The sequence below is a fragment of the Salvelinus sp. IW2-2015 genome, linkage group LG18 (genome assembly GCF_002910315.2).
Source record: "Salvelinus sp. IW2-2015 linkage group LG18, ASM291031v2, whole genome shotgun sequence".
NCBI classification, from domain to species: Eukaryota; Metazoa; Chordata; class Actinopteri; order Salmoniformes; family Salmonidae; genus Salvelinus; species Salvelinus sp. IW2-2015.
Genome location: NC_036858.1, coordinates 36,500,801 through 36,571,575, shown reverse-complemented (window position 1 = coordinate 36,571,575; position 70,775 = coordinate 36,500,801). Strand labels below are relative to the sequence as shown.

The following is a 70,775-nucleotide window of genomic DNA, read 5'->3' as shown; positions in this document are numbered from 1 at the left end:
TTGACACCATAGTACCATTCCGGGAGAAGAGGTTTAGGGCCGGAGATAGTTCTACAGCCAGTCAGAATAGAAGCAGAGCCCCTGACGAAACAAGATACTGACGGTGGAGTCGTCCAGAGCCAAGGACGCGGGCGGATAGTTCAGATGAAAGATCTTAAGAAGTGATTGAGGTGGAACTGGTTATGGGGATTCCAAACCTGTGGTTAGAATGATTAAGTATACAGTCAGATCAGTAGCTAAAGAAGGATGTTTTGCCTGTGCCACAGCCAAACTTCAGTTGATCACCATCCCCTTTCCCTTGAGGGAATTGATTCACCCAGGGAATGGCCTGTATGGTAAGCTGTTCATGAAGGCAGGAAGCCAGACAATGACAGTTGCCTTGATCTGCATTATCTGTATCCCCATGTGCCATTCATCCAGACTTCCCCCTTCACAGTTATAGGAGGAAATTATTATTGTATGGCTCGATACATCACACACGGATGGCGTAGGGGAAGTACGAACATGCAATAGGACAGAGAATGTTACAACTGACAAGACAATGAGGAACCTGACTGGGTGGTTGAGTTCGCGAGGACTTTAGTAAGATAAAAAGGCTAAGCGGGATGTCTGGTGGTTGTGTGGAGGTATGAAGCTGTGCCTAAACTGCCAACAAATTGTACCGGTATTTGTACACTAGTGCAGTTAGGCATACCCTTCACCCTTATCCGACACAAAGACCTAGTGCCAGTAGAAGAGAAAGAAGGAGTGCTCCGTCAGGGTCCTTTGACAATAGAGTTTACATCGATAGCATTGGGTTCCAAGGGAGTGCCTGATGAGTTCAAAGCTAGGAATCAGATTATGGCTGGATTGGAATCAAGCATCTTCTGGTGTCAACTCTCATAAAAAATGTAGATTGGATTATTATATCTACTATAACCAACAGCGTTTCATCAACTATACTGGAGAAGCGATAAAAGTTTAGCAGAACAAACAGCGGCAACTAGTTTGATGGTATGCTGAATAGAATAGCATTGGAATGTTACTGGCTGAAAGAATGGTGATATTCGGATCAGAATGTTGTACTTTCATCCCCGATAACACAGCTCCAGACAGATCAGTGCCAAGGCCCTGGCTGGTTTAACCACATTAGCTCACGAATTAGCAGAGAACTCTGGTGGATAATGCTCTAACAAATTGGTTTGACAGTGTGTTTGGAAATGGAAAAATGTCATAATCACTGTGTTGTGGCGAAACTTTCACCTTGATGAGTGTTTTGGTTCTGTTGGATGTTGTTTGGTCCCCTGTGTGAGAGGTTTGATTACCAGGACTCTGAGAGGTCAATGACGCAACAGATGGTGAGGTACGGACCGATTTCGAGCTCCGGTCAGTGGGATGACGAATACGGGCCTCCAGGCCTAGGAGATGGCTCTGTTTTTTAACTACGAGGAGCCCATGTTGGATGAGACTGTTTTTGAGGGTTAAGACAGTTTTTATGAGGATTGTAATAAAAATCCGAACAGGAAGCGTTATGATTTGATAGAGCCTATAACAGTCATTGATGAATATCGAATGTACATACATGTATTGGTTTGAATTAATCTTGGATACCATTTAAGTTTCCAGATAGTACATGAGGTATCAGTGTGTATATTTAGTCATTAAGGGTGGATTGATAATGGGATTTATTTGATCATGTGAATGATTAGAATATTCCACCCTGACACCATATGATTGTATGAAATTGATTACAATCATGAGATTATTCTAATGTGTGTGTGGTTTTAGTCAGTAGAATTATATATCCGTGTGTGTAGGTTATGTCTATTATAGTCTCTCTAAAAACCGACTGTCTGAGCAAGATTCGGTGCCGACCTTGGCTGGGGCCACTGAGAGTACCCTATCTTGAGGGGGGGAATAAGTCTCACGATTCTTGCTCTTTTGTCCAGACAGCATCAGATACATACACGTGTGATTGACGGAAAAGTATGAAAACACATAGATAATTTATTTAATAATTGTCATTTTTCATTGGAAACATTTAGGGAATACACGCCACTGTCTCAGACTATAGCAGAGGGACATTTATGAGACTCCGATCTGATATATCTTCCTAGAAGCACACACACACAGACCTGGGAGACAAACTGGAAATTGAAAGATAGTGGCGGCACTGTTGGTGCTGAGCGATGAGAAAGCAATAAAGCTGCACACACACCACACACACACACCACCCCCACCCATCAGCTGAGGTGCATCCCTGATCTAATCAAAAAGTGACAACTGGGAGAGAGAGGGAGGGATAGCACAGAGCCAGGAAAGGGGAGAGGAGATACACTTGTAATCAGTGAGCAGACATTAAGTGTCGTTTTAAATGTTTCCAATGATAATTGCTGGTGATTGACGAGCCTGGGGTGTGTGTGTGCATGTGATTGGGTAATCTTAATTGCATGCATGATCCAATGTTACAGTATTTTTTTTATCTTGGTCATTCTTACAGTTTCCAAACTGCATGACAAGGAGAGTAAGTGAGAGGAAAAGAGAGACAGAGAAAAACAAGGTGGGGATTTCCCTTCATATTTGGTCAGTTAGGTGCTTGTACAGTTCCATACATATGTCAAATGTTATTTGATCACCCTGTTGCAGGAGAACTTTCCTGCAATGCAGGAAATGTAAAACTTGTAATGTATTTTAGGTTTTAAAAGGCTTCTGAAGTTTGTTTCCACTTATAAATGTCAGGCTTGATTTCCCCTTACAAACAATGTATCAACCCTACAAAGATGTCAATTAATTAAAATACACATTATAATTATATTTCCTGTTGCTACAGGATTATTTTCCTGCTGTAGCAACCTGACTCAAATTAAGATCCTGCATCTGTAGCCCCTAAGATGTTCTCTCTGTAATTGCTGTCCCCATTATAATAATGGTATATTGTAGCTGGGCTGCGCTGGGTTGTAATGACTGTCTATTGTAGCCTTGTACTGGTATAATGAAGACTAGCATTAGCTAATGCTAATCTTCAATTAGCAGGTCATGGAGAATTGTGTGTGTGTGTGTGTGTGTGTGTGTGTGTGTGTGTGTGTGTGTGTGTGTGTGTGTGTGTGTGTGTGTGGTGTGTGTGTGTGTGTGTGTGTGTGTGTGTGTGTGTGTGTGGCTACTGATGTATTTCTGAAGGTGCCAACCTGTCTCTGTTCTCCAGATCTTTTCAATGAGCTTTCATGTCTTTACAGGAGTCAGTGGCAAGTTTGAAGGATCAGTGCCTTATTCATGACTAAATGCTTCAAGTGACAGGCATAGACAGATAATTCAAGTTCGAGACATAATGCAGAGATTATTTTGACTTCAAAACATTAAGGAATGAAGTACAGTCGAATCCTGATAAGTGCACATTGGATACATTCAAACTCGATTTAAGTGCAGTTTACCAAAATAAACATACTTTCTTATTTGCTCCACCTTTCTGAAAGCTCTGGTTTAGTGCACACTGAGTAGACTTTAGCAGGGTCTTGCTGTGTACAGTTTATAATGAGATACACAGACAGCAGGTGAGAGAAATTTGGCTTGTCATCTAAAACACTCTCAAACTTTTACAGATGCGCAATCGAGAGCATCCGGTCGAATGTATCACACCACCTGGTACGGCAATTGCACCGCCCTCAACCGCGAGGCTCTCCAGAGGGTAGTGCGGTRTGCACAACACATCACCGGGGGCAAACTACCTTCCCTCCAGGAGACCTACAGCACCCGATGTCACAGGAAGACCAAAAAGATCATCAAGGACAACAACCACCTGAGCCACTGCCTGTTCACATCGCTATCATCCAGAAGGCGAGGTCAGTACAGGTGCATCAACGCTGGGACCGAGAGATGGAAAAACAGCATCTATCTCAAGGCCATCAGACGGTTAAACAGCCATCACTAACATAGAGAGGCTGCTGCCAACATACAGACTCAAATCTCTGGCCACTTAAGTAAACTGACTTAATAAAGGTATCACTAGTCACTTTACATAACGCCACTTTAATCATGTTTACATATCCTACATTACTCATCTTATGTATATACTGTATTCTACACCATCTACTGCATCTTGCCTATGCCGCACGCCATCGCTCATCCATATATTTATATGTACATATTCTTATTCCTTCCTTTACATTTCTGTGTATTTGTGTGTATAAGGTAGTTGTTGTGAATTTGTTAGATTACTTGTTGGACTTTACTGCATAGTCGTAACTAGAAGCACAAGCATTTCGCTACACTCACATTAACATCTGCTAACCATGTGTATGTGACCAATACAATTTGATTTGATTTTGATTTGAGATGCCCAGTAGACAGCTCCTGATTCTCCCTGATCATGATTTGCTGCCCCTGTTAGGAAACATGATGGATGCTAACACATTGAACTATCATGTCCTGTCCTCTTTGCCCCTCCTATCTTTACTAGATAGACCAACCCAATTTCCTTCACCATTTAATTGGCATTGGCATTCTACTGTATACTACCCCATAGATCTGTGCTTATAGGAAACTTCTATCCATGTATGTGTGAGTATTATAGGGGACTCAGACCTCAGCGATCAAGTCGTTGACCTCTTCCGTGATGGGTATAGCCTGCAAACAGCATGCATGACCACAGTTTTGTTGTTAGTCAATGATAAAGCTATCTAAAATGAGCAGCCCTCTCCTGATTGGCTGTCGTGCGGTTGCGTCGCTGAAACTTGCATAATATTGGGATATATGCTAGGAAGTAGCCTTATAGTTGTAGAAGCCTTATAGTTGTAGAACTTTTGGAGGCTCTTTGAATGGTCTTCAATGGGCAAAAACGTTATGTAATCTCCATAAAAGGCATCTCGCACAAGTAAATTAATCCACAAACATTTTCTAAATTCATAAAAAAATTTAAAGTCTTGATTGCGTGTGTCTTCACACCCTAGAGTTAATACTTGGTGGAAGCAAGCAGCTGTGAATAATTTTTAATAAGATTATACCAACTTTGCACAACTCTTAGGGCAACATACTGTMTATGCATTGTTTCTGTCAAAATTGCTCAAGCTTAGTAAATTCAGTTGGGAATCATTGATGGACAGCAATATTCAAACCTTGTCTCTGATTTTCAAGCAAATTAAGTCAGGACTGAGAGTGGACAACTCATGAACACTCAACACCTATTGGAAAGCCATTCTGGTGTGTCTTTGGCATACATTTCTTTTGTAATTGTGTAAATAAAACTATCCCAGGGTTTTTCCTCTAACTTTTTCCCTAGGCTTTGATACCTTCGTATTTATTTTCATCCTGACAATTTCCCCCATACCTGCCGATGACATGCATACCCATAACATGATGCTGCCACAATACTTGCAAATACATGGGGTTTCACTTTGTGTTGTGTTGTATTGGATTTGACCCAACCCTGTTGGGGACATACTGTGAACATTAGAAAAAGTTGGTTTTAATTTAAGTTTAAGCATCAGCCAATCAAAGGCTACARGTTAGCTGTTCCCATTACATAACCTGGCACATTTAGACCAATGCTATCCTCACGAGGTGGCCATGAGTATATGCGGTTCAAATTCCATAACAGCCAATTAAAATCATTGACATAGTTGAACGTGCTAGAACACTTTTCCATGAGACCGTCCTTAACAGCGGCACCATCTGCTAATAAAAGCTACTAAAGCACACACCAATTTTCAATTGGACGATTAACTGACAGTGTTGAGAGCCTGGCTCCTGGTGATTTTCACCGTTTGCAGCAAGTTTGAATCCCAGCTGATACAGTTGAAGTCGGAAGTTTACATACACTTATGTTGGATTCATTATAACTCGTTTTTCAACCACTCCACGCTTTTCTTGTTAACAAACTATAGTTTTGGTAAGTCGGTTAGGACATCTACTTTGTGCATGTGTAACAGTTTAACTTTAGTCCGTTACCTCGCCCCGACACGGGCGCGAACCAGGGACCCTCTGCACACATCAACAACAGTCACCCATGAAGCATCGTTACCCATCGCTCCACAAAGGCCGAAGAACCACTACTTCAAGGTCTCAGAGCAAGTGACGTCACCGYTTGAAAGGCAATTAGCGGGCACCACCGCTAACTAGCTAGCCATTTCACATCCGTTACACTCACCCCCCTTTCGACCTCCTCCTTTTCCGCAGCAACCAGTGATCCGGGTCAACAGCATCAATCTAACAGTTTAACTTTATGGCCGTCCCCTCGCCCCGYCCCGGGCGTGAACCAGGGACCCTCTGCACACATCAACAACAGTCACCCACCTTTATGGCCCTTGCAGAGCAAGGGGAACCACTACTTCAAGGTCTCAGAGCAAGTGAYATCACTGATTGAAAGGCTATTAGCGCGCACCACTGCTAACTAGCTAGCCATTTCACATCCGTTACACATGACACCAGTAATTTTTCCAACAATTGTTTACAGACAGATTATTTCACTTATAATTCACTGTATCACAATTCCAGTGGGTCAGAAGTTTACATACACTAAGTTGACTGTGCCTTTAAACAGCTTGGAAAATTCCAGAAAATTATGACATGGCTTTAGAAGCTTCTGATAGGCTAATTGATATCATTTGAGTCAATTAGAGGTGTACCTGTGGATGTATTTCAAGGCCTACCTTCAAACTCCCAGAACAACAGCAAAGGACCTTGTGAAGATGCTAGAGGAAACAGGTACAAAAGTATCTATGTCCACAGTAAAATGAGTCCTATATCGACATAACCTGAAAGGCCGCTCAGCAAGGAAGAAGCCACTGCTCCAAAACCGCCATAAAAAAGCCAGACTACGGTTTGCAACTGCACATGGMGACAAAGATCGTACTTTTTGGAGAAATCTCCTCTGGTCTGATGAAACAATAATATAACTGTTTGGCCATAATGACCATCATTGTGTTTGGAGGAAAAGGGGGCACCTTGCAAGCCGAAGAACACCATCCCAACCGTGAAGCACGGGTGGTGCGCAGCATCATGTTGTGGGGGTGCTTTGCTGCAGGAGGGACTGGTGCACTTCACAAAATAGTTGGCATCAGGAGGAAGGAAATTATGTGGATAAATTGAAGCAACATCTCAAGACATCAGTCAGGAAGTTAAAGCTTGGTCGCAAAGGGGTCTTCCAAATGGACAATGACCCAAGCATACTTCCAAAGTTGTGGCAAAATGGCTTAAGGACAACAAAGTTGTGGCCATCGCAAAGCCCTGACCTCAATCCTATAGAAAATGTGTGGGCAGAACTGAAAAAACGTGTGGGAGCAAGGAGGCCTAGAAACCTGATTCAGTTACACCAGCTCTGTCAGGAGGAATGGGCCAAAATTCACCCAATTTATTGTGGGAAGCTTGTGGAAGGCTACCTGAAACATTTGACCCAAGTTAAACAATTTAAAGGCAATGCTACCTAATACTAATTGAGTGTATGTAAACTTCTGACCCACTGGGAATGTGATGAAAGAAATAAAACCTTAAATAAATCATTCTCATTATTACTATTCTGACATTTCACGTTCTTAAAATAAAGTGTGGATCCTAACTGACCTGAGACAGGGAATCCTTCCTAGGTTTAAATGTCAGGAATTGTGAAAAACTGAGTTTAAATGTTTTTGGCTAAGGTGTATGTAATCTTCGGACTTCAACTGTAGTTTTTTTCCTTTGAAATGTAGAATTACATTTATTGTGTTAGTATGTTGCAACTGAAGATTATGAATACATTTAATAAGGAGCTTCTTGTTTGAGTCCGACACAGGCTACTGGCACTGCTACATAAATAATCATTACTACTATAGGATATATTACATAGACGTTTGGCCTACACGTACATCTACAACGTTTTAAATGCATTATTATAATCATCCACTTCATCACWTATGTTTGGACCAGAAGTGAACAGTGTTTTCCTTAACAAAAATGTTAATCAAAAATCCAATCAAGTTGTAGAAACATCTCAAGGATGATCAATGTAAACAGGATGCACCTGATCTCAATATCGAGTCTCATAGCAAAGGGTCTGAATACTTATAAATAAGGTATTTCAGTTTATTTTTAATACATTTGCAAATATTTGTAAAAAACAGTTTTTTCGTTTTGTCATTATGGGATATTGTGTGTAGATTGATAAGAGGGAAAAATCATGTTATCCATTTTAGAATAAGGCAGTAATGTAACAACATTTGGAAAAAGTGAAGGGGTCTGAATACTTTCCGAATGCACTATACTTCATGACAGCGTTTCCACAAATGTTATGATATAATTGTCAAGCCCATTCAAAAGATTAGGGGACTAACCCTGGAAGTATGACATAATGTCGTGTCACTTTCATGGCGTGTTTTCGACTCTGGTCGCTAGCCCTCTCATCACCGACCATTGCCATGTGCCCTGCCATTTCTGTGTGTCTCTTCGTGTCATCCTTACATTAAAAATGACTGGTCGCTGAGTTAGACAGGCACACTCACTGAAACGCACAGTATAAAACTGTGGAAACCCAGATAATCATAATAGCATTTGAACGTTTAGGTTTGTTGCCATGGTGATAACGTCATGTCTCCCATGGTTGAAAACAACAGGGCAGTGTTATGTCAGTGGTGGGGATGGGGGGTTGAATACAACATAGGCAACATAGTGTAAGGCAAAGCAGTGGAAAGAGAAACGTGTGTGTTCGTGTGTGTGTGCGTTCGTGTGACCTAAGAGTGGAGATGAATTAGGATTATAATTGATGTAGGGTGCTAAATGTGTTAAAGATATATGCCCATATTTGGCCTGTCAATCTGCCTCATTGTCGACTCCCCACAGTTTCCCATTCAGTGCGCTCACAGCACTTTTCACGACTTCATACTGCTGTCCAACACAACCTTTCAGTACATACTGACTGCATCAAACTCAATGAGGGTTTGATCCATACTGTAAATCCATGGTACATTTGCAATCCTTTATTTTTATGATTAATTCACAAGCCTGGATTTGGTACTGTATTTAACTGGTTTCAAATGTATAAGCAAATATTTAGATGGTGGTGGTAATGTATCAAACTTAACCCAGAATCCATTCGATCAAATTGGTTATCCTCACATTGTGATAGCTACTGTAAGTGGTCAAATTCAATACATTGTATATATGCGCTGGGGTCTTGCATTATATTTGTGCAAGCAGCCCCTCTAAGACATAGGCCAGCGGCGTGTTCAGTATGACTGAACGGTGTGAAATGCTTAATTAGACAGAAACAAAACGGTCCTGTAGGCCTAGTGGATGACCAGTTGAAAGACGTTGTGATTATGGTGGCCCAGAGGGCGATTTGTATGGTGTGCTGCACTTTGCTAAATTTGCYATTTCAAATGGTCACACCCATATTGATCAGGCCACAAATTGCCACATTCACCAAACGGGTGCAAACATACACTCTTAGAAAAAAAGGTGCTATCTAAAACCTAAAAGTGTTCTGTGGCTGTCCCAATAGGAGCAACCCTTTGAAGAACACGTTTTAGTTCCAGGTAGAACCCTTTTGGTTCTACCTAGAACCCAAAAGGGTTCTCATATGGGGACAGCAGAAGAACCCTTTTGGAACCCTTTTTTCAAAGAGTGTACCTCAAATACTGTTGAAGAACAGTGTGCACCGTTTGGGGAAATGTATCCTTCAGGACAAACCATCACGCAACGTAGCAAACTTTGAACGCACCCCAAGTAGACTTCCAGTGTGCCACATAGCTGATGGAGAAATAAAACAGAACTAAAGGAAAAGCAGCATGACTCAATCCCTAGTGAGAACCGCTGATTTATACAGACAGAGAGTAACAATTAAGGGAAACAATCCACTCGAAATCCAGGACTTTTCAATGTAATTCCCAAATCTATAGGCTCTGAGAATAGTGTGACTGTTATCCTGGATCAAATGTAGAATGTGTAGAACACAGGTAGTTCTCCTATAACGAGAAATCCCCAGGCATCTCCACACATGCACAAACACACACACCGATGCACAAAAACAGACAGACAGACACACACACACACACACAAACAAGCACACACACAGTCACACACGCACACAAACAAACCAGGTATGAAAGTGCTAGTGAAGGCATGTTGCAAAGTAGACAATCGCAGTCTTTAGGAATTGTCTTATTTTCTTTGAACAATAGTGCAGTTATGAAATCTATGCCATCCTCTTCAGCCTCCCAGCCTGTTGATGTCTATGTAAGTACAGAAGGATAGACAGATAGACACGGTGTGTACGGTAGTCAGGTAGGCTGACACAGAGACACAGCTTGCAGGCAGTAGTGAAGGCAATCCCAGTAGGGCCCACTACTGGTGCATTGCAGTAGGACCATTGCAGTAGGCAGGCAGTTCGGCCCTGCTGACAGAGATAGTAGCAATAAGCACACCACAACACTCCCCTCGCCTACGCCACCCACAGGTTTGCGTTTTGTGAGTACAAATAATTGTGTGTGATGAAATGAATAAAAAAGCCTTTGTGTGATGTCCTTAGTGTGTGTATTTGTGTGTGTGTTGGGTTGGAGAGTGTAGAGGTGTATGTGTGTTTCTAACTGAGTGAGTGAGTGAGTGTGTGCGTGGGTGGGTGGTTTTTATTCGAATTTATTTGATCCGATGCCATCTGAGTAAATAAATAATGTGAGACCATTACCCATGGCAGCAAGCTGTATCATATAGTGTGTTATGAAAACACACACACAAACAAGTTGACCATAGAGAGATATTGATCAGATAAGCCTCTGAAAATCATATCATCCTCGGTCAAGCAGAGAGGTGAGATTGATCATCATAAGCTCCTATCTGCTCTGTGTAGCTGTGTTTGTCCTGGATCGATGGGTTAAGTGCATAAGTGCTGAATACCTCTGTTGTGGTTCCTTCTGCTGAGGTGAAATAGTCGCTCGCTCTATCCTTAACATGAATCCATGCACTCCTACACACAAACACAAATATAGTGCCAGTGTATGGTGTATGTGTGTGACCAAACAGAAGACTCTCTAGATGAGGTATTTTACATAAAGACACTTTATTAWCTTATGCATACATCTCCCGATATGATATTTATAGATATAATAATACCAGTACATCAAAAATAATAACTGTCATTGTTTTATATAGATATATAGATATATATATAGAAAACTAAGAAGATATACACTACTCTTGACTTATCTTATTTCTATCTTATTTCTATCACCACAAATGTATCAAGTCACAGGGAGGCGAGGTTATACAGCAGTCCTGTAGTAATACTGAAATGGGTGTATGTTCGCACGCGTGTGTGTGTATGTATGTATGTGTGTGTGGCCCCGCACATATCACATGAATTGAGGATAGGATTTTGATATGTTTTCTCCACAGCCATTGTCATATGAGCAGGTTGAAACCAACGTTTGTGAATTTCAAAATGTATAATATGGGTCAATATGATGCAATRTTCTCAGTTGAACTTTGACACAAGATGTATGTACTGTACTGTAACACTGGTTAGAACTTCACACAAAGCTAAAAGGGGAACAGAGTATTGCACTGTATTATGGGGAAGCATGTGTTGGTCTGTAAAGGGCCCATGGCCTACAAGTCTTGTTCCTTTCTCTTTCATAAGGTTTCTTTCTCAAAGGAGGTAGGACTATTCTGTTAGCAACAGAAAGATTATCATATCTCACTGACAGCAATCTTCATTTGGCAATCATGGAGTGTTTGGCTTTGCCTCTAAAACCATCATGTTTCCTCTTTTTGAAGACAAGAAAGATCATGGCTGAAGTCGGCGAGTCACCCTCATCAAGACATTGTCTTTCATTCTTTCTTTGTATCTTTCTGCCCGTCTTTCTTTCTCTCTCTTTATTTATCTTGATCTTTCTCTACTGCACCTGTCTTTATACTGTTTCTCTCCCCCCTCCCTTTAGAGACTCTGGTCACAGCTTGTGGTGGTCAGGAGGCATCAAAGCTGAAAGACAAGAATGGAAAATGGATATTACCATTACCGTGTATGCATGTGTGCGTGCCAGTGTCCATGCGTGTGTTTGTGTGTGTGCGCGTGTGTGTGTGAGCCTGTGCTCAGCAGAATGAGGAGAGCAAACCTCTCTAGGTAACCTGAGGGCTGATATATTCGGCCATTAAAAGTGCTTCATCATTAAATATTAAGCCAGCCCATCACTCACCCTACAGGCAGCACATTAAGACTGGGGTCAGAGCAGAGGGAGCCCAAATACACGCACACACACGCAGAGACACACATGCAGACACGCAAGCATASAGTAGARGACAACACGTACACACACACACACTCAAGACACATGAAAGAGTCCATTGTCATCAATCTCTTTCCCAAAAATATCTGTGCAGTATGCCTGTGAGCGAGCGTGTGTTTGTGTGTGTGCATCAGTGGAGGCTGGTGGGAGGAGCAATAGGAGGACGGGCTCATTCAAATGGCGGGAATGGAATAAATGGAACGGAGTCAAACGTGGTTTCTATATGTTTGATGTGTTTGATACCATTCCATTCATTCCATTCCAGCCATTACAATGAGCCCGTCCTCCTATAGCTCCTCCCACCAGCCTCCACTGGTGTGCATACCTGTGTATGTATGCCTTACCTGTTCCAAAGCTTCACACTCCTACAGGTGTTGGGGCAGCAGCCAGCAGATATGAGAGCTGCAAACATCAATAAATATGATACATTATTTATATGACCAAGGACAAGCACAACATCCTGATGACAATAATACAAGCAAATAATAGAATCGAAAATATTGAAAAGAGTATTGTTGTAATAGTGTGTCTGTTAAATGACTAAATTGTTACGGTACAAGACAAATGGGGAGTCTTGATTCCCACAGTATATCCAAAGCACAGTGTGTGTGTGTGTGTGTGTGTGTGTGTGTGTGTGTGTGTGTGTGTGTGTGTGTGTGTGTGTGTGTGTGTGTGCGTGCGTGTGTGCGTGTGCGTGTGGCCATAGCAGTGAGTCATTGTAGTAATGACAGTCATTAGGTGGAGAACAACCAACTAATTCAAGTGTTTTGTAATATAGCAGCATCACTTACAATGAGAGGGTCTGCTGGTTTAATTAGCTTATAATGCCCTCTTAATTATGTTTGATACACTGAGTAAGAAGAACACACACACACACACAGTGCCCTCTGACACAGTGCGCTCTGATGCACAAAGGTGTGAAGACCCACAGTGAAATGCTCAGATGTGTGGTTGGGGCATAAATTAAGTGGATGTATGAGAGTGATGTTACTCTCAGATCTCTCTCCATGTCTGTTACAGCATGGATGGCCCCAGCCTCTTGGCGCCACTTCCTGTTACCCATCATCCTCTGCTTTAGTGTCTGTCAACATAGCACTGTGTATCTGCCTGGGAGTAAGAGATAGATGTCATCCTTTTTGGATTTTCTGTCTGTTCCTCACACATCACATCTATTTCCTTCTCTCTGTCTTCTTGTATGTGAATCTAGCTCCACCTGTCTATCCTTCTTTCTCTCTCACTCTCTCTCTCTCTCTCACTCATTCACTCACTCATCTCTGTCTCTCATCTCTGTCTCTCATCTCTGTCTCTCTATCTCTCTCGTCATAATAAAGGTGTTATTCTGTTAGGGCTGAGATATGCCCCTGTCCATATCGGTTGTATGTTCAGTCACACTAGATCAGGCACACATGCAGGCACACAAACACACACACACAGCCTACACACGCATAGCGACAAATAGCATTCCATTCAGCCATAAATCACTTATACATTTTAACTGTGACCCTAGGCCTCTATTAACTAGAAATTACCATTATTGAGTATCGGTTGCCATGGTCACACTTTGGCTTTGAGCTAAATTGATTGTCTACCAATGACAGGACTACATATGAATGTCCTTGGGAAGGGGCAGAGATAAAGGCAAGGCACTGCTTTGAAAGGAATTATCAACACACATACCACTACACTGACTCTCTATGTGGAGCTAGGTACTTAAAAACCCAATACCTGGGTATCAATGGTCAAAATAACTCCTTAAAGCACTATTARTTCAGCATGTGTGTCATCACATCCACTCACATTCCACTACAACACCATGGTACTTGCATACTGAGCAGCAAGGGGAACTGCCCTTCCCTACCTGAAGGCTATGCTCAAACCCTACACCCCAACCCGAGTACTCTATTCTGRCACCTCTGGCCTCTTGGCCCTAAGCAACACTCCCACTCGCACTCTAAGGGAGGGCAGCTCACGCTCAGCCCAGTCCAAGCTCTTCTCTGTCCTGGCACCCAATGGTGGAACAAGCTTCCCTTTGACACTAGGACAGCAGAGCCCTACCTCTTGAAAGAGTATCTTAAATAATCACACAGCACCCACCCCCTTTTTTGTCCCTACTAGCACTGACTTCGCTGATAACTACTTTATTGAGGGAAAATATATTTACTATGACTGAGATATATGGTTGTCCAACCTAGATATTTTGAAATTAATGCACTAGCTGTTAGTCGCTCAGGATATGAGCGTCTGCTAAATGACTAAAATGCAAATGTAATGTGTTGTCGATATTAGGCAGTAAATTTGTACCATTCAGAGCCCTCAGCCATCTTGGTTATTCATGCAGGACCACATCAAACTTCCAGTGAGCATGTGGCAGAACAGGTGTTCAGAAGGAGAGGCAGGAAGAAAGAAGAGCTGACGAGTGACCACGGTCATTCATCATCTGTCATACACATGGAGTGTGTTTGTGTTTGTGTGTGTGTATGTGTATGTGTGAGCGTGCATATGAGTCTGTGTTTACTAAATACATCCCCTTTGAGCAGAGATACCCTGGTCCTCTTGCCCCTCTCTGCTCCTATTGACCTGCTTCCTCCTGCACTCCCATTGGTCCAGCCAGAGACGGGGACAAAGACCTCTGGCTAGTCCACAGCTGTCTGCTCTGCCTTGTTGCACCTGTGTGTGTGTGTGTGTGTGTGTGTGTGGGTGTGTGTGCGTGTGTGTGTGTGTGTGTGTGTGTGTGTGTGTGTGTGTGTGTGTGNACTATTGACCTGCTTCCTCCTGCCCTCCCATTGGTCCAGCCAGAGACAGGGACAGAGACCTCTGGCTAGTCCACAGCTGTCTCCTCTGCTCTGCTGCACCTGTGTGTGTGTGTGTGTGTGTGTGTGTGTGTGTGTGTGTGTGTGGAGGGGGGGGGGTGGCCCTCCATTTTGTTAGGGTCCTCTGAGGCATAGCCTCATTGTGAGGGGAAGATAGAAGGGAGTATAGAAAGAAGTGACTCTTTGATCAACAGCACCGTGCTTCTATGAAGATTTCAAAGAGTAAACACACACACACAGACAAACACACATACCAAGGTAAAGATACACACACACACACACACACACACACCGACCCACACGCAAAACAACACACACCACATCAACAATATTCATTATGTTCCTGAATCCCTCCATGGCAGCCAACAGACACAGTGTAGGTCTGTTCTGAATCTGAACCCCTGCATTAGGCTATTTCCCTTGTGGGCGGCCAAAAAGCTCAAAGCACCGGGACCAACCCCTAAGTGTTGCTTACACTAGCAAATAAACAGTGATTTCCCTGCATCTATTTGAATACATAACACAGTGTACACTAGGAACAGTCAGAAGCTTGAAGCTGACGTGGATAGGGGAGTGTGTATTATAATTATWATAATAATAATTTGATGGGTGCTTATATTTGTCCAATTTACACAAGTGTGTACTATACACGTGCAATTCCTTTTTTTTTTGCATATCCTAACTACCCCTGAGARACCCTCAGAGACTCAAACTAGTGACCTTTAGGTTACTGGCCCAATGTTCTTACCGCTAGGCTACCTGCCTCCCAAACCATTGTCCAACGTGGGGCATGTGTGTGTGTGTGTGCGCACGTGCATGCACAGACAGATATTCGTATGTGTGCATGTGTACGTGAGTACACGCATCTGCGCATGAAAGTGTGTGTGTGGGTGGGTTAGCTTCACAAGTAAGCAAATAATATGTCAAATATTCCTCTGCAGAAAAAAATGCTTCAAAGTGGAAATGTAAATGAGAAGCCAGGGAAGCAGCTGTTGGCCTAGATTAGGAGCTGTCCCCAGTAGATGGACCATTACCAAAAGTATGTGGACACCTGCTCGTRGAACATCTCATTCCTAAATCATGGGCATTAATATGGAGTTTGTCCCCCCTTTGCTGCTATACAGCCTCCACTCTTCTGGGAAGGCTTTCTACTAGATGTTGGAACATTGCTGCTGCGGGGACATGCTTCCATTCAGCCACAAGAGCATTAGTTAGGTCGAGCACTGATATTGGGCGATTAGGCCTGGCTCGCAGTCGGCGTTTCAATTKATCCCAKAGGTGTTCAATGGGTTTGAGGTCAGGGCACTGTGCAGGCCAGTGAAGTTTCCACGTCAATCTCAACAAACTATTTCTGTATGGACCTCGCTTTGTGCACAGGGGCATTGTCATGCTGAAACAGGAAAGGGCCTTCCACAAACTGTTGACACAAAGTTAGAAGCACAGAATCGTCTAAAATGTTGTTGTACTTTACAGTTGCCACTATGCATTCAGGCAGGTAGCGTTCTCCTGGCATTCGACAAGCCCATATTCGTCCGTCGGACTGCCTGATGGTGAAGCAGGATTCATCACTCCAGAGAACGCGTTTTCACGGCTCCAGAGTCCAATGGGGGTGAGCTTTACGCAAGCCAATGCTTGGCATTGCGTATGATGATATTAGGCTTGTGTGCGACTGCTCGGCCCTGGAAACCCATTTCATGAAGCTCCCGACAAACAGTTATTGCGCTGACGCTGCTTCCAGAGGCAGTTTGGAACTCGGTAGTGAGTGTTGCAACCAAGGACTGACGATTTTTACGCGTTACGCGTTTCAGCACTTGGCAGTCCCGTACTGTGAGCTTGTGTGAACTACCACTTCATGGCTGAGCCGTTGTTGCACCTTGATGTTTCCACTTCACAATAACAGCACTTACAGTTGACCATAGCAGCCCTAGAAGGGCATACATTTCATGAACTGACTTGTTGGAAAGGTGGCATCATATGACGGTGCCACGTTGAAAGTCCCTGAGCTCTTCACTAAGGCCATTCTACTGCCAATGTTTGTCAATGGAGATTGCATGGCTGTGTGCTTGATTTTATACACCTGTCAGCAACGGGTGTGGTAGAAATAGCCGAATCCACTAATTTGAAGGGATGTCCACATACTTTTGTATATATAGTGTATATGGCAGTAGAATATTGGCCTGAGGTCACACACTTAATGTGTTTTGAAATAATTTGTGAAATGCATTGTAATGGTTTTAAAATTGTATTTAACTGCCTTAATTTTCTTGGACCCCAGGAAGAGTTGCTGCTGCCTTGGCAGCAACTAATGGAGATCCATGATAAATACAAATACACATGCTTATACACGCACACACACACAAACGGTTGGGTATGTTACTTTCTAAATGTAACCCGTTACAGTTGCACGTTACCTGTCCAACATTGTAATCAGTAACGTAATCTGATTACATTCCGTTACTTTTAGATTACTTTCCCCTTAAGAGGCATTAGAAGAGGCATTAGAAGAAGATGTATGTTACCAATTGAACGACATCTACTTCAGGATAAATCAGTGTTAAAGTGTACATAGCTGGCCATATATGGATGTTAAATTTTACTTTATGGGTTGGTTATGTAGGCGTAGGTGTGAGTAGGTGTGTCCAAACCTTTGACTGGTACTGTATGTATAYTTTATACATCAAAAAGTGGATGTAGTAACTACAGATTGCCCCTTTAAGTCTATCAAAAGTGTGCAAGTTTGAGCATGTGTCCATGTGGATTTTCAGCATGAATTAGATTGAGCAAAAAAAGCCCAACTTTTATTCCCTAGGTTTGAATCTGCACTATGCAGCTGTTGCAAGAGCGCATTTTTTACTGGCTGTCCACTGGTTTCAAAAATAATGATTGATAGGCAGTTTAATCTTCTTGAATTCAATCATTATTGGGTTCAAATACACATTTAGATTTGTGAACAGCCATAAAACAACAGCCACAATCCGTAAGCAGCAAATAGCTAAATGAGAGCGCAGCAGTGTGATTCACATCAATGCGCTATGTAGATATCAATAATAAGTGATATCCGTATCACTGAAGACTACACCACTACTGTCATCCTTACCTCCAAGCYTTCATTCAAGTTGGATAATCATTGGATGCTGACAGCAGCCGCACCATTGGAAGACATAGCTTAGATTGTAGCCTACAAAAGCCTATTCCTCATCTTTTCCCACAAACCATCAAACACATTTGGTGTGTCATCATATTGGTCTCTGACTTCTGGTCAGACTCGCTCAGGTCGAACAAACTTAAACTGGCACCTTTTTTCAATGCTGATTTGAATGTCATTGAGAAAAAAGAAAAGTGTCAAAATATATTTTTTGGCAAACATCCTCTCTGAATTTAAAAATAATCCTRGAAGTAATCATCTAGTTTTTCAAAAGTATCGGTAATCTGATTACAATATTTTTGCTGGTAACGGATTACAGTTACCGTTTTTTGTAATCCCTTACGGGTAACACGTTACTCCCCAACCCTGCACACAGACAGACAGACAGACACAAAGAAGAATGATTGCTGGCACTGGCCCTTGCCTCACAGTCCCATGGACCTCCCCTGACCTCCTCCAACATCCCATAATCCAACAGCAACCCAGGTCAACACTTAATGAGTTTCTTACCAAATATCTGTGGTGGGTTTACCACCTCATTGGCCTACTTCCTTCCTGCTAGCAACCAAAAGAGCGAAAAATACCCAACAGTGGAAGCAAATACACACTCTCATACTTCCAAACACACTTTCCAGTTGTAGTTGTTTGTTGTTTCCTAGCGCTCACAGCTGGGAGCCTGGAGACGGAGCCTAGAGACAGAGTAAATGTAAGTGATTGGAGCACATCAGGGAATCAGCGCTGTTAGGAGGATAAACTACTATTTAAAACCCCTAAGATCAAACACACTCACACACATATGCTGTGTGTGTTTTCTCTGGAGGCAAATTAGGCTACTCCAACCCAGAACATCCACCRACCACAGAGCAATGTTCTCTCTCTTCTCTTCTCTCAGCAGAAACACAGCAGGGGTACTGGGGAACACACAATACAGTATATAAAGTCCTGGTCTAGCTACTGTTTGCCTGCCCTGGTACTGAGAGGTAGTGTGGTAAAAAGCACGTGTTGGTACTTTATATACTACCACAGAGAATTAATCACAATTGGTACCAGATGGTACATACAGTTGAAGTCTGAAGTTTACATACACCTTAGCCAAATACATTTAAACTCAGTTTTTCACAATTCCTGACATTTAATCCTAGTAAAAATTRGGTTCTTTAGGTCAGTTAGGAACACCACTTTATTTTAAGAATAATTATATTTGGTAGCATTGCCTTTAAATAGTTTAACTTGGGTCAAACGTGTTCGGGTAGCCTTCCACAAGCTTCCACAAATAGTTGAGTGAATTTTGGCCCATTCCTCCTGACAGAGCTGGTGTAACTGTCAGGTTTCTAGGCCTCTTTGCTCGCACATGTTTTTTTCAGTTCTGCCCACACATTTCTATAGGATGAGGTCGCAGGCTTGTGATGGCCACTCCAATACCTTGACTTTGTTGTCCTAAGCCATTTTGAACACAACTTTGGAATATGCTTGGGGTCATTGTCCATTTGGAAGACCCATTTGCGACCAAGCTTTAACTTCCTGACTGATGTCTTGAGATGTTGCTTCAATATATCCACAATTTTCCTACCTCATGATGCATCTATTTTGTGAAATGCACCAGTCCCTCCTGCAGGAAAGCACCCCCACAACATGATGCGCCTCCCCCGTGCTTCACGGTTGGGATGGTGTTCTTCGGCTGCAAGCATCCCCTTTTCCCTCCAAACATAACGACGGTCATTATGGCAAACAGTCTATTGTTGTTTCATCAGACCAGAGGACATTTCTCCAAAAAGTACGATCTTTGTCCCCATGTGCAATTGCAAACCATAGTCTGGCTTTTTTATGGCGGTTTGGAGCAGTGTCTTCTTCCTTGCTGAGCACCCTTTCAGGTTATGTCGATATAGGTCTCGTTTTACAGTGGATATAGATACTTTTGTACCGGTTTCCTCCAGCATCTTCTACAGGGTCCTTTGCTATTGTTCTGGGATTGATTTGCACTTTTCACACCAAAGTACGTTCATCTCTAGGAGACAGAACGCGTCTCCTTCCTGAGCGGTATGACGACTGTGTGGTCCATGGTGTTTATACTTGTCGTACTATTGTCGTAACAGATGAACTGTGGTACCTCATGGCGTTTGGAAATTGCTCACAAGGATGAACCAGACTTGTGGACGTCTAAAAAAAAATCTGAGTCTTGCCTGATTTCTTTGATTTCCCATGATGTCAGCAAGAGGCACTGAGTTTGAAGGTAGGCTTGAAATACATCCACAGGTACACCTCCAATTGACTCAAATGATGTCAATTAGCCTATCAGAAGCTTCTAAAGCCATGACATAATTTTCTGAATTTTCCAAGCTGTTTAAAGGCACAGTCAACTTAGTGTATGTAAACTTCTGACCCACTGATTGTGATACAGTGAATTATAAGTGAATAATCTGTCTTTACAATTGTTGAAAAAAATTACTTGTGTCATGCACAAAGTAGATGTCCTAACCGACTTGCCAAAACTATTATTTGTTTAGCAAGACAATTTGTGGGAGTGGTTGAAAAATGAGTTTTAATGACTCCAACCTAAGTGTATATAAACTTCCGACTTCAACTGTAGTAGTATTGTTGCTCTACATACACCAGAAAGACATTCATACATAACATCAAATACATACCAGACATAGTCCATGCATCAATTACAAAAACATCTGCCTTTTCACTATGCTGTTGGGTTGTGCAACGCTATATTGAGTTCAGCACTATTGCTATTCTGAAATGTTTACACAGCTTATCATTTAAAGTGAATGCAGCCCAGTTAGCACACCTGTCATGAAAACAGGAAGTGTGATTGACAGTGAAAACAGGATGTAGAGCATATGCTGACATCATATCCTCTTTCTCAGCGTCTTTATTCACAGCTACAGCAGGACTCAAATCTCAGGCCTAAAAATAGCCCAAGCACAGTACACTGTATGAGACCCTAGAGAATAAACAGCCACTGTTTTTCCTCTATTRGCCACTCCAATCTCTCTTTCATGCTCGGATGCACGCACGCACACTGCCATGAGGAGAGGTAGGTGTGGCCAACCCTTTATTGAAGGAGTGGAGAAGCCATGTCATCAGTTTTGTTGACAGTCTGCCTCAGGAGCTTTTCTGCTCACTCTATAGGACTTCCCGTTAGAACTTCAAGTTGATCAGGTGTAGGGCTGTGGCGGTCATGATATTTTGGCAGCCGGTGATTGACAAGCAAATTACTGCCGGTCTCACAGTCATTTACTGTTAATTAACCCTTTAGAACCCATAGRGGCCGTCAACGGCATTTCTTTAAATTACTATAGCGGCCGCGAATGGCCTTGTTTTCTAACAATAATATCTGTGTCAATATAGCAAATGAACTTGCTAACAACCTGTTGTCGTATCCATGTGGCTGTTGTCATCAACCAGAAACAGGAAACATGGTATGCTGTCATTTGACCTTTTATATATATTTTTTACTTAATTACTGAAAATTATTGCGCCAAGAGGGACAATACTTTTTACTGTGAAAGATGCTGTGGTTGGTGATKCGGATTTGGACACGTCCATGCACTTTTAAAAGCGATGATGTCGAGGTGAGTGAAATAAGTAAACAGCAGCTATATGTTTGGTGTTGTTGATGTTTGATCCTGTGAAACTTGGGGAATAGCTCTCAGATTAGCAAGTCAAGTCATAATAACTTGGTTGGTACAGGCAAGAACATCAGCAGTGGAGCTCATGGAAATAGRTGCAGTGTTTAGCTTTATATAGTCAGCTAACTAGTTGGTTGGTTTGTCTTGTTTCTACCGAAGTAATAAATATGGAAAATGCCCAAGATGCTTGCTATAGCTAGCTAGCTAACTAGTTAGTCTGTCAGGCAKGAAAAGTTGTGTGTTGTGGTAAATTAGGGCTGCGCTCATGAAGTGTCAACCTCAGCTGTCACTTTCACAAGCTAGCCAACCAGCTAACTAGCCACCGAAATGAAGGCTAGAGTAATTTGTTTTTATCTGCTGGGCTTAGGTTATGGTTTGTCATGCTTGCTAGGTGCAGATATTCACAGGCTATACATTACCTCGTTTTCCTATCATTTGACAGCTCAGATGCCGTGTTAGGCTAGTACATGCCTGCGCACTGAACCTCATATGATGAGCTGGATATTTGTTTACATAGAAAGCTAACAAGTTGCTTGTTTTGTCCAGTTTTTACAGATGCAATTCATTTGGAAACTGTCCCAGCTTCGTAACTAATCAGCTAATATTGGCGAACTCTGCAGTTAGCCTGTCAGCCAGCAAAGCAAGAGTTGATTGAGAGACGAGAGAAGAGAGAGCGAACGAGCAGAAGAGCGAATGAAGGAGAGAAGATGAGAGCTGAGAGGAGAAGAAGAAGAGAAGACGAGAGGAAGAGGAGAGAGAGAGAGGAGGAGAGAGATAAGGAGAGAGAGAGAGAGAGAGACGTTTGAGTGAGTGTGGAATGGGAGGCGTGAACTTCATCACACTATTTATTAATTATTTTTATGGAAACTCTATTAGGAAAGAAGAATGGATATTGTTTGAGGAAAAAGAAAGAGCAAGAAGAGAGAAATTGGTTCCTGACCACGAATTGTTATCCTATTTGTTGCTCCTCTCCTCTCCCTCTGTTCCTCGTAGGCAGATGGTTCCCAAACTTTTTATAGTTCCCGTACCCCTCAAACATTCAAACCTCAAGCTGCGTACCCCCTTCTTAGCACCAGGACAGCAAACTCTCAAATGTTGCTTTTTGCCATCATGTAAGCCTGCCACACACACACTATATGATACATGTATTAAACATAAGACATGAGTGTGAGTTTTTGTCACAAACCCGGCCCGTGGGAAGAGTGACAAAGAGCTTCTTATAGACCAGGGCACAAATAATAAATATAATAATAATCAAGAATTGTTCTCTTTCCTTTAACCATTTTTACATATAAAACCTTATTTGTTCATCGAAAATTATGAATACCTCACCACAGGTTCATGAGAAGGGTGTGCTTGAAAGGATGCACATAACTCCGCAATGTTGGGTTGTATTGGAGAGTCTCAGTCTTAAATCATTTTCCACACGAAAGTCTGTGCTGCTATTTAGTTTTCATGCTTAGTGAGAGCCGAGAATTCCACTCTCACTGTCACAACTTTAACCGAAGGTGGCTCCTCTCCCTGTTTCGGGGGCTCGCGGTCTGGCGTCGCCGGCCTCCTACCATCACGATCCATGTTCCTTTTCCGTTTGTTTTTTCTTTGGTTCTGCCACACCTGGGTTTCATTTGCTTTGATTTCTGTGTGTATTATTTACCCTGTTTCCCCGCTTAGGTTTGTGAGGGATTCTTTTTTTCTTGTTGCTTGTGGAGGCTTTCCTCAGTGATTTTCGCGTGTAGTGATTTTTTTTAGTAAGTGCGTGTGTTTTACGCCTTACGGGTGAACTGTTTGTTCCCATTGGGTTTTGGGTATTTGTACTGGACTGTGTTTGTTTTGGACTTGCCCTGATTAAAAGTTACACGCTACACTGACCTTTCTGCTCTCCTTTGTTTCACTCCTCACTTACCTTCAGTGCACTCTCAACAGTCACATAGGTACGTGGTTGCAAAGGGCATCAGTGTCTTAACAGCGTGATTTGCCAAGGCAGGATACTCTGAGCTCAGTCCAATTGAGAAATCTGGAAGTGGCATCTGATTAAATAAAATTTTCACAGAACCGCTTGCTGCAATTTCGATGAGGCTCTCTTGTTCAGATATCGGTAAGTGGACTGGAGGCAGGGCATGAAAGGAATAACGAATCTAGTTGTTTGTGTCATCCATTTAGTGAAAGTACCTGCGTAATTGCGCACCCAACTCACTCAGGTGTTTCGCTATATCACAATTGACATTGTCCGTAAACTTGAGTTCATTTGCACACAAAAAATCATACGATGATGGTAAGACCTGTGTGTTGTCTTTGTTAATGCAGACAGAGAAGAGCTCCAACTTCTTAATCATAACCTCAARATTGTCCCGCACATTGAATATAGTTGCGGAGAGTCCCTGTAATCCTCAATTCAGATCATTACAGGTGAGAAAAGACATCACCCAGATAGGCCAGTCGTGTGAGAAACTCGTCATCATGCAAGCGGTCAAACAAGTGAAAATGATGGTCAGTAAAGAAAGCTTTAAGCTCATCTCTAAATWWAAAAAAACTTGTCAATACTTTGTTCCTTGATAACCAGGGCACTTCTGTATGTTGTAAAAGCGTTACATGGTCGGTGCCCATATCATTGCATAGTGCAGAAAATACACGAGAGTTCAGGGCCTTGCTTTAACAAAGTTAACCATTTTCATTGTAGTGTCCAAAACGTCTTTCAAGCTGTCAGGCATTCCCTTGGCAGAAAGAGCCTCTCGGGTGGATGCTGCAGTGTACCCAAGTGGTGTCGGGAGCAACTGCTTGCATGAGCGTTACCACTCCACTATGTCTCCCTGTCATGGCTTTTGCGCCATCAGTACAGATACCAACATGAGCAGCAGCTACGTTTGGCTACATATGGACTGTTAGTGGAATTCCCGCAAGAGAGTAACGGTTAATGTGATTGGATGTTAATTATTTGACTCGGCTACTTGTATTTGACATTGTGTTGTTATTTCGCTGAACACTAGATGGTTTCAAATMATTTTTGGCAGTGAAACAAGGCTACTCAGGCGAGAATAAAAACCTTACCCAAATGTATAGCCCTGTTGGAAAATATAAATGGCCCGTTTGAAAATATGAAGAAAAGAAAAATGAAAAGAAAGCATGTAATAAAAAATGACTAATTAAAATGTGATTATTTGGCATACCCACGACGGCATTGCGCGTACCCCCAACAAGAAAATGGGAGGGTTTGACCATCTTGACCAACTGAGGAGCTATTACAATGTTACAATGTGCTATTACAATGTGAAAATGGTGGAAGTATGTGTTTTGGGGGAATGCTCAACATTACAATCATAAAGGCATACATTGTGTGGTGGACCCTGCAAAGGCCCCTTCCCAGAAACCACAGTTGCTGGTCCATGAAGGCATTTAAAACGAAGCTTGTGCATTTACTTTGTAATATGGCTACAGTGGCAATAATTTTTTATTATTTTATAGTATGAAGAATATATCTGAACATAGCGTAATAAAATAGAAAGGAAGTGCGCACATGCGGTTATTCTGTGTTGAGTGGTTAACAAAGAAACTGGTCCTCCTACAAGCTTAATTTAGAGATATAGATGCAACTTTAGACATGATACAAACGTTGGGCTATATGTTTAGATTTTGAATACTAAGGCTGCATGATGATGATGATTTGAAAAAAGTTGCATGAAAGGCATGAGCTCTGGTTTCTAGTGCAAGCTGCACACACTTCATCAGTCTCTCATTCACAATTTGACAAGCACTTGACAATATTCTCACCAGGCCTCGAATTTCCAGGCAGCATATCCCTTGGCCGTTATAGAATTCCCTTCTCCCGGCTGCCGTGCTTCGAAGCACCTCTCACTCAAATGGCTTGCTCAGATATCTCAATTCTTATTAGCCAATGTGGCAGGTAGCCTAGTGGTTAGTGTGTTGGGCCAGTAACCGAAAGGTTACTGGATTGAATCCCCGAGCTGACAAGGTAAAAATCTGTTGTTCTGCCCCTGAACAAGGCAGTTAACCCACTGTTCCTAGGCTGTCATTGTAAATAAGAACTTGTTCTTAACTGACTTGCCTAAATAAGTAAATAAAATGCCGTCACGTGATCAGGTCCTTCTGACAGGCATTTCAGGTAAGCTACAAGTGAATGAAGAGACACATTGTGGAAGTTACTGTGCGTGTCCCTTTTATCGAATTCCGAGGCGCATATTGAAGATATTAGAACTGTCCACAAGATGAGTAGGCCTAACGAACAGCAAAAGCACTAGCCTATGTCAATCTACTATCATCCATAGTACAAAAGTCGACCAATTCTGCTGGTCAACTTGTCCTCCTGTGCAAGAAAAAAGAATGGCGACAGAGGGGATTGCTGCCTTTTTACATGCGTCTAACCAATTWAGCTATTTTTTGTGTTTTTTTCGCATTGTTCCTAACTTATTTTGTATATCATGTTGATGCTACCGTCTCTTATGACCGAAAAGAGCGTCTGGATGTCAGAACAGCGATTACTCACCTCGAACTGTACAAAGGGGGCGGCCCGTCCCAGACAAGGCCCAAATCCCCGTCATTCGCATTAAGAAAATAAGGAAATACAGGGGGCGTAGATCACGGTGCCTTGTGAGAATTTTTTGGCGAGTGGGTAACACGCCTCTACAGTCCGTTCTATTAGCCAACATGCAATCACTGGAGAGAATAAGCTGGATGAGCTRTGTTCGAGACTATCCTACCAATGAGAAATMAAAAACTGTAATATCTTATGTTTCACAGAATCAGGGATGAACAACGACATGGATAATATACAGTTGGCTGGGTTTCCCGTTCATTGGCAGGACAGAACAGCTACATCTGGTAAGATGAGGGGTGGGGGTGTGTGTCTATTTGCCAATAACAGCTGGTGCGTGATGTCTAATATTAAGGTAATCTCAAGGTATTGGTAGACTACCTCATGATAAGCTGTAGACCACACCATCTCCAATAGTTTTCAAATACATTTTTCGTAGCCGTCTATTTACCACCACAAACTGACCAAACTGAACAAGCTGGGCCATAAGGCCATAAGCAAACAAGGAAATGCTCATCCAGAAACTATGAGACAGCCTATAAGGAGGAGGTCAGAGACCTGGCAGTATGGTGCCAGGACAACAACCTCTCCCTCAACGTGAGCAAGACAAAGGAGATGATCGTGGACTACAGGGAAAGGAGGGCCAAACACGCCCCCATTCAYGTTCCGTACAGCCCATTACATCACTGGGGCCAAGCTTCCTGCCATCCAGGACCTATATAATAGGCGGTTTCAGAGGAAGGCCCAAAAAATTGTCAAAGTCTCCAGTCACCCAAGTCATAGACTGTTCTCTCTGCTACCACCTGGCAAGTGGTACCAGAGCGCCAAGTCTGGGGGTAGAAGCTCCTTAACAGCTTCTACCCCCAAGCCATAAGACAGCTGAACAATTAATCAAATTGCCACCTGGACTATTTGCATTGACAACCCCACCCCTTTGTTTTTACACTGCTGCTACACTTAAAATACTGCAATACACTTAAATGCGAATGGAGGATTTTTTCCCCGTGGTTGATTTTCAAGCTAAGTAGGCTATACTCCTGTTGGAAAGCAAAGCAATGTGCTTAATATTAGAAACATTTATAAATAAATATAGCAGGCCTAGCCTATAGAAAGCTGATGAGATCCTCCTATTTTTAATAGAGGCCATCAAAACTCTGTTTTCTCGCACAATTGCATAGCCTATAGAAATGTTGTGCAACATGAGCTTATGGGCTCTCATGAAGTGTTTGATTAGATTTTCAATGACATTTGCATTGATGTTAGAGTGATTAGAGGGACAATAGAGTGCTGAGTACCAGGTAGTTAGCTAGTTTGGTAGGCTACTAATGACCATCAGCAGCATCAGAACTTGGAGAAGTCTAATTACTGGGACTTAACGGTCACTTGGAATTTGACTGCCGTCATGACTTGTGACCGCCGGTATGGCAGTAATATGGTCATCGTAACAGCCCTAGTCAGGTGACACATTGCCAACCAACACTATTATCACGGGATTAATTCAGACTTCTTAAAGGGACATCAACATCCAGATTGGGAGACAATTAATGTGCATAGTACTTGCGCAAAAAGGAAACATTTACCAGGATTGGGATTCAAACGGGTGAGGTTCGTGCAAATTTCTATTGGGTGTGTGGATGTTCTCTCTCAGTGAAAACAGAGAGTCAAGGTCCTGTCTTTGTGTTCTTTGCTTCACCAGGCTTCTGCAGCTGTTTTTTTGTCTGGGTGAACAAGTTCTCAAAAGAAGAGCCTGAACAAAGAACATCGCTGATAACTGTAGCAGAAGAATCTAGAGCAGTGTGTGTGTGTGTGTGTTCTTGTGCACACAGCCAGCTCCTGAAAGACAAAATGATATTCAGCTTGGCATAACAGTGGCATAGACCACAAAGAGTACTTCAAAAAGAACTGCTCAGTCTTCATCATACCCTCTATGTGCATCCCACACTCATTAATTCACAGTGAGCGAACACAGTCCATTGCAGAATCTTTCGCACTCTCGTCCCCCTCTTCTCCTCTCTCTCTCTCCTCTCTCTCTCTCTCTCTCTCTCTCTCTCTCTCTCTCTCTCTCTCTCTCTCTCCTCTCTCTCTCTCTCTCTCTCTCCTCTCTCTCTCTCTCTCTCTCTCTCTCTCTCTCTCTCTCTCTCTCTCCTCTCCTCTCTCTCTCTCTCTCTCTCCTCTCTCTCCTCTCTCTCTCTCTCTCTCTCTCTCTCTCTCTCCTCTCTCTCTCTCTCTCTCTCTCTCTCTCACACACACTCTCAACAGATTGCTGTGCGTAGGCCAGCATGATTTCACTTCTTAAAACATTACTAAATATTCACGTCACGGTGCATATGTTATTTAGATCTACACTACCGTTCAAAAGGTTGGGCATTAAGAAATGTCCTTGTTTGAAAGATAAGCACATTTTTGTCAATTAAAATAACATCAAATTAGTCAGAAATACAGTGTAGACATTGCAAATGACTATTGTAGCTGGAAACGGCAGATTTTTTATGGAATATATACAGTGGGGAGAAGAAGTATTTAATACACTGACGATTTTGCAGGTTTTCCTACTTACAAAGCATGTAGAGGTCTGTAATTTTATCATAGTACACTTCAACTGTGAGAGACGGAATCTAAAACAAAAAATCCAGAAAATCACATGTATGATTTTTAAGAAATTAATTTGCATTTTATGCATGACATAAGTATTTGATACATCAGAAAAGCAAACTTAATATTTGGTACAGAAACCTTTGTTTGCAAATACAGAGATCATACCTTTCCTGTAGCTCTGACCAGGTTGCACACACTGCAGCAGGGATTTTGGCCCACTCCTCCATACAGACCTTCTCCAGAATCCTTCAGGTTCGGGGCTGTCCGCTGGCAATACGGACTTTCACTCCCTCCAAAGATTTTCTATTGGGTTCAAGGTCTGGAGAATGGCTAGGCCACTCCAGGACCTTGAGATGCTTCTTACGGAGCCACTCCTTAGTTGCCCGGCGTGTGTTTCGGGTCGTTGTCATGCTGGAAGAACCGCAGCCATGACCCATCTTCAATGCTCTTACTGAGGAAGGAGGGTTTTGGCCAAGATCTCGCGATACATCGCCCATCCATCCTCCCCTCAATACGGTGCAGTCGTCCTGTCGCCTTGCAGAAAAGCATCCCCAAAGAATGATGTTTCCACCTCCATGCTTCACAGTTGGCGATGTGTTCTTGGGTTGTACTCATCCTATTTCTTCCTCCAAACACGGCGAGTGGAGTTTAGACCAAAAAGCCTCATTTTGTCTCATCAACCACATGACCTTCTCCCATTCCTCCTTTGGACATCCAGATGTCATTGCAAACTTCGACGCCTGACATGCGCTGGCTTGAGCAGGGACCGTCGTGCGCTGCAGGATTTAATCCATGACGGCGTAGTGTGGTTACTAATGTTTTCTTGAGACTGTGGCCCAGCTCTCCTTCAGGTCATTGACCAGGTTCTGCGTGTAGTTCTGGCTGATCCCTCACCTTCCTCATGATATTGATGCCCCACGTGGTGAGATCTGCATGGAGCCCCAGACCGAGGGTGATTGACCGTCATCTTGAACTTCGTTCCATTTTTCTAATAATGCGCCAACAGTTGTTGCCTTCTCACCAAGCTGCTGCCTATTGTCCTGTAGCCCATCCCAGCCTTGCAGGCTACAATTTTATCCCTAGTGTCCCTTACACAGCTCTCTAGTCTTGGCCATTGTGAGAGAGGTTGGAGTCTGTTTGATTGAGTGTGTGGACACGTGTCTTTATACAGGTAACGGTTCAAACAGGTGCAGTACTACAGGTAATGAGTGGAGAACAGGAGGGCTTCTGAAAGAAAAACTAACAGGTCTGTGAGAGCCGAATTCTTACTCGTTGGAGTGATCAAATACTTATGTCATGCAATAAAATGCTAATATTAATACTTAAAAATCATACAATGTGATTTTCTGATTTTTGTAGATTTCCTCTCTCACAATTGAAGTGTACCTATGATAAAAAGTACAGACCTCTACATGCTTTGTAAGTAGGAAAACCTGCAAAATCGGCAGTGTATCAAATACTTGTTCTCCCCACTGTACATATCTACAGGCGTACAGAGGTGTTAGCTAATCCAAGTTTATCATTTTAAAAGGCTAATTGATCATTAGAAAACCCTTTTGCAATTGTGTTAGCACAGCTGCAAACTGCTGATCTGATTAAAGAAGCAATAAAACTGGCCTTCTTTAGACTAGTTGAGTATCTGGAGCATGAGCATTTGTGGATTCAATTACAGCCTCAAATGGCCAGAAACAGACATTCTTCTGAAACTTGCCAGTCTATTCTTGTTCTCAGAAATTAAGGCTATTACATGCGAGAAATTGCCAAGAAACAGAAGATTTCATACAACGCTGTTTACTACTCCCTTCACAGAACAGTGCAAATTGTCTCTAACCAGAATAGAAAGAGTGGGCAAGAGGACAATTACATTAGAGTGTCAAGTTTGACAAACAGACACCTCACAAGTCCTCAACTGGCAGGTTCATTAAATAGTACCCGCAAAACACCAGTCTCAACGTCAACAGTGAATAGGCGACTCTGGGATGCTGGCCTTCTAGGCAGAGTTCCTCTGTCCAGTGTTCTTTTGCCCACCTTACTGTTTTCTTTTTATTGGCCAGTCTGAGATACGGCTTTTTCTTTGCAACTCTGCCTAGAAGGCCAGCATCCCGGAGTCGCCTCTTCACTGTTGACGTTGAGCCTGGGGTTTTGCTGGTACTGTTTAAGGAAGCTGACACAATGTGCCATTGGAACACAGGAGTGATGGTTGCTGATAATGAGCCTCTGTACACCTATGTAGATATTCCATTAAAAATCCCCCGTTTCCAGCTAGAATAGTCATTTACAACATTAGCAATGTCTACACTGCGTTTCTGATCAATTTGATGTTATTTTAATGGATAAAAAATGTGCTTTTCTTTCAAAAACAAGGACATTTCTAAGTGACCCCAAACTTTTGAACGGTAGTGTACGTAAAGCTCCCTAACCTGATGCTTCTACTACTTCCTTCAATGTAATATGGTCCAAGTATGCAAAGTCTAGGATGGCCATAGTGAAAGAGCAGAGACGTCAGAGTGATGTGCGCCCTCTCATCAAAAACAAAAGAGTTGCCTTCTGTTCAGAGCAAACACTTCTTTCAACCTGTGAACAAACAATGAGAGCTAGYCCAGCTGAGACCCAAACAGCAGTGCTTTCACTAACGGCACTGTAAAGCACGTACACACAGACACATGCGTTCATAATCATATTCTCTGTGACAGACACACACCACCCACGCACACACACTGTCACATATACACYCAACATTTCTCGCTCAAGCAAATGGAGCAGAATCTGTTGCTGCTCATGTCACTTCTGACCCCTACTAGAGGCCTTCACTTTTTGTACCCGTTTCGAAATTAACCTGGGGCTTTCCCACCCAGACCAGATATGCATACATTTATTTTTAAAATATAAAGACCCATTCCAAATGGACCCGAGGACAACTAGACCCATTCCGTATAGACCTGGTTGGATCCAGACCCTGTCTGATACGGTCCAAGTGAGGGAGGCCGCAGAAAAGTCCATTTTTAAGTGYCTTTATTAACCAGAGATGAAAAAGTGCGAGGGACAGGAGGTAGAAAGAGGTGACGGAATAGCGAGGGCCGTGCTGTGTGTGTAGGCTACTGTAAGTGTGAGTGAGTGACATGGGGAGGAGGGAGGGAGGGAGAGACGAGAGCAACAAACCAGGCCGAGACGCGCTATAGTAGACTGATAGCTGCCAGCTGATAGGTTATTTATCATCCGATATGATTAAGTAGTACCTGTCTTGACAATATCAAACCGGGAGAAGCTAGTTAAGCTATCTAGCTAGCTAGGCTTATTGAGGCTGCATGCGCTTTCTCGTCTTACATAGTTACTACTCACTGGGCARAGACGTCTATTCAACATCTATTCCATGTTGGTGGAAACAACATTAATTCAACCAGTGTTTTCACACCCTGATCTGTTTCTCCTGTCCTTGTGATTGTCTCCACCCCCTCCAGGTGTCGCCCATCTTCCCCATTATCCCCTGTGRATTTATACCTGTGTTCTCTGTATGTCTGTTGCCAGTTTGTCTTGTTTGTCGAGTCAACCAGTGTTTTTGTTCTCAGCTCCTGCTTTTTCCAGTCTCTCTTTTTCTCYCCCTCCTGGTTTTGACCCTTGTCTGTCCTGACTTTGAGCCCGCATTCCTGACCACTCTGCCTTCCCTGACCCTGCCTGCCGTCCGGTACCATTGCCACACCTCTGGTTTACTGACCCCTGCCTGCCTTGACCTGTATATTGCCTGCCGCTGTTGGATTACTAAACCAGTGTTAATTTGACGTGTCTGCATCTGGGTCTTACCTTGATTCCTGATAGTGTGCCCAACGGGAAACAACAACTATAATAATTTTTATTTCCATCTTCCATTGATTAGATATCTCCTAACTTTTGCCACACACGGACCGAGGCTCTATGACTGTAGCCTATTTCCGCTTTGATGACTCATGATTGGCCACCAACAACAACAAGCTACACGCGCCATCACGTGAAAAGCAAGAGCAGCAGCATAAATTATAAAATGTCTCTCTCTCTCTACTGCAGCATACCCGAGACCTGTGACAATCAAATCATATCRGACCCAGACCCGTGACATTCTTTAGAATTCTAGATTCGGACCCACTTCTGTCCCGGATCGGGTCTCGGGTATACAGGTACAGGTGCATCCGTGAAGACCTCTAACCCCTACAAACAAAGCGCAAAATATCAAATATGTCAGTGTTTTGGTTTGAACAAAACACACACATAGACACACACACACTTCTCCACATAAAATCAGTCATCCCTTTTCTATCCATACAATCACTATCTAAAAATACATATTCAACATAAAAATAAACATAATTAATTATGCTATTTGAGGGCTGACAGCCTAAATTAAAGCTGTGATTAATTAATTCACACACAAACACACACACAAACACACACACACACATACACTTTAACATTGAACAATAATATAATGGTCTCTGTCTCTGCAGCAGACAACTACCATAGCAGAGATGAGTATTTTGACAGATAGTCATGCACTGTCTCTGACAGACTGATAGACAGACTGATAGATCTATAAGATGAATAATGTCTGTTGAGAGCTACAACACATAGCCTACTAGCTGGGCCCCATAGCTGGGATTCAATCCAATCCACGTTAGTACATGCGCAGCACCATACCAGTGTCCACATATGTGAAAAGAGCAAATTTGTTTTTTTTGTAAAAAATATCCAGTTACAAAGTGCAATTTGATGATGTCATCTAAAGTAAAAACATTTAAAAAACAGCGATTTTCAAACACTATGAGATTTGCCGGGGAGCAGGKAAATAAGTAATTTTTCCCAAAATAAAAAATGGTCTGTAACACAATTTTTGCATCAATGTATGATGCAAGGGACCCCTTTACAAAATAAAAAGCATTACTAGCTTTTTTTTATCATAGAGAATCAGACAGAAATGTAGGCTACACTATTGCCTTCTTTGCATATCTCAAAATACAAAACTGCCCCTTTAAGTTCCCTCATAGAGGATGGTTGGCCACCCTTGGTAGCCTATAAAATTTGCAACATTACAATTACAACCAAATACTTTTTATGTCTTTAGAAAATAATTCCCYTCAGGGCTCGAAATTAAGTGCGTCCCATCATCCCTGAGAAAAAACTGACTCTGGGACAGTTCTGGGATGACAGATCCAAAATTCATACAACCACTGCACATCTTTTTTTTAAGCAATGAGGCTGATGCAACAGATCAGACCGTTCAGCTTAAAATATTTTTTTTTACTTGTCTATTTGGAAAACGTAGGTTTATATTATTATTTTCTGACAATTTTTCACATTTTGTTGTGTTACAGCCTGAATTGAATTAATGAATTACAAATGAAAATCTAAGTTCAGGAGTAAAGATTAGCTTAAAAAGTCACATAATAAATTGCTTGGACACACTCTGTGTGTAATAATAGTGTTTAACATTATTTTTGAATGACTACCTCATCTCTGTACCACACACATACAATTATCTGTAATGAATTTCAAACTCTGATTTAAACACAAAGACCAAGGAGGCTTTCCCATTTATTTATTTTTAACCATTATTTAACTAGGCAAGTCAGTTAAGAACAAATTCTTATTTACAATGATAGCCTAGGAACAGTGAATTAACTGCCTTGTTCAGGGGTAGAACGACAGATTGTTTACCTTATCAGTTCGGGGATTTGATCTAGCAACCTTTCAGTTACTGACCCAACGCTCTAACCACTAGGCTACCTGCCGCCAATGCCTTGCAAAGAAGGACACCTATTGGTAGAAATTAAAATTTAATTTAATTTTTTAATAAAAAAAGCAGACATTGAATATCCATGTGAGCATGGTGAAGTTATTAATTACACTTTGGATGGTGTATCAATAAACCCAGTCACCACAAAGATACAGATGTCGTACTTACTACAAAGTAATAGGTGTCAACAAGACACTAAAGTAATACTGCAAAAAATGTGGCAAAGKAATTTACTTTTTGTCCTGAATATAAAGTGTTATGTTTGGGGCAAATCCAATACAACACATTACTGAGTACCACACTCCATATTCTCAAGCATAGTGGTGGCTGCATCATGTTATGGGTATGCTTGTAATCGTTAAGGACTGGGGATAAAGGACCTTTTCAGGATAACAAATTCATTGAATAGAGCTAAGCACAGGAAAAATCTGGCTGCTCTCCACCAGACACTGGGAGATGAATTCATCTTTCAGCAGGGCAAAAACCTAAAACACAAGGACAAATCTACACTAGAGTTGCTTACCAAGAAGACAGTGAATGGCCGAGTTACCGTTTTTACTTAAATCTACTTAAAAATCTATGGCAAGACCTGAAAATGGTTTTGCCAATTTTGAAAAGAATAATGGGAAAATGTTTCACAATTCAGATGTGGAAAGCTCTTAAAGACTTAACCAGAAAGATTCACAGCTGTAATCGCTACCAAAGGTGCTTCTACAAAGTATTGACTCGGGTGTGAATATTTATGTAAATGATAAATGTATTTTTTTTGTTTTATGATGTCATCAAGTAGCACTTTTCAAAACCTTTATTCTTATCATTTTAACTACAGAACATAGAAATGTGCAGTTTTCACGTATGTAAACATTTTCATGGTTCTGGAGATAATGATTATGAGGTTAAAAAAGTGGTGGAATTGCCCTTTAAGAGGGCAGTTAAACATAGAATTAGAGTAATACCATTTGGGATGTATTTTACGCTACATTATTCAAATCTGGCAAAAGCCTCATGCCCTCCCTGTCTCCTCCTGCCCCTCCACTGGCACTCCCCACGGGACAGATCCATGGGCAGCAGCAGTGAAGGGGTAACACTGGGGAACACACACAAATGGCACTGTGGAATTTTGCCAGAATGCCTGGACCAAGGACTGTATGTGACTGAAAATATTCAAGCATACCTTATTGTGAGGTTGCTGGACTCTCATTCCTCTAATCTACTGTTTTACCTCTCTTACACACCTGGGAATGAATAGAGACTTGGTTCTGAATAGAGACTCAGATGTGTGAAAGTACATTTCTTCAGAATTTCACCACAAAAAAATAAGGGCTGTCCTGGCAATGCTTTATGGGGGATTCAGCCAATGCTTTTTCACTCTCCCTAGTCCCACTTCCATATGGAATATGAATGCAACTCTGGTAATAACAACTTTGGCCTTTTTAAATGAGCCATAATAGGCCTGTCACACTGATGACTCCCTACTGTGATATCAGACATGTTCATCCTTATTGGACAACTGCTAATAGCGTTGTATGCATTGGACCACCTTTATTAAAATCCCAAGGTATTTTGAGACACTGGTCAGGGTGTTAACAAGCAAAGGGGGAAACATGGSCCTACTGCTCAATGTACACAACTGATTATTCAGAGAACTGGGCTTCCTCTTACCAACAGCTGGGCACATAAGAGGTTTTCTCAGAAAATGACTTCATTTTCTCAGAGTGAGGGAGATGGAAGGAAGGGAAGGAGAGAGAGAGTGAAAGAGAGAGGGAGCAAGAGAGCAAAAGAGGCAGAGAAACAGCTTGATGCTAAAGCAGCCGATGTGTACCCTTTTACATCACCACCCCCTCCCTCCAACACTCATTGAAACCCAGAGAGCAATTCAAAAGCCCTCTAAATTCAATTAGTTAATACTGCAATATAAATGTCCAAAACAGAAAAGAACAGGACAGACCAGAGCAGTGCGCTGATGTCACATCAGGCCCAGAGGTACAGGAGCAGGATACACGAGGGGAAACCTCGTGTATCATGAATCATGAAGCGGCCTGAACATTCAGCAGGGCATGTTGGGTGTCACATCTCCAATGCTAATGCCTCTTACCCTGGGCACACAACATGGAGAATGATGCCCTATTTACACAGTAACTGACACCACGCCTCACTGACTGACTGGCTGACAYATTGAGATCCCTCCACTAAGGCCCACAGAATATTAAGTAAGTGCTCTCAAAAGACATCGACTACACATCTATAGTGCTACTCTAGGGCTGTATGGCTGTAGCAGAACATTGATTTGTACCGATATATTGATATGTTGTTGTTACATTGGCCTAACAATACAATTGTGTCCTTATTACACCTGTGGGTCAATATGAAAATGTTGTGCGTTGTAAAAACTAAATGGAAATCATATGCAGTGCATCATGTCCCCCAGATAAACCCAGTATTGCATTGTTTCCTTTGAGATCAATAGTGTTATATTGTGTCATTAGTCTGAGGTTTACACCTATYGGGAAAGGACATACTGGCTATCAAGCACTAACAAAACTATACCCAGACTCCACAGGAGGTTGGTGGCCCCTTACTTCGAGAGAACGGGCTTGTGGTAATGACTTGKGAGGAATCAGCGTAGTGGTATCAAATACACCAAACAGATGGTTTCCAGGTGTTTGATGCCATACCATTCGCTCCATTCCATTATTATGAGTGGTTCTCCACAACCTCCTGTGGCAGACACTATACCTAGTGAATAAATAGGAATGTTATGGTGCTATACTAACTGTGGATGACAAGCAAGAGCCATGATGCAAATCGAAGGGGACAAAGAAGAAGAGACACTTAGTATGATGTTGTGTTTGGAAGTAGGGCTGGGAATTGCCAGGGACCTTACATGATACTTAGGTGCCGATAAGATATGTATTGCGATTCCCATGATTTTCATGATTCTATATGATTCGATACTGTGATTTTATTGCGATTTGATGTTCCAAACATATTGCTCACTTTATAGTTGGTCTGCTACAGAGAGACAAGATCATGAGAAAACTAATTTTGATCAGTCAGGGAAATAAAAGTGTTGAAAACATGTTGGCTCACTATTTAAAAAGAAGATGGACATCAAGCTATAGGATGAAAAATAATGACGTTTTGGCGCAGTTACTGCCGACTAGCCTTAGCTATCACTGCCTTCAGTACAGTAGCAATAAATAAAAACATAAATAAAAACATATTTTTTCTTGTTGTTTTTTTACAAATAAATACTTSGGAGTCAAATATCTATATAATATCGTCCAAAAATAATATCTCAATATGTAACTGTAACAGTGTCAGTGTCAGATTAATGCAGGGGCTTACCCTGGGGCCAGGCCCGTGGGGTGCCCAAGAGGCAGCAAAAAAATGTAATATATATAATTTTACTGAAACAAAAAATTATAATATATATACATTATATCTTATCTATCCAGTATATATGTAGAATTGTATGTTGCTGTTGTTGTTTTTTTACTGCAACCGTCAACCACAGGAGGACTCAGGAGCCTGCTATCTGCCTGTTGCCGTTCTGCAAATCATCAGATGGGGGCAGGAGAGGAGGTAGGGGGCCCACGTGGGTAACTGGAGGGCCCTGCCTTGATTGATTAATTTAAAAAAATTAACTGCTTCATTAATTAATTTTTAAAATTAACTGCATAATAAATAAATGAATATCAAACGTATAAATGTTCTGCTTTACTCTGCTGTATTGTAGCCAAGGCCGTATTTCATTTGTTTATTTAAAGAAGACACACACGCCTATAATCCCATGCATAGGCAGTGCATCTATAAGGCTAGGGGAAGCTAAGCTTTCCCTAAAGTAAATGTAATGAAATAGCAAAAATGGTATAGCCTAATTATCCTACTCCTGTCTATACAGAAATAAATAAAATCATTCAAAATAGGCTACTATAACATGATTTGGCTACAGAGGAACATTCGCTTCTTTAAAAATAATAAAGTGTATTGTTTTAAATCGCATTGCCTACAGTTGGAAGGAAAGGCAGCACGCACAACATGGAGAGATTATTGTTGAGTTGCGACTGTCAGTGAAAAGTAAAAGCCCAGCCAGGCATATCGCAATATTTCCAAATACAATCGCAGGAAAACATAGTTTGGAAAGCAGATGGCAATTGCGGCAAAGAGAAGGCAATGAAAGGACTTCAATTTGTCTTGTAGTTATAAAATTAAGTGAGCGAACAACAGTATAGCCTATCTTATTGACACCAGCGGAGAGCATCGGCTATATACCAGGTGAATGCGTACTGCGCATATTCACTATCATTGTTGGGTAAGTGCCACCAAAAGTTTGTTTTTGGGCAATAATTTCCTCCTCCAGTTTAGATGAACCTCATATTATATTTGTGTCTCCCCTTCTTGTAGGCATATTATGTGGACAACGACGTTTTCATTGACATGTTTGTCAGTGTCAGCAAAGGGGGCTACCTGTAATTTGTTGTATAAAAAATATTCTACTAATGCCTCTAGTAGAGGTCGACCGATTTCAAGTTTTCATAACAATCGGTAATCGGCATTTTTGGACACCGATTATGGCTGATTAAATTGCACTCTACGAGGAGACTGCGTGGCTTGTTAGTGTTTATGTTAAGATTGATTATTTTTTATAAGATAAGTTTAATGCTAGCTAGCAACTTACCTTGGCTTGCCACACTTGTTACGCGAGTGCAGTAAGGAGCCAAGGTAAGTTGCTAGCTAGCATTAAACTTATCTTATAAAAAACAATCAATCTTAACATAATCACTAGTTAACTACACATGGTTGATGATATTACTAGTTTATCTAGCTTGTCCTGCGTTGCATATAATCAATGCGGTGCATGTTCATTTATCATCGAATCACAGCCTACTTCGCCAAAATGGTGATGATTTAACAAGCGCATTCACGAAAAAAGCACTGTCGTTGCACCAATGTGTACCTAACCATAAACATCAATGCCTCTTAAAATCAATACACAAGTATATTTTTTTAAACCTGCATATTTAGTTAATTTTACCTGCTATCATGAATTTATTTTAACTAGGGAAATTGTGTCACTTCTCTTGCGTTCTGTGCATGCAGAGTCAGGGCATATGCAGCAGTTTAGGCCGCCTGGCTCGTTGCGAACTGTGTGAAGACCATTTCTTACTAACAAAGACCGTAATTAATTTGCCAGAATTTTACATAATTATGACATAACATTGAAGGTTGTGCAATGTAACAGCAATATTTATACTTAGGGATGCCATATTTCACTGAAAGAATAAACGTTTTGTTTTCAAAATGATAGTTTCTGGATTTTACCATATTAATGACCTAAGGCTCATATTTCTGTGTGTTTATTATATTATAATTAAGTCTATGATTTGATATTTGATAGAGCAGTCTGACTGAGCGGTGGTAGGCAGCAGCATGCTCGAAAGCATTCATTCAAACAGCACTTTCCTGCGTTTGCCAGCAGCTCTTCGCTGTGCTTCAAGCATTGCGCTGTTTATGACTTCAAGCCTATCAACTCCCAAGATTAGGCTAGCAATACTATAGTGCCGATAAAAACATCAAATAGGCAAAGGTATATGAAATACAAATGGTATAGAGAGAAATAGTCCTATAATTCCTATAATAACTACAACCTAAAACTCCTTAACTGGGAATATTGAAGACTCATGTTAAAAGTAACCATCAGCTTTCATATGTTCTCATGTTCTGAGCAAGGAACTTAAACGTTAGCTTTTTTACACGGCACATATTACACTTTCTTCTCCAACACTGTGTTTTTGCATTATTTAAATCAAATTGAAAAAATATCAGTATCAGCGTTGAAAAATCATAATCGGTCGATCTCTAGCCATATAAAGTGTAGTAGAATTGCATGAAATGTGTCAAAATATTTCCTGTGCAGAGAAAGAAGAAAGGTAGGCTATCTGATATAGCCTAAAGTCTAAGCCTACTGTACGCTATATGCCCTCAGCCATGCATTGAACGGTCTTTTTTGCAAAAAGTTATTGAGTTATATTATTAGCCTAGATTATGACTATCCAATCTACTCATCACATTACAAATAGTGGGCTCTTACATACTGTAAGTCTGCAAATGCGATAATGAATGGAATGCTTTYTTATAAAGGTGAATTTTTATAGCGAGAATTAGCTTCCCCAAACTTGAAACTCGCGCTGCCTGTGATCCCGTGCCTTTATCACAGTCAACAACACACATATATTTTATAGTAAGAATAAGCATATAATGGAATGGAAAAGAATGAAAGAGAACATCTTTTTTCCCCAACTAACCTTGCTGACTGTTGCGGGGTGCGCAAAGTGATTCTGGGCTTATAAAACAAGTGTCACAAGCAAGAGCAGTGTGTGGGTTGCTATTTTCTTGGCATTATATCACAGCGGTATAGCTTATGAATGCATTTCTAACGGGTAATAGACCAAACAATGCAATTATTTGGAAGGTGCTTATTCAAGGTAGTCCAGGTCACAGCCCATGTTCTCTCAGATGAGCACCCTAGCACTGGATTAGTTGCCCCTAGGGAGTGTGTGTGTGTGTGTGTGTGTGTGTTGTGTGTGTTGTGTGTGTTGTGTGTGTGTGTGTGTGTGTGTGTGTGTGTGTGTGTGTGTGTGTGTGTGTGTGTGTGTGTGTGTGTGTGTGTGTGTGTGTGTGTGTGTGTTGTGGTGTGTGTACCTACGTGCGTGCATGATGGCATGTGTGTTAGGGTAGAGGGCAGATTCAAGGGGACCCTGTCAGGAGGTATGCGCTGTGCAGTTACACTCAAACACACACACACACACAAACACACCCACACAAACACACACACACACACGTAAACACAGACAAACACATCCCTGACTCCGGTAGCACTTTTCTAACTGGGATAAAGGTTAAAGCCCCCCAGAGGCAGTCCCAGGGAGGTGTGTGTGGAGCTGGTCTGACCTGCACAGGCCCAGCTGATGTCCATAAAGCAACTACAATGCATACCATTTGGAAATGTTTACTGATTTCCACAAGGCTGGCCTTCTCAATTATTTAACACAGCACAGCCATAGTGTTGACGGCCATCATTTGTTAAGGTGCTGGCTCTTGTCGACAACGCTCTGTTTTATAATGAAGATTTACCCATGCCAGAGACTACGGCACATAATGCKATGCTGAATGTACATGTACAGTTGGTTCTTTGGAAGAGAGAGGACATTGCTGACCTTAGATGAAAAATCTAAGTAGAAGAGCAGAGGACTAGCAGGCAGGACAGAGGGAGACCAGAGAGAGCACAGACACACAGACATGGCTAGAGCCCATGGAAACCATACAGACAGGAAGCATGTTACCTTCAGGCTTTTGAAAAATGTGATAAAGCATTCGTTAATTGCTTGTTGTGATTAACCATGTTATTTACCACTATGGCAATATTGAACAACAGTGATGCCAATACAATTGAATTCAATTTGATAGAGCACAACACAAGGCACACACACTGCACACAGACATAGGGAACCGGATTGTCACCGACACATATGGGGTGGCAAGTAGCCAAGTAGCCTAGTGGTTAGAGCGTTGGACTAGTAACCGGAAGGTTGCAAGATTGAATCCCCGAGCTGACAAGGTAAAATTCTGTCATTATGCCCCTGAACAAGGCAGTTAACCCACTGTTCCTAGGCCATCATTGAAAATAAGAATTTGTTCTTAACTGACTTGCCTGGTTAAATAAAGATTTTTTTWAATTAAAAATTACAATGGCAGAACACCAGCCAGGCTAACTGATGCCTCTATGTGCCTGAGACCAACAGACCAGGCCACACACAGTATGTGAGAGCCCAATCACTTCTGTAACATTAAGAGAGGGCTGGAGACAGAAAGAGGGGAGGCAGAGGGGGATAAAGAAGAAAGCGCTGGGAGGAAGAGAGTGAGGTAGGGTGATTTGAGACTATGGGGTGAGAGGATGAAGGATGGAAGAAGAATAGGGATAAAAACAGAGAGGCAGGAGGATATAGAGAGCAGTGTTAAGCGGCGGCAGCTCCTGAAGACTGTTCTCCCATCGTTTGCTCATGGTGTCAGAGGGGTGAGTGCGCACCAAACATTCATTTCCCAATAAACTCAGCTTCCACAGCAGGGAGGGAGGGAGCAGAGAGAGTGAAAGGCTGACAGAAAAAGAGAAAGAGCAAATGATGAGAGAGAGAGAAAGAAATATGAACACACTTCAAGCCCTTCATACTTTACTGTACACCCTGTTCTGACAGTGATGTGCCTTCAAAGCCTTATAATAAACTATATTGTACACAGTAACACAGGCCCACTTCTCAATTACACTCTAATCCCTGTTCAATATGCCTCTAAATGATCAATCCTCTCATAAAAAATGGATCTTAATGTTAGGCTTAGTGAAATTACATTGCCATGAGCAGCACCGGAGATATTGAGATGAGCGAGATGCACCACTTCGCTCCACACAGTCACACACAGTATCTGATCATGTGCACGGTTTCACCTTCACACTGTTACAGCATGGTAGCCAGGGCATCAAAACAGCGGAGAAGTTGAGCCTTGCGCTTCAACGCTCTTTGTTGGCAATTTGAAGGCACAGAGATACCGTGACGAGATCCTGAGGACCATTGTCATGCCATTCATCTGCCGCCATCACCTCATGTTTTAGCATGATAATGCACGGCTCATGTCACAATGATGTGTACACAATTCCTGCCCAGTCATGTAAAAACCATAGATCAGTGGTGTAAAGTACTTGACAACTTTTATTTTTACTTCACTACATTCCTAAAGAAAATAATGCACTTTTTACTCTATACATTTTCCCTGACACCCAAAAGTACTCGTTACATTCTGAATGCTTAGCAGAAAAGGAAAAGGGTCCAATTCACACGCTTATCAAGAGAACATCACTGGTCATCCCTACTGGCGGACTCACTAAACAGAAATTCTTTATGTGTAAATGATGTCTGAGTGTTGGTGGGTGCCACTGGCTATCCGTAAATAAAATAAAAAACAAGAAAATGGTGCCATCTGGTTTGATTAATAATATAAGGAATTTGAAATGATTTATACTTTTACTTTTGATACTTAAGTATATTTTAGAAATTCAATTTACTTTTTATACTTAAGTATATTTAAAAACAAATACTTTTAGACTTTTACTCAATTAGTATTTTACTTGGTGACTTTCACTTTTACTTGAGTGCTTTTCTATGAAGGTATCTTTACTTTTACTCAAGTATGACAATTGGGTACTTTTCCACCACTGTCATAGATTAAGGCCTACTGAATTTATTTCAATTGACTGATTTCCTTATATGAACTGTAACTCAGTAAAATCTTTGAAATTGTTGCATGTTGCGTTTATATTTTTGTTCAGTATATATTGTAGTGTCTTTCCTACCGAGTAGACAGTAGTGTGTAAAAGAGAGTGTAGTTCTGTGGTGATAAGCGCAGTGTCAGGCTAACTGCTCACCTCCAGGACTCAAACCACATGGCCTTACAAACAGCATCCACTCAGGACTCTACAGTAATCTTTACCAACTCAGGGCTGCACGCACTCACTCACTCACTCACTCACTCACTCACTCACTCACTCACTCACTCTCTCTCTCTGTCGCTTTCTTTCTCTGTCTCGCACACATTTAAACATGTGCACATACATTCTTAAAAGGAAAGACACACTCACATAATTTATTCCCAAAACATGCATACTGCCTGCTCCCGACCCCATCTCAGGCGCTCGAGGGCGCCAGGCTGCCCTTCATTACGCACACCTGTCACCATCATTACGCACAGCTGCGCAATATTGGACTCACCTGGATGCTGTTCCTGTTCTGTTTCATGTCCTTGTTTCATTAAATGTTCACTCCCTGTACCTGCTTCTCGTCTCCAGCGTCGATCCTCACAGAATGCTGACACCACTAAAGGAAGCATCAGGGAGTTTTTTTTTTTTTTTGGTTGGTGAGGTAGCGTCCAGGTGCCGTCACCGATGGAACCGGGGGTGCTTCAGCTAGCTCGTCGGGATTCCGCACCCTAGCTGGCTCGAGAGGTCTTTTTGCCCTGGTTGGCTCGGCGGACGGCCACCCCACATCATGCTTCAGCCGGCCCATCAGGCTCCCACGCCTCAACCGGTTCGTCAGTTCCCACGCCTCAGCCGATTCGTCAGGCTCCCACACCKCAGCCGGTCAGCAGGCTCCCACGCCCCAGCCGGTTCATCAGGCTCCCACGCCTCAGCCCGCTCACCGGGCTCCCATGCCTTAGCCGGCTCGTCGGGCTTCTACGCCTCAGCCAGCTTGTCCAGCGCCCATGCCTCGGCCGACCCATCAGGCTCGTCCAGGTGGGACGCCGGGCGGCGCCCCTAGAGGGGGGTGTACTGTTACACCTGCTCCCGCTCCTCCTCTCTGGCATTCGTGGGTGCCAGGCTGCCCTTCATTACGCACACCTGTCACCATCATTACGCACAGCTGCGCAATATTGGACTCACCTGGACTCCATTACTTTGTTGATTATCCCCTCTATATCTGTGTGCTCTTCAGTTTGTTCCCTGTGTCAGCATTGATGTCGTTATTTTTCCCCTGTCCAGACGCTGTTCCTGTTCTGTTTCATGTCCATGTTTCATTAAATGTTCACTCCCTGTTCACTCACGTACTTCTCGTCTCCAGCGTCGATCCTCACAATATGTGTATGTATAAATTAGGCTTTTACTATGAAAAGAGGAACATTTGTCTAGATCTCTTTGATTTAATGTTATTTAAATGTAAAATAAAAGCCTCTTATTTAACTAAGTGGACAGCCCTACTCCCTCTCTGTGTTTATCCAGGACACACAGTCCCGCAAAATAACTCCCTGAACTCTTAGACACACACACACAAATGCCCCTGGAACTGTGGGCAAAAATAAATAAAAGATGCTGATAATAATAAGAATAATAATGAACCAAGGAGGCAGGACCCTGCTGTGCTTAGTGGCACAACTGCAGGCTGTGTGCGTGTGTGTTGCCTGAATCACAGCCCTGAACGCACACGGCTGTGTTACCTGTGTTGAATTCAAACACCCTGGGGAGTGTTACATCATATGCACTCCCCCAATCACTCATACACACACGAACACACACCCATGCACGCACAAACTCCACCACAACTCCACAGAGAGAGAATCCCACAGAGCGGTGACATCACTGCTGATTTGCTAACACCGTAACCACTGCTGAACCACATTGGTGATACCACTAGCGATGTGCAGTACACAGATTTTCAAACCATCATACTGTTTCTGTATCATACTGGGGTATACAGTATTACTGAAAGTGCACACAAGAGGCGCTAATCTTTTTTTTTTTTAAGTACAACCTACACTATATATACAAAAGTGTGACTTCAAATTCGGGATTCAGCAATTTCAGCCACACCCTTTGCTGATAGGTGTATAAAATCGAGCACAAAGCTATGTAATCTCCATAGACAAACATTGGCAGTAGAATGGCCTTACTGAAGAGCTCAGTGACTTTCAAAGTGGCACTGTCATAGGATGCCACCTTTCCAACAAGTTAGTCCATCAAATTTCTGCCCTGTTAGAGCTGTGCCGGTCAACTGTAAGTGCTGTTATTGTGACGTGGAAACGTCAAGGAGCAACAACAGCTCAACCATGAAGTGGTAGGCCACACAAGCTCACAGAATGGGACCGCTGAGTGCTTAAAAGCGTAGCGTGTAAAAATCGTCTGTCCTCTGTTGCACACTTCCGAGTTCCAAACTGCCTTTGGAAGTAACATCAGCACAATAAATGTTCGCTGGGAGCTTCATGAAATGGGTTTCCATGGCCGAGCAGCCGCACACAAGCCTAAGATCACAATGCGCAAAGCCAAGCGTCGGCTGGAGTCGTGTAAAGCTTGTCGCCATTGGACTCTGGAGCAGTGTAAACGCATTCTTTGGAGCAATGAATCACGCTTCATCATTTGCCAGTCCGACGGATGAATCTGGGTTTGGCGGATGCCAGGAGAACGCTACCTGCCTGAATGCATAGTGCCAACTGTTGTACCAAAGTTTGGTGGAGGAGGAATAATGTTCTGGGGCTGTTTTTCATGGTTCGTGCTAGGCCTCTTAGTTCCAGTGAAGGGAAATATTAACGCTACAGCATACAATGACATTCTAGACGATTCTCTACTTCCAACTTTGTGTTGCAATAGTATGGGGAAGGCCCTTTCATATTTCAGCATGACAATGTCCACGTGCACAAAGCGAGGTCCGTACAGAAATGGCCTACACAGAGCCTTGACCTCAACCCAATTGAACACCTTTGGGATGAATTGGAACGCCGACAGCGAGCCAGGCCTAATCGGCCAACATCAGTGCCCAGCCTCACTAATGCTCTTGTGGCTGAATGGAACCAAGCTTGATCTTGAAATCTAGCCACTTAGCTAGCAAGTTAGCAAACAAAATGCATAGTTGAAGCCCTGAGGTGGATATAATTTAATTGACAGATTTTAGATTTCTTATAGTTAAACTTAACTTAAAGTTATAAGCAGTGGAGTAACACGCACCCGCGCAGCCCCCGCAAGTTTTTTGTTTTTTACAATATAAAAATCATACCGTCTGTATTTTTCAAAATACCCCAGTATATAGTATAAACTGTATATCGCCCAAGCTTAGATACCACGGTGACTGAACCTGCCATAGCCGAACCTACCCACTGGCTACTAGACACAAATTGCAAGGACAGTTTTGTTACACATGCCTAGTCAATTTACCCCTGTCTTTGTGTACATATCTACCTCAAATACCTTGTACCCCTGCACAGTGATTTGGTATTGGTACTGCTACTCCCTGTATATAGCTTAATTCTTGTGTATTTTATTCCTCTTTTTTTTTATATTTTGCATTATTTTTAACTCTGCATCATTGGGAAGGGCTCGTAAGAAAGCATTTCACAGTAAAGTCTATACCTTTTGTATTCAGTGCCTGTGACAAATAAAATTCTATTTGATTTATACGGTTGACCTAGCTGTAACGATTCTCGTTGGTGGAAGGAGAGGAGGACCAAGGTGCAGCGTGGTACGTGTTCATTTTAATAAACAAAATAAACTGAACACTGAATTGACAAAAAATAATAAAGAGTGAGAACGAAAACGAAACAGTTCTGCAAGCAATACGCACAAACAGAAAACAATCACCCACAACACACAATGGAAAACAGGCTACCTAAGTATAGCTCCCAATAAGAGACAACGATAGACAGCTGCCTCTGATTGGGAACCACACCAGGCCAAACACAGAAATAGACAACCTAGACATACATCATAGAATGCCCACCCACATCACACCCTGACCAAACAAAACATAGAAACATACAAAGCAATCTATGGTCAGGGTGTGACAATAGCCATATACAGTGGTCATCAACCCTAGTCCTAGAGGGCTACAGTGTGTGCTAACCCACATAGCCTACACACCAAAAGACTGTGTAAGCATACTGAGCTAAAGCCTAGGCATGAGTATTATGTCTCAGATGGGGTTAATGTCTCAGACTCATCACACAAGCATAGTTCCTTGAACCACCTCAGCTACATATTGTCCCTTATAAATAATTAAATAAAGCATTATTACTATTCTGGATAAAAACTCACCGTTCATGCCATTGTAGATGCTGCCGTGGTGAGGGGACAACTCATCTCCAGTGGTCCTCATCTGTCCCCACTCCCTGCCTGCTGGGGGGCTACTGCCGTACCTCCCCTTCCAGTGCTCTGAACTGGTGCTGTGGTTGTGGTGTCGTAACACTTCAGGGCTCCCCACAATCACCCGACCCTTCCTCAGGTGCTCTGGCATCCCCGTCAGTGCCTGTTTGGGCTCAGGGGTCCAACATCCAGCCCCAACCCCGACCGCATTAACCCTGTGTCTCTGTGAGAGGTCAGGACTTGACTGGCCTGAACCTTGGTTTGGCCCTAACCCTTGCCCAGACCCCAAAAGCGGTTTCTGGGCCAGCATGCCAGCACTGTTGGGTTTGGAGTGGGCCTCAGCCGCCAGTCGGGTAGGGAATATGCTGTGTTTCTCTGGGCTGCAGGGCCCCCGGAGGCCCCTGGGATCAGGGCTGGTGAGGGACCCCCCACGGGGCCTGCAGGCCTGGGGGAAGGTGTGGTAGTCCGGGGTGGAGCTGTGGCGGCGGCCTGTAGATTCAGGGCCCGGGCCCTTTGGTTTGTCATGGTTGGAGCCAGGGTTGGAGCCCAGGCCGGAGCCCTGGTGAGGGGGCTTACGGTGGGGGTGGTCGGGGCTATCCGTGCTTCCCGCACTCGAGGTGCTGCTCCCATCCCCCACGTCTCGGAGCAAGCCCAGTGTAGCCCCCCCAGTTTGAGACAGACTACTCTGGCTGTCGATGGAGCTTCTGCACCCTGCACTCTGCCCTGCTCCTCCCCCTCTCTCCTCGTCCAGTAGGCTACACAGCTCTTTGAGCTCCAGGTTCTCTCTGATCACTTCTCCCTGGCGCTGCTCCAGCTCCTTGAGTTTCTGCAGGTAGAGGGCCACCTCTTTCCTCATGAGGCCGGCGCTGTAGCGGCCCAGACGCTGCCACTCCCGAGACACACGCTTGCCCTTCTGACGGTCGTCATCAAGGAAACAGCACAGGTCCCGCAGCTCTTGGTTATCCTCCTGCAGCTTCTGGTTCACGTCCTGGATACACACACACACACACACACACACACACACACACACACACACACACACACACACACACACACACACACACACACACACACACACAAATAGGAGAAAGCACAGAGGTGTTATATAATTTATCATATGGGATTTCTGATAACAAATGTTGAGCACGCAATTGTGTATTGAGGGGGAGCATGTGTGTGCATGTGATAGTGATGTATTTTATTGATTATTTACTGTGATTTTGAAACAAATCATAGGCCTTCCAAAATGTACTTTTGTGGTTGTGTTTAAATATCCTCAGCAGTTCCATCTGTAATAGGAAAAGCATAAAAGCAACAAGTGGATCTTTGGGTTGGATTATGATATAGCCTACTTGCTACCTTCGAACCACCTACCTTCATTATTTTCAAGGAGTTTGCAGAGGTAACACTATAGGCTACAGCTTTTTTTAACGCATGATTAGTCCATTGCTTTTTGATTTGGAAACATGCCTACAAAGGCTACACAACATGAGACCGTTAGACATCCATAGAGCAGTGCGCTAACTTGCGCGCCCAGCATTATCACACCTGCCTCACCTTCAAACCCCGGATCTCGGTCAGGTGCTGCTGGAGACGCCGGTTCACCTCCCGGATCAAATTCCCGTGGTCAAGCATAAAGCCCATCTTCACTGCTTCTGCCCTCCTTAGCCGCCGCACCAAGTCCTCTTTGCTCCACTTGAGCAGCTCCTCGTCGCTTATCTTGGAGAGCTCCTCCGTCGGACTCTCTGCGCTATTGACCATCAGCTGGGGCTGCGTAGCCTTTTCCATCGTTGTACTAGGCTACTCCAATGGGAGGATAAAAGTATCTATCATACAACGGTCAGTAACCTAAGAATTTAGTGCACAGTCCTACCAATCCTAACTTCACACATGGACCCAAATATACATTCTTTATCTAACGTCCATATAATTATACCAAATGTATGTTTGTTCTATTTCTCAGACGCCCATTTTGAAGCTCTCCGAAAAGAGCGGTGTTCTCCTATATTCCCGCCTTTCTCAAAGTCGTCCGCACGCGGTCTCTTCAGCAGAGCCCCTCGCCGGCTAGACCGCGGCTTCTAGGCATGCCTGCCTCCTCGCGCATACAGCTGTTGCCTAGGGCACTCCCGGGTTTCGGCCAAAAGGGAGAATAGGGAGTGGCTGCTGCAGATGCATAGCAGCTGGCGCTGGGGAGTCGAGAAGCAAGGGTGCGTGACTGCAGTTCTGAGAAAAATTTGGCTGACTGGAAAACTCGTGCCCCTCTCTCTCTCCCTCTTCAGAGTGGCGAGGACGCGTTGTCTGCTTGCGCCATCTGCTGTATGACTCCCTTAAACTTTAGGAGGAGCATTCTGTTTTTGTGATGACAGATGGCAGGATTTAGTCAAGGGGTGTCATGTATCTCAAACATCGGAGGGAGAACAAAGTATGTCAGGATGGCTGAGGGGGGAAACATTTAGCATTTTTAATAATTATACTTAATTCTATGTAAACAAAAATATATGTATATTTTTTTGCATATCTAAGCGCCTCTTGTGATGACTACTAACCTTGAAAAAATTAAAACATGTTTATTTTTCTGCATATTTAAGATGTCTACCAACCTTGCCAGCAGCATGCCAGCTAAGATAGTTAGCGTTTTTGTAGTGTATCTCTAACACTACTAGTCACCTAGCAATTTTATGAAGTTGGCTTTAGCTAGCCCAGATAGGTTCCCCAATCTCCCAACCTCATAACTACACTATATATACAAACGTATGTGGATACCCCTTTAAATTAGTGGATTAAAATCGAGCACACAGCCATGCAATCTCCATAGACAAACATTGGCAGTAGAATGACCTTACTGAAAAGCTCAGTGACTTTTAACGTGGAACCATCTTTCCAACAAGTCAGTTCGTCAAATGTCTGCCCTGCTAGAGCTGCCACGGTCAAGTGCTGTTATTGTGAAGTGGAAACATCTAGGAGCAACAACGGACCTGCTCACAGAACAGGTCCGCCGAGTGCTGAAGCGTGTAGGGCGTAAAAAGTGTATGATCTTGGTTGCACCACTCACTACCAAGTTTCAAACTTCCCCTGGAAGCAAAGTCGGCACAAGAACTGTTCGTCGGGAGCTTCATGAAATGGGTTTCCATGGCCGAGCAGCCGCACACACAATGCCAAGCATTGGCTGGAGTGGTGTTAAGCTCGCCGCCATTGGACTGGCAGTCCGACAGACAAATCTGGGTTTGGCAGATGCCAGGAGAATGCTACCTGCCTGAATGCATAACGTTTTGTGGAGGAGGAATAATGGTCTGGGGCTGTTTTTGTGGTTTGGGCTAGGCCCCTTGTGGCAACAGTTTGGGGAAGGCCCTTTCCTGTTTCAGCATGACAATTTTTTATTTTACCTTTATTTAACTAGGCAAGTCAGTTACYAACAAATTCTTATTTTTAATGATGGCCTAGGGGGTTAACTGCCTTGTTCAGGGGCAGAACAACAGATTTGTACCTTGTCAGCTCGGGGATTCGATCTTGCAACCTTTCGGTTACTAGTCCAAGGCTCTAACCACTAGGCTACGCTGCCACCCAATGACCCCATGAACAAAGCAAGGTCAATACAGAAATGGTTTGGCGAGATCGGTGTGGAAGAGCTTGACTGGCCTGCACATAGCCCTGACATCAACCTCATCGAACACCTTTGGGATGAATTGGAACACTGACTGCGAGCCAGGCATAATCTCCCAACATTGGTGCCCGACCTCATTAATGCTCTTGTGGCTGAATGGAAGCAAGTCCCCGCAGCAATGTTCCAACATCTAGTGGAAAGCCTTTCCAGAAGAGTGAAGGCTGTTCTAGCAGCAAAGGGGGGTCAAACTCCATATCCAGGTTGGTAGCAATTACTAAATGTACTGGATAAGACACACATTCCTTTCAATATTTTACCCAGATTTTAGCAGAGATGCAGAGAAACATATTTTGTTTCATTAAAAAAATATACACCAGTCAGGAGGATACAGACTGCTCAATAGATATACTTAGACATGTAAAAAAAAAAGATATGTATTTTTGATATAGAATTAAGCAAAATGATTGTAGCTCTAGATTGCAGGAAAAAGGTTTAAGGTGTTTGAAAAATGAAATCCAGACCACCCCCCAGCCATGCACTCCTTAGATTTTTGGGGTGCATGCCGCCCCAGTTAAATATATGACATTACCGCTTGATTTCCCCTGGCCAGAGGAGATCAGAGCGCATAGGCTTTTCTAGGCTACCTGCATCTGTGGTTGTCAGTAGGCTACAGTTCAGACTGAAGCACAGATTGTGCACAAGTTTACTAATCATGAGGCAAATCAGTCTTAACAACAGTACTTTCTACCAATTTTCAATGCTTTTATGTCAATATTTTTTATTAAACCAAATCAAAAGTACCTGGGCAAATGCCAGCTCGCCATACTTTTGCCGGCAGCCATGCTGTGCTGATCTCTGTAACATGTATACTGTAGATGGAAATCGCCACACAATGCTACAAAAGAAGAAACATATGCTATATGTATGATCTACTATCTCAACATTTTTATATTCTACCTACAACATTTTTGTTACATATCTCGACATCTTTAGATAGTATCGACATAAAAAAAAGAAAATTGTGGTGGGAATGAGCTTCCAAAATTTGGAGGCTTATTATGTTCATGGTGCCTTGATATTAAAAGTTTGGGAACCCCTGTGCCGTAGAAGAAGATACTTAGTTGCTCTATTGACCACTGAGGGGAGCTCTCTTACCATGGTTGGGCAGAATTCTACCATCATGATGACTATGTGGGCCCTAAGTAACTCACTAATGAATGCTACAACATAGTGTTGGGGGCCAGAGAGGTGGTCTTCATGGCAAGACAAAGCAGGGAGTAAGGTGTGTTGAGGAGTGGATGATTTTATTTACTGCTGTTGTCAGTGGTTCAAAAGTGCAGGTGCAAAATGTAAACAAACAAAACGAACAGGTAGATTAACAAATGTATACAAAGGCCTACAACAAGCAGGCTTACTACCAACACTTACCTAGTCATCCGTGTGACAGGCATAGGCTACAGTTCAAATGAACTAACAATGAAATAGAGAATGAAAAAGGAAACTATAGAATGAATAGCTATTGTTGAAGGCCAGTGAATCAGAGTGAGTTGTTCCCCACAAAAGGGCTTTATTACAGGCAGAAATACTCCTCAGCTCCCCACCCCCTCTGCTGATCCCGCAGGTGAAGAAGCCGGATGTGGAGGTCCTGGGCTGGCGTTGGTTGCACGTGGTCTGCAGTTGCAATGCATGTTGGACGTACTGCCAAATTCTCTTAAATGACTTTGGAGGCGGCTTATGGTTGTGAAAAGAAACAGCTCTGGTGGACATTCCTGCAGTCAGCATGCCAGTTGCACACTTCCTCGAAATTTGAGACATTAGTGGGATTGTGTTGCGTGACAAAACTGCCAAATTTAGAGTGGCCTTTTATTGCCACACCTGTGAGGTTGATCGATTATCTTGACAACAGATAAAATCCTCAATAACAGGGATATAAACTAATTTGTGCACAACATTTGAGAGAAATAAGCTTTTTTGTGCAAATTGACATTTTCTGGAATCTTTTCTTTCAGCCCATGAAACATGGAACCAGCATTGTACATGTGGCATTTATTTTTGTGTTCAGTGTATATACTGTAGGTCAGGAGCTGAGTGAGTAATACATTTATGAGAAATTGAGCATCACAGTGGAATATGTGCAGTGTCTTGGATTATGTCTCTTCATAGTGAGTTTTATCAAAATATATTAATCGTTTGAATAAAATATAATCTACCTCCATTTTAATGTAATATATTATTTTTCAACACCATCTTTTACATACCACATTTAGGCATTTACCATTTTACATTCTACATGGTATTAGACAGTTTGTCATGTGGTCATCTCCAACATGATATTTGAACTGGTAATTACATCAAGGATGGAGCCTCAAATCACTGCTGAATGCAGTCTGACATGTCTGGTGGATTTTTGTTCTTCGCCCCATGCTCCATCCATCAAGGGCAAGCCCGGGGCAATAATGGCCCAAACAAACTCATGTACATCCACAGACACCAAGACCAAAAAATGAGTGTCAATTCTCTTCTGATTAGCAACCATGGACTTCATACCTTGTCTCACCATCAATTCAGCCAGCCCATAGCATTGCTTGTCTGTTGAGAATAAGTCACCCCAGTCAAAGTCATACCAGTAGACATAACAGTCCACCTAGTAAAATTTTGTTAAAAAGATGTTGAAAAGACTATGCCCGAAGTCCAAGCCACGTTAGGTTTTGGTTGAAAGTGAAAGTTGAAAATACTTATTTTTCAGGCCGTTGTTTTAACGGGTTGAAAACAACTTACTTCCAATGTACTTGCAGCCTATACACATGGACACAGTAAAAAAAAATGGTATATGACATTTATTAACAATCATACATCACTCCATTATTTACACAGAGTATTTAAAATGATTTTTTTTTTGTGGCTCCCGAGTGGCGCAGTGGTCAAAGGCACTGCATCACAGTGGTAGGTTTTACTACAGACTCTGGTTCAATTCCAGGCTGTATCACAACCAGCTGTGATTGGGAGTCACATAGGGCAGTGCACAATTGGCCCAGTGCCGTCCATGTTAAGGTTTGCCCGGTGTAGGCTGTCATTGTAAATAAGAATTTGTTCTTAACTGGCTTACCTATTTAAATAAAGACTAAATAAAATACCTTTTTCTTTTCAGGACAACCAGGGCTACAAGTACAACACAAAACAATTTGACATAAACAGTTGCATTCATCAGTTTTATTGACAAAAAATAAGGTCAATCGAAGCAAAAATTGATAAAAAATGAATTTACAGTGCATTTGGAAAGTAATTTGTTAAACSACATTTGGCAACGATTACAGCCTCAAGTCTTCTTAGGTATGACGCTACAAGCTTAGCACACCTGTATTTGGGGACTTTCTCCCATTCTTCTCTGCAGATCCTCAAGCTCTGTCATGTTGGATGGGAGAGTGTCGCTGCACAGCCATTTTCAGGTCTCTACAGAGATGATCAATCAGGTTCAAGTCTGGGCCTGAGAGCTCTGGAGCAGGTTTTCATCAAGGACCTCTCTGTAGCTCCGTTCATCTTTCCTTCAATCCTGGCTAGTCTCCAAGTCCCTGCTCCTGAAAAACATCCCCACAGCATGATGCTGCCGCCACCATGCTTCACAGTAGGGATGGTGCTACGTTTCCTCAAGACGTGACGCTTGGAATTCAGGCCAAAGAGTTCAATCTTGGTTTCATCCGACCAGAGAATCTTGTTTCTCATTGTTTGAGTCCTTTAGGTGCCTTTTGGCAAACTCCAAGCAGGCTGTCATGTGCCTTTTACTGAGGAGTGGCTTCCGTCTTGCCACTCTACCATAAAGGCCTGATTGGTGGAGTGCCTCAGAGATGTTTGTCCTTCTGGAAGGTTCTCCCATCTCCACAGGGGAACTCTGAAGCTCTGTCAGAGTGACCATCGGGTTTTTGGTCGCTTCCATGACCAAGGCCCTTCTCCCCCAATTGCTCAGTTTGGCCGGGCGGCCAGCTCTAGGAAGAGTCTTGGTGGTTCCAAACTTCTTCCATTTAAGAATGATGGAGGCCACTGTGTTCTTGGGGACCTTCAATGCTGCAGAAATGTCTCGGTACCCTTCCCCAGATCTGTGCCTCGGCACAATCCTGTCCCGGAGCTCTACGGACAATTCCTTCGACCTCATGGCTTGGTTTTTGCTCTGACATGCACTGTCAACTGTGCCACCTTATATAGACAGGTGGGACTTTCCAAATCATGTCCAATCAATTCAATTTACCACAGGTGGACTACAATCAAGTTGTAGAAACATCTCAAGGATGATCAGTGGAAACTGGATACACCTGAGCTCAATTTCGAGTCTCATAGCAAAGGTTCTGAATACTTATGTAAATAAGGTATTTAATTTTTTTTTTTTTTATACATTTGCAAAAATGTCAAGGGCTCTGAATTCTTCCAGAATGCACTGTATACCCCTATTACAAAAGAAATCTCAAAACATCTTATAACTCTTCTGAAATAAAATCTTGTATACCTAGATACTTCTCTTCAGCTGCCTCCACCATATCTATTTTCTCCGATTTATGTTCCATTTCTGTGGTACAGTTGAAAACTATTGTTATTAATGCTAAGAAGCCAACCTTACTGAAGCTCAAAACACTTGATCCCTCTGTGCTGAAACAAATCTACCACTCACTGGGATCCCTCAAGTTCTTTTTACCTTTGACCCATCCTCCTCTGCTTTCTTCACTGCCTCAGCATACGACACCTTCTGCACTACTCTGACTCTGGCCACTTCAACCTGCCTCTCTTGAACCGGACACTTCTGATCCCCAGCAACATGGACACCCCTACAGTTGACACACACAACTTTATCCAACGAAACTACACAATCCTCTGTCCCAAGCCCTCCTGCACACTTCCCACATCTTTGAATCTCCTTCCTACACGCTGCTGCAACATGACCCTAAATGTTGCACCTGAAACAGTGCAATGGATTCGGCAAAAAGCTCTAACAGGACAACTGATATATCCTAACATGACTTTGTCGGGTAGGGACTCTGACTCAAACCTCAAAAGGACTGACAGTGACTCCTCTGTTTCCCTATGCTCCCCAACGGGTCTGAGTCGCACCAAACGGCAGGCTTCACAAACACCAGGAACCTTCCACTTCAATTGCCCCACCTCCACACTTAACACTACACTAGAAATTATTCCTTTCAATGGTGCCCTTTTCCTAAGAGCAAAGCACAAAACAGATATTGACCTAAATTGCGTGACATGGTGCGCCTGCTCCCTCTGTTCAGAAGAAACACAAACAAATAAGTCCATTACATGCTACCTTTAATTATCCACCCACCCTGAAACCACAAATGGATCCGCCAAAAGGCAAGGGTCCACTTTCTCCAAATATTTTACTTAATATTTTTTTATCATGTTCAACGATGKCAAGCTCGGGTTCCAAGCTCTTCACCACACCTTCCACCTCACTTAATTTGCCCTCATTCACTTCCATCTCTCCTCCAGAGCTCACTCTGTTTGCAATTGACACCAATCTTATTCGACACCCCATCTCCATTTTTATCACCATCTTCCTCAGATTCAAATCCAACCTCTGCTTTCCTCATTATCTTCAACCTCGTCTTCCTCTTTTTCTGCCTCCATTCCTCCTCAGAAATCCAAGTTTCTGTGTCCCTGTCCCAATATTAATTTTCTTGTTCCATGATTCCTCTTCAGAGCCATACTGTGAAGACCCAGAGCAACCTATGTGAAGCTAGCCACAATAACGTTTAGCCACAATAGTGGAATTTTCAGTTTGCCTTCAAAATAAAAGACCTGCATTGAAATTGATGCAAACGGCTACAAATAGTGGAATCATGCCATATTTGGACTAGATAATGCTTAACAAGTTTTCAATATTGTTATATAAATTCAACAAAAGACAATCAATTGTTTATTTGACAAAAAATGACAAATCAGTAGAAATCAGACTGTGGATGTAGACCTCATAATTGCATTGGGGTTATACTTATATTTCACTGTACAGCCTTACCTATAAATTGTGAATCAATGAAATGGGGTATCAGCCTATTCAGTGACACCCACAGAACACAAATGTGACCAGATTACACACATATAAGCATTGTAGCTCTTATTGCAGAACTTATTGTGCATATTGCACATTCATATTGCAATGTACAGCCTTAACTATGGATCTTGCGTCCATGAAATGGGGTATCAGCCTATTCAATGACACCCCCAGAACACAACTGTGAAGAGTGTACACATATATTTGCATTCTAGCTCATATTGCAGGACTTTGACTGTGAGTAATCACCTCCCCAGTCAGTCTATTGTGCGTATTGGACATTTATATTGCAACGTACAGTATACCTATGGATCTTAGGTCCATGAATTTGGTTATGAGCTTACTCAGTGATGCCCACAGAACACAACTGGAGTGTACACAGATATTAGTGTGGTAGCTCTTACTGTAGGACTTTGACTGTTGGAAATCACCTCACTATTCAGCCTTTTGGCTGGTGAGAAATTATGGCTAATTTCACAGTGGTTTCATTTCATAGTGGTCCTGTAATAAGAGCTACGACTTTAATATTTGTGTAAACTCTTCACAGTTCGCATTTCATGGACCCTAGATCCATAGGTAAGGCTGTATATTGCAACATGAATATCCAATACACACAATAGACTGACTGGTGAGGTGATTTCCAACAGTCAAAGTTCTGAAATATGAGCTACAATGCTCATATTTGTGTAAACTCTTAAAAGTTGTATTCTGTTGGTGTCACTAAGTAGGCTGATATGCCATTTCATGGACCCAGGATCCATAGGTAAAGCTGTACATTGCAATATGAATGTTCAATATGCACATTAGGCTGAATAGTGGGTGATTTCCCATACAGTTCTTTGCAAAAGTATTCATCCCCCTTGGCATTTTTCCTATTTTGTTGCATTACAACCTGTAATTTAAACATCATTTTATTTGGATTTAATGTAATGGACATATGCAAAATAGTTTAAATTGGTGAAGTGAAATGGAAAAAAATACTTGTTAAAAAAAATTKTACAAAATTAAAAACGGAAAGGTGGTGCATGTATATGTATTCACCCCCTTTGCTATGAAGACCCTAAACAAGATCTGGTGCAACCAATTACATTCAGAAGTCAAATAATTAGTTAAATAAAGACCACCTGTGTGCAATCTAAGTGTCACATGATCTGTCACATGATCTCAGTATATATACACCTGTTCTGAAAGGCCCCAGAGTCTGCAACACCACTAAGCAAAGGGCACCACCAAGAAAGCGACACCATGAAGACAAGGAGCTCTCCAAACAGGTCAGGGACAAAGTTGTGGAGAAGTACAGATCAGGGTTCGGTTATAAAAAATATCTGAAACTTTGAACATCCCATGGAGCACCATTAAATCCATTATTAACAAATTGAAAGAATATGGCACCACAAAAAAACTGCCAAAAGAGGGCCACCCACCAAAACTCACAGACCAGGCAAGGAGGGCATTAATCAAAGAGGCAACAAAGAGACCAAAGATCACCCTGAAGGAGCTGCAAAGCTCCACAGCGGAGATTGGAGTATCTATCCATAGGATCACTTTAAGCCGTACACTCCACAGAGCTAGGCTTTACAGAAGAGTGGCCAGAAAAAAAAGCCATTGCTTAAAGAAAAAAATAAGCAAACACATTTGGTGTTCACCAAAAGGCATATGGGAAACTCCCCAAACATATGGAAGAAGGTACTCTGGTCAGATGAGACTAAAATTGAGCTTTATGGCCATCAAGGAAAATGCTATTTCTGGCACAAACCCAACACCTCTCATCACCCCAAGAACACCATCCCCACAGTGAAGTATGTTGGTGGCAGCATCATGCTGTTGGGATGTTTTTCATCGGCAGGGACTGGGAAACTGGTCAGAATTGAAGGAATGATGGATGGCACTAAATACAGGGAAATTCTTGAGGGAAAGTCTTCCAGAGATTTGAGACTGGGATGGAGGTTCACCTTCCAGCAGGACAATGACCCTAAGCATACTGCTAAAGCAACACTCAAGTGGTTTAAGGGGAAACATTTAAATGTCTTGGAATGGCCTAGTCAAAGCCCAGACCTCAATCCAATTGAGAATCTGTGGTATGACTTAAAGATTGCTGACCACCAGCGGAACCCATCCAACTTGAAGGACCTGGAGCAGTTTTACATAATTTAGCAGACACTCTTATCCAGAGCAATTTACAATAGTGAGTGTATACATTTTTATACTGGTCCCCCGTGGGAATTGAATCCACAACAACTTTGTAAGCGCCATGCTCTACCAACTGAGCCACATGGGACAAGCAACTATCTTTAAAATTGGAAACCTTACCAGGCTCTTTACTATCACATTAACTTACACAAGTATCTTTAGAGATGCAATGCTGACAGTGTAAAAGGTTAACCCTAAATAACGAATACAACAGCACATTCCCTCTCACGGGTGGCCAAAAATAACAAACTGAAAGCCACGCCCCCAATAAGCAGTGCCACTAACTCTTCTAATAGGCAGCCACCACTATATTTCCCCCTGCACTATGCAATGCGCAATTCAGCAATGTGTTGATGCAATTTAGAAGCCTTCGTTCAATAAAAAAATCACACGTATCCGTCAAATTTGATTTCAGACAAATTGAGTAGAATAGGTTGAATGAACCAAAGTGTTATTTTTGATCATACCAATCAGTAAAAGCATTTCAGATGAACAACAGTGCCGTCCCACTATTTATAGTGTACTAAGTCTAATGATATACAGTGGGGAGCAACAGCCCCGAAACCTGAAGGATCTGGAGAAGGTCTGTATGGAGGAGTGGGCCAAAATCCCTGCTGCAGTGTGTGCAAACCTGGTCAAGAACTACAGGAAACGTATGATCTCTGTAATTGCAAACAAAGGTTTCTGTACCAAATATTAAGTTCTGCTTTTCTGATGTATCAAATACTTATGTCATGCAATAAAATGCAAATTAATTACTTAAAAATCATACAATGTGATTTTCTGGATTTTTGTTTTAGATTCCGTCTCTCACAGTTGAAGTGTGCCTATGATAAAAAATTACAGACCTCTACATGCTTTGTAAGTAGGAAAACCTGCAAAATCGGCAGTGTATCAAATACTTGTTCTCCCCACTGTAATTGTGAATCCATTACTGTGCCTGTAAGATAAACATACTAGTTTCCTCACTTTGGATGTATGGATTTAAATACTTTTACTAGCAAAATATACTCCTGCTAGTGGATATCTATGAACTGGTAGTTTTGAACATTTTGGCCAACCGTTATGTTAAAATGATCATCTTTCAACCATCTGTCACAAGTCAAACAGAGCAGGTTTAGTGAAATATAGATTCAGTATTGTATTCCACAAACACAAGTTGCACTTTTTTCAACATTGATCTGTAGCATTATATCAGCAGTGTTGTTTTTGCACTATAAATGATTTGTTCTTTCTACTGCCACTTTAATGCATAGTCTCTCTTGTAAAATATATTTTACAATCTCAATGTCCTTCTCCTCTGTAAATAAAGTACAGACGAGAATAAGAACGATAACATAATGCTGTGTTTGGAAGTCAAGTCAGTTCACAGTCTCCGGTTAATCCTCTGCCAGAGTGATTAGAAGGCAACTGGTTTTAGGAATGCAGTACAGCAACCTCAAATGTATCCAGCCACCTTCTCAGAATACCATTCTCAACTTTGGCAAGAGAAGTAAAGGCAGATGAGAATGTTCCATATTATATCAACTCAAAGTAATGATACTTACAGACAGATGTACTTTCGTACCTGTAAATGACTTTACGTATATATTCAAGTAAATAAATAAAAAAATATCAATATACTCAGCTTTGCTTTCAGAATCTTTTGTTGTGTTGACAAGGAACAAGGAAGTGGATGGATTCATGTCAGACATGACCATTTATGTTGGTTTTGCATTTTTCACCAAAGTGATTGACATTTACCCTGAAGTACCCCATCATACCAGATCAACTACTTCTGTTCTGACCATCCAACCCCCACCCTCAAAATAYCCTATCTGGATAATGTGCATTTTCTTATGCATTACAGTAAAACGTTATTAAATGTGTTATGTTTATATTTTGTATTTGGACATTTCTTTTAGGCTGTGCTAAATACTTTTACTGGCCCTTTTCAATATTTTTGACTGTCTTGTACTAAGAGCTGAACGCTAACTTGAGATTCACACTGCCATGTATAAACCTAATCTAACTTTCACTGAAACTGTATATCATCTGCATATTAAATGATCTTATATGGACAGGAACCCTGGCTGTTCATATTTAAGTTGCTCATCACAGAAATAGCACCCTGCCTGTACACAATCCACCTGACTTACCCCTGAAACGGAATTCATTAATGGCCTATTGTATCTGTAGTGAGGTTGAGAACAAATGACTCATGTGCAGTACCTGCTCATCAATTCTGATTATACAGAAATGTTTGTCCTTTATAGAGAGCAATAGTTATGGCGTCTTTTTATAGGCACTAACTCGCACTGACTCCGCCATGGCTCGTTGGCCAAAGCCTATGGGGATAAGAATTGGGTTTTTGGATAAATGCCGGAAATACGGTTTGTGGTAAACACAGGCTTAGGAGATCTTATATGTTCCTCTGTGGAAAGCTGAGACTCTCACGAACACGATGGTGTTCTTTGTTTTGCCCTAGGACGCCCACAAGCCCCACAAAACTCATCTGAAGGTCCAACGGTAACAGTTAAAATAATGAATGTAGTATATATGGAGATAGTTTAGTGCCTAAAAAAAGGAGATAAATACATATACAAATATATACATATTTTTTAAATAGTCCTGAACTTTCTTATATCTCTCAGATATAGGACAGTCACTTCAGAATAAACTTCCTTTATATTTGTTTTTGGGACTATCTGTTTTTCCATGTAGTGAATCTGTTATTCAAGACTTTTCTAATGTCTAATAGCAGTAAGGCCAAATTCAATGTTTCATCCAATCATTTTGGGGTATTTCTTTACATCTTAAGGGGTCTTAATATTCAAAATCAAATATCCAAATTCTCCTTGGTATTGTTAGCTTAGACAGGGCTTTGACTCCAGAGGGTTAATCTGTCAGCACAGGGAGCTTGTTGGCTGAGGCTCATCAGGGATTTACTGTATCAGGGGCAGGTTTCTGAGAAATGGCCTGAGCATCCTTTTCCCAGTGATAACAGCTGGTGAGAGGAGCAGCTATTGCACGCTGTCAATGCTCGACCGCCCTATCTCAACTCTGCCATGTAATCCTAAACGATCCAGAAAGCAGGGAGTTTAAGACCGAAAGCTATATTTAGACAGGCTCAGACAGTGGTGTAAAGGCAAAGTCTCCTCCAGACCAGATATAACTGAGGACGAAGCCATGCAAGACCATTGAGACCTGGGTAAGGATGTTTTGTTTTAACTGTATGAGAAGTTATCTCTCTTCTTTCACTTTAAGTGTCTATCATTGTTTTTCACGCTGGTGTTGTAAGTGTTGAGTGGATTTCTTTCTGTCAACCTCATTATCCCTATAGTTCTCTTTTCCTCTGGATTTCTGTGTGTTTATCTGTATCTCTGTGTCCACTTCAATCTCTCAAGCATCTCTATTCCCCCAGGCACTTCCTCCCTGTCAGCTCCTCCTCCCATCTACCCTCTCTCCACTCCTGTCACTCTGGACTTGGTAATATGGTTCTACCTCTAACCCAGGATGACTTGCAAAAACTATCATATGAAAGTAGGTCAACACTGAACAGAGCTCCAACTTCCTGCACATATAATGCTGCAGCTAAACATATAACAGGGTTCCATGTCCAAAACTAAAAGCAGCCTCTCCTGAGTACTACTTCCTGCTTATTATTTATGAATTCCTTGTATTTGTTCCCAGCAAAACCAGAAGTAATACCACTAAAAGTGGTCAAATGAGGCAAGCCTGCTTTCAACAGAAGAGTATTCTGATATTGGGAATGCTAMCTGGCTCTTTAATACAACTACACTCATCTCAAAACACAGACCCTGAGTTTGGCCTATCTTCTGCTGCTTTTTCTGTCCTTGTAGTTTGCCTTGTCTGACTATAGTCTGGGTCCCTCACTATGCATCCCAGGCTTCAGATTCAGTGGACACATACACTTGAACAGAACCCTCCTGGCTCCAGACACAGAACATGAAGAGTTGAAGTGGGGCCTGGTCTTTATTGTGTCAATCCCTAACAGTTGGTACTGTGCCCCATTTCTACTCCATGTACTGTATGCATTATGGATACTTGGTTGTTTATCTGATATCACGACTCAGGATATGACCCAGATGCAAATACAGGAGCCGGATAGTTCGGTTCTTAGAAAATGTATTATTACAAAAGGGCAGGCAAAGGATAGGTCGAGGGCAGACAGAGGTTCGTAATCCAAGGCAGAGTCAATCAGGGACAGAACGGCATGCAGGCTCAGGGTCAGGACAGGCAGAAAGGTCGGAACCGGGAAGACTAGAAAACAAGAACTAGATAACTGGAGAAACAGGAAACACGCTGACAAAACAAGAAAAACTGGCAAAAGACAAACAGAAAAAGCAGGTATAAATACACAGGGGATAATGGGGAAGAATAGGAGACACCTGGTGGGGGGTGGAGACAAGCGCAAGACAGGTGAAACAGATCAGGGTGTGACATTACACCCCCCCATACCCTCTGCCCGGGACCATGTATACGGAACCTTTGGTGAGGTGAGTGCAGAGAGGGGGGAAGCAGGGTGCTGTAGCCCCGGATGAAGCAGCGGTAGAAATGAGCAAACCCCAGGAAGCGTTGAAGCTCCACTCTGGAGGTGGGTTGGGGCCACTCCACCACCGTTTTCAGCTTCTTAGGATCCATCTGAATGTTCCCTGCAGCGATGACATACCCCTGAAAAGAGTTAGTGGAGCGATGGAATTCACATTTTTCCGCTTTAACAAACTGGTTCTCCAGGAGGACGTCATTGACCAGGGCCTGGAACACTGCAGGAACATTGGTCAGTCCGAATAGCATAACCAGGTACTCATAGTGCCCGCTAGCCGTGTTAAAGGCTGTCTTCCACTGGTCTCTTCACGTATCCGAACCAGATGGTAGGCGTTCCGAAGGTCTAACTTCGAGAAAATGGTCACCCCCTGGAGAGGCTTGAAAGCCGAGGAGAGGAGTGGTAGAGGGTAATGTTTTTTTACCGGGATGACATTAAGGCCCCGGTAGTCGATACATGGGCACATTGTTTTGTCCTTCTTCTCCACAAAGAAGAACCCTGCGCCGGTGTCACGGCCGTCTTTGAAGGAAGACCAAAGTGCAGCGTGGTGAGCATACATATTCATTTTATTTTAGAAAGATTACGCCAACAAAACAACAAACGAAAAAAACAACTGTGAAGCTTACAGGGCTAAGTGCCACTAACAAAAGTCAACTACCCACACTGAAAGGGGGGAAAAAGGTCTACCTAAGTATGATTCCCAATCAGAGACAACGATAGACAGCTGTCCCTGATTGAGAACCATACTCGGCCAAAACATAGAAATAAAGAAACATAGAAAACAAAGCATAGAATGCACACCCCAAATCACACCCTGACCAAACCAAAATAGAGACATAAAAGGCTCTCTAAGGTCAGGGCGTGACAGCCGGCCGGGAAGGCGGAAGGACAAATAATCCCTGCAGCCAGAAAGTCCTCAATATACACTTCCATGGTCTTGGTCCTCGGACCAGACAGAGAATAAAGCAGCCCCTGAGGCAGTGTAGTGCCAATGGTGCAGTCGTAGGGTCGATGCGGAGGAAGTGATGCGGTGCGGGCCTTGTTGAAAACCTCCTAGAGGTCCTGGTACTCCGTGAGAACGGATGAGAGGTCTGAGGCTTTTCCCAAGCCTGCAGGAGAACGCCCAGGGGCAGMCTACGCCGCCTTGAGGCAATGTGCCTGACAGAACAGGCTCCAACCCAGGATAGAACCTGTAGCCTAGTCGATCAGAGGGTCGTCCATTAAGTTCTCATCGGCCCCAGAATCTCCCCAGAGAGATTTAGACCATCACCCCACAGCAGGATAGCATGGAGAGGAGTGTGAGTAATGGGAGATCTGGATGTAATATGGGGAAAAATGCACCAAATTAATATATATATATTTATTTATTTATTTTTTTACTGGGTGTCTGGAAGGTTACCGTTGTGGCTTGCGGTCTAGTAGATAGTCAACGGAATTGTTCCAACAATGCATGAAAGACATGGTCATGGTGTTCTGCCAAGGTATGGAGTCCCTACACAAGGTTATGCAGTAACTCCTCGTGTCTTCCAATAGTGGCTCCTTGGAGGGAGCAAGTGTCCGAGTCTGCTGGGTCAGTCATGGCCAGATTGTACTATCACGACTCAGGATATGATCCAGATGCAGACACAGGAGGCAGATAGTTCGGTTTTTAGAATATTTATTATTACAAAGGAACAGGCAAAGGGCAGGTTGAGGGCAGYTAGAGGTTCGTAATCCAAGGCAGAGTCAATCCAGGACAGAACGGCAGGTAGGCTCAGGACAGGCAGAAAGGTCGGAACCGGGAAGACTAGAAAACTGGAGAAACGGGAAACACTCTGGTAAGACCTGACCAAACAAGACAAACTGGCAACAGACAAACAGAAAACGCAGGTATAAATACACAGGCGATAATGGGGACAAATGGGAGACACCTGGTGGCGGGTGGAGACAAACACAAGACAGGTGAAACAGATCAGAGTGTGACAGCAGAGGCTCATAGTAACAGCTAGGTGTTAATCTAGCTTTAGCTAATGCTCTTTTACATGGATCTGTCCTCTCCACAGTAATTTTCTCTCAATTTCCCTTAATCTCATTTCATATTTGAAAAAAATGTCCCATATTAAATCTCAGAATTTAGGGTAATTAATAATAAATATGTGTTTCTTCAAAGGGATGTTCAACATGACACTTCAGTCATGAATATTTCTGCTGCTCTCATGAAAGTTTAAGTGTCATTTCTCCAAGCATTTGGTTTGGATTGAGGTTAGCAATGTTATGCTTCACTGGAACTCTGCTGCAATGTTACCACACAGAGGGATTGTGTGTTGTTGTATGCCTGCATATACAGTGCTTTCAGAAAGTATTCATACCCCTTGACTTATTCCACATTGTGTTCTGTTATATAAAAAAAGATTGTTCCCACCCATCTACACATAATACCCCCATAATGACAAAGTGAAAACATGTTATAGAATTCTTTGCAAATGTACTGAAAATGAAATACAGAAATAACACTCCACTTAGTCAATACTTTGTAGAAGCACCTCTGGCAACAATTGTTGTTGATCATTGCTAGACAACCATTTTCTCCAGTAGATTTAAGTCAAAACTGTAACTCGGCCACTCAGGACCATTCACTGTCTTCTTGGTAAGCCACTCTAGTGGGGATTTGGCCTTGTGTTGTAGGTTATTGTCCTGCTGAAAGGTGTCTGGTGGAAAGCAGACTGAACTAGGTTTTCCTCTAGGATTTTGCTTGTGCTTAGCTCCACTCCTGGTGCGGTCTGCACAACGCATCCCCGCAGCAAACTACCTGCCCTCCAGGACACCTAAGGCACCCGATGTCACAGGAAGGCCAAAAAGATCATCAAGGACAACAACCACCTGTGCCACTGCCTGTTCACCCCACTACCATCCAGAAGGTGAGGTCATTTCAGCTGCATCAAAGCTGGGACCGAGAGACTGAAAAAATGCTTCTATCTCAAGGCCATCAGACTGTTAAACAGCCATCACTAACACAGATAGGCTGCTGCCTACATAGTGTACAGACTTGAAATCCTTGGCCACTCTAACAAATGGATCACTAGTCACTTTATTATTGTCACTATAATAATAAAGTTTACATATCTTGCATTACTCATCCCATATGTTTACACTGTATTCGTATAGTTTAAATTTATACCATCTTTGCATCTTGCCTATGCCGCTCGGTCATTGCTCATCCATATATTTATATGTATATTTTCTTATTCCATCCCTGTACTTAGATGTGTGTATTATGTTGTTGTTGTGGAATTATTAGATTACTTGTTAGATATTGCTGCACTGTCGGAACTAGAAGTACAAGCATTTCGCTAACATCTGCCAACCATGTGTATGTGACCAATAACATTTTATTTTATTTCCATTTCTTTTTTATCTTGAAAAACTCCCCAGTCCTTAACTATTACAAGCATACCCATAACAGGATGCAGCCACCACTATGCTTGAAAATATGGAGAGTAGTACTCAGTAATGTGTTGTATTGGATTTGCCCCAAACATAACACTTTGTATTCAGGACAAAAAGTGAATTGCTTTGCCACATTTTTTGCAGTATAACTTTAGTGCCTTGTTGCAAACAGGATGCATGTTTTGTAATATTTTTATTCTGTAAATGCCTTCTTTTCACTTTGTCATTTAGGTTAGTCTTTTGGAGTAACTACAATGTTGTGGATCCATCCTCAGTTTTCTCCTATCACAGCCATTAAATTATGTAACTGTTTTAAAGTCACCATTGACCTCAAGGTGAAATCCCTGAGCAGTTTCCTTCCACTCCAGCAAATGAGTTAGGAAGGACGCCTGTATCTTTGTAGTGACTGGGTGTATTGATACACTATCCAATGTGTAATTAGTATGATTAATATAATATGATACACCATGATCAAAGGAATATTCAATGTCTGTGGTATTTTTAACCCATCTACCAATAGGTGCCCTTTGCGAGGCATTGGAAAACCTCCCTGGTCTTCGTGGTTGAATCGGTGTTAGAAATTCCCTGGTTGACTGAGGGACCTCACAGATAATTGTTAATTCATCCGTAAATATTTTGAAAAACATAATTCCATTTTGAGATAATGGGGTATTTTGTGTCGGCAAGAAGTGGAACGAAATGTGGAAAAAGTCGAGGGGTGTGGATATTTTCTGAAGGCACTATACAGATGACACACACTGGATCAGTGGCTCTATATTTAACAGGACAGAAACGGAGAGACATATTTTAGTACTTGTACATGCATCTCAGACAAGGCATGGCACACACACACAGGCACAGGCACACACACCCACACACACACACTACCTTTCTGACTGAGATCTAAGAGGAAACTGACACACCAGGAGTAAAAAGCTACTCTAACTTGCTGGATGACGCAACCATCCATCCTTGACTTTATCCACCAATTAATTGTACACGGTTCTGCTTCAAACAGGCTTCCCTGTGTCTTTATCATTAGAGTCCTCCTGTGTTGGGTCTGTATGGTAACTTGATAATCAGCTGTAAATTGGTGCGTTTGTGTGTGTGTTCCTGTTGAATGGCTCCACAGCTTTAACCGATAGCCCTGGTCCAGGGAAAGGGAGCAGGGGGAGCAGAGGAACCCCTGTACACAATGTCTTTGGCTCTACTTTCACATTAAATATTGGCCTACAAACACAATAGGTAAAACAATGTACTGGTGATTATTTTTTCCTTTTGTTGTGTGTGAGAGAGAGAGAGAGAGAGAGAGAGAGAGAGAGAGAGAGAGGAGAGAGAGAGAGAGAGAGAGAGAGACGAGAGAGAGAGAGAGAGAGAGAGAGAGAGAGAGAGAGAGAGAGAGAGAGAGAGAGAGAGAGAGAGAGAGAGAAGAGAGTGGTCCCTCTTCTGATTAATATCCAAAAAGAGCAACCAAATGCTAGAATCATTTACAAACAAGTCACCCCCACTCCTACCATTACAAAGCCCTTAAATGCCAAGAGTTGACCATAGAAAAGAGTCCCCTCAGCCAGCTGGTTCTGAGGCTCAGTTCACTAACCCCTACCAACCCAACAAAGCCTCAGGGGAACACTCAGAAAATCTGTCCCAACCAAAAAATATATCACCTATTGGAAAGACACCACAGAAAATCTAAGTAAAACATCTTAGTTCTTTTCCCCCCCAAAAATGTAACATTTGAAACCAAAACAGAAATGAGAAAATCCAATTCTACAGTATTGGGAGAAACCCCCATTTGTGCCATATTAGCTTTATAAAATATGTAGCTTCCTGCCACACCCGTAGGGCCAGCCAGTTGAATGACCAACCAGAGATTAAACATTGCTACCTGTGTATTTTTTATGTATTACTGTGTACTGTTAATTGTTACTACTCATTGAGTATTATTATTTTTCCTGTTATTATCTACAGAATCTGTGCCATCATTAGGCCGTCATTGTAAATAAGAGAAAGAGAGAGTGCTCTGGCACACACACCTGGGATTGTTATGCTGTGCAGTCATGGACAACGTTTTCACTGAACCCATTGGATGTGGCAGTGGATCGACCAATCGAGACCTATCATAAGGAGTGTGCTTAGAACAGTATACGTTCTGAAAGCCAACTCAACTCAGCTTTCCATTGTCTGAATGCCAGGTCTAAGGTCTAAGGGATTCAATCTGATCACGGGTTATAGGCACTGTGGCTTTTAAAGGTAATGTTCCCGTGTTCACAGAGATCCTATTCACGGTAAATGCTCATATGTAGGTCAATCGGAAATTGCTTTTAAAGCTGGAATACTTAACGGTGAAACTGCCACGTCTGCTTGGGATATTACAGCACAAAGAAGCTACTGCAAACAACAACAACTGTCTCCCCCCCCCCCCCCTCAGACACCATTGCACGTGTGATAGAACAGCAAGAATATGTACTGCAATTTTCTTTCTCGCTCTCCCCTCCAATTAGGCAACAGAACAAAACATAACAAAGGTGCTGGGGCGAACAGTGGCGATGTTTGCCCTAATGCTGATTTCATCTTT

General features: G+C 42.5%; 1 protein-coding gene across 1 annotated transcript; it reads right to left on the bottom strand.

Annotated features, from left to right (window-relative positions):
• Positions 1 to 11,032: 11,032 nt before the first annotated feature.
• On the bottom strand, positions 11,033 to 50,596 carry LOC111977628 (coiled-coil domain-containing protein 85A). The gene is made up of 4 exons (XM_024007171.1): positions 49,946 to 50,596; positions 48,341 to 49,376; positions 12,566 to 12,623; positions 11,033 to 11,917 (listed from the first exon to the last, which is right to left on the bottom strand). Exons 1-4 carry the CDS (start codon positions 50,174 to 50,176, stop codon positions 11,902 to 11,904), a joined length of 1,341 nt encoding a protein of 446 aa, XP_023862939.1. The 5' UTR covers positions 50,177 to 50,596; the 3' UTR covers positions 11,033 to 11,901.
• Positions 50,597 to 70,775: the final 20,179 nt, after the last annotated feature.

What these genes read in the sequence shown, in the direction of transcription:
- LOC111977628 (XM_024007171.1), bottom strand. Translation starts at nt 50,176, where the DNA reads ATGGAAAAGGCTACGCAGCCCCAGCTGATGGTCAATAGCGCAGAGAGT. An exon ending in CCGAGATCCGGGGTTTGAAG is followed by an intron (nt 49,377 to 49,945) that starts GTGAGGCAGGTG and finishes GTGTGTATCCAG; the next exon opens with GACGTGAACCAGAAGCTGCA. An exon ending in CATCTACAATGGCATGAACG is followed by an intron (nt 12,624 to 48,340) that starts GTGAGTTTTTAT and finishes TGATGTTTGCAG; the next exon opens with CTCTCATATCTGCTGGCTGC.